This window comes from Pituophis catenifer, unplaced genomic scaffold (assembly GCF_029215685.1).
Source record: "Pituophis catenifer annectens isolate HBS135680 unplaced genomic scaffold, rPitCat1.0.hap2 SCAF_10, whole genome shotgun sequence".
NCBI lineage: Eukaryota > Metazoa > Chordata > Lepidosauria > Squamata > Colubridae > Pituophis > Pituophis catenifer.
In genome coordinates this window covers 21762428-21832818 of record NW_027256890.1, presented here as the reverse complement: position 1 = coordinate 21832818, position 70391 = coordinate 21762428, and the positions used below count along the sequence as shown (strand labels likewise).

Genomic DNA, 70391 nt, shown 5'->3' with positions numbered 1-70391 from the left:
CGAAACTCACTTAACGAAGGTCTCGCTTCGAAATGGACATTGTTGCCCGCCGACTGCAATCCTAAATCGAAGATTACCTCGGAGAACTCCAGATGCGCTTATGATCTGCTTCAACACAAACCGTTGTAAGTCGAGGACTAAGTTGGATAACCATTGGTCTGAAGCGGTGGTAGGGTTTCCTCCTGCCTAAGCAAGCGGGTTGGACTAGAAGACCTCCCAAGGTCCTTTCCTTCCAACTCTGTGAATCTATTTCTTTTCTATTTGTCCTTCTGCTGAGCTGTCTTTTTTTGTCTTTTTTTTCCGTCATACAACGGAGCCGTAAAGAATGGGGCCGTCCTTTGTAATGTTCTTTGCATGCATTTTAAGGGCAGTTGCAACACGCAGCCGCTTCCTTACTCCACCTTTCTGGAAGCAGGTGAACGGCCCTTGAAAAGTGGCGCCAGCCCCGGAAACGGTTAATTAACTCGCTGGGTTGGGCCCCGCTTTCCAATAACATCTCGATCGACCGGTTTTAAGCTGTTTACTTGCTATTGCAGCTGGCGCGTTGGGTCCCGATAGAGGGACGCCGAAGGAGGGGATAATAGGTTTTTGTTTTTGTATTTTTCTTTTTAATTTTGTTTTCGGGGAGGGGGGGGGAGGAGAAAGGGAGCGGAACCTCCTGTTGCTTTCCAAACCGGGGTTGCCAACTCATGAGGACTAGCATCCTCCCCAAGCCTTGCGAAACTGCCCTTTTTTGGCTTGTTGTTGAGCTCGCCCTCGTTTCATCTCCCAACCTGGGCTGGTTTTTCCAGGTCTTACCTGGAGGGGAGCCAACTCCGAGAGGCGTCCGCGAAAGGGGGGGGGAAATAAACCCCGAATGCGGCTTTTGATAAGGGTTCCGAAAGGCGTGATGGCGAACCTGTGGCACGCGTGCCGCAGGTGGCGTGTAGAGCCCTCTCTGCGGGCACGCCGGCTGTCGCCCCAGCCCAGCTCCATCGCACATGCGCAGGCGCCTTTCGCCGGCCAGCTGGACTTCAGGTCTCTGCTGCGCATGGGCAGGGGATGGGACACATGTGGGGGACACACACATGCGCGGGAGGGGTGCATGCATGACGGGGGGGGAGGAGGCTTTCCAGGCCCAATACTGGGCACGGGGCGGCGGGCTTGCATGCCTCGTTCATCGTAGCTTAATCCTGGTTTAACATGAAGGGTAAACATAGCCAGAACTGTGCCCTTGGTTCACCCCGCAAAGTATAACTGCAATCTCTCTGGGGACCTTCCAAGCCACACATCCAAGTTTTGATTTTCCTGCATCAGGCAAGAGGGTTATAGGCAGTCCTCGACTTGCGACCACTTGTTTAGCGACCGCTGGAAGTTAGTCTAGCCCGTTAAAAGTCTACAAGGGTAGTCCTCGGCTTGCAACCGCAAGGGAGGCCTAAGTTTCCATTGTTACGGAAGTGACTTTCGCCCCGTTTTACCACTGTCATTAAGTGAATCCCTGCAAGGGGTGAAGTTAGTCACACGGTTGTTAAGCGAATCTGGCTTCCCCGTTGACGTGAAGGCCGCAAAAGGGGATTGCGTGATCTCCAGGAACGCTGCGACAGTCATAAGTACGAGTCGATCGCCAAAATTATTTCATCAAGCTGGCCTGACCTAAGTCTTTCCCCTTTTTAAATGGAAATTTTAAATTTGGTTTTAAACTATTGGGGTTTTAAATTTGTTCAGCCAAATTATTTAATTCGTTTTAGTTTTATTTTAAATTTTGTATCTATATGTTTTATTCTATGCCTGTTCACCGCCCTGAGTCCTTCGGGAGTAGGGCGGTATACAAATTCAACAAAATAAATAAAATAAATAAATAAAAGTCCGAATTTTGACCACGCGACCACCGGAATGCCACAAGGGTCATCAGCGTGAAATCACTTTTTGCCGTGCCGTTGTTGTTTCACTAAGTGAACGGTCGTAAGTCGAGAACGACCTGTTAGTCTATATGACCTCTAGGAACCCCATCTCCCTCATAAAAAGAAAATATTCCTTTTCTCTTCCGCAGTGTCCCTGGGTGGATATGCGCTGTGGAAAGACCCTGAGCCTTCGGTGGCCGAGCCGCCATCTTTCCAGATGCCGCTGGACATGACCATTCGCAACTCCGTCTTCACGGCGGCTCAGCCCCACGGCGCAGCCCACGTCTCCAGCGGGACACGACAGGAAACCGACTCTGACTTCACGCACGCCAAAATCAAGGTAGGACCGACGGGCAGCTTCGAACCCCAGTTGATTACAGATTAACAGAGTTGGAAGGGAACCTTGTAGGTCAGCGATGGTGAACCTTTTTCGGCACCGAATGCCAAAAAGGGAACACTTCGCGCGCATTCGTCAGGGCTGCCAACCAGGAAGAGGAGCTGCCCAGGGGGGCATGCGCACGCCCGATAAGGTACTTCCGGTTCCCGGCCAGCAAGTCTTCCAGTTACTGCCGCGCATATGAACGCACCGATCAGCTGGCTGGCGTGCACGCTCACGCTGGAAAACGGAAGATCAGGTCTCCCGGTTTCCAGCACTGCCGCATGCACGAAATGCCAGCTGATCGCTGCGCCAGAAACCCAAAAGAGGAACGGGCGATGCCAGGCGACATGGCTTCGTGTGCACGCGTGGTATAGCTTCGCCATCACGGTTGTAGATCATCTAGTCCAGGGATGAAATCCAGCAGGTTCTGGAGAACCGGTAGCGGAAATTTTGAGCAGTTCGGAGAACTGGCAAATGCCACCTCTGGCTGGCCCCAGAGTGGGGTGGGAATGGGGATTTTGCAGTATCCTTCCCCTGGAGTGGGGAGGGAATGGGGATTTTGCAGTATCCTTCTCCTAGAGTGGGGTGGGAATGGGGATTTTGCAGTATCCTTCCCCTGGAGTGGGGTGGGAATGGGGATTTTGTAGTATCCTTCCCTGAATGGATATTCTGCAGTATCCTTCCCCTGGAGTGTGGAGGGAATGGGGATTTTGCAGTATCCTTCCCCCTGGAGTGGGGAGGGAATGGAGATTCTGCAGTATCCTTCCCCTGGAGTGGGGAGGGAATGGAGATTCTGCAGTATCCTTCCCCTGGAGTGGGGAGGGAATGGGGATTTTGCCGTATCCTTCCCCTGGAGTGGGGTGGAAATGGGGATTTTGCAGTATCCTTCCCCCTGGAGTGGGGAGGGAATGGAGATTTTGCAGTATCCTTCCCCTGGAGTGGAGTGGGAATGGAAATTTTGCAGTATCCTTCCCCGGGAGCAGGGAAGGAATGGGGATTTTACCATATCCTTCCCCTGGAGTGGGGTGGGAATGGAGATCTTACAGTATCCTTCCCTTGCCACGCCCACCAAGCCACACCCACAGAACTGGTAGTAAAAAAAATTTGGATTTCACCACTGATGTGATCCAATCCCCTCCCCAAGCACGAGACCCTACATCTGTGATGGCGAACCACCCCAAGTGGCACGCAGCGTGCCTCTCTGATGGCACGCGATCCGTCATCCCAGTTCAGCTCCGCTGTGCATGTGCGCGCGCCTCCCGCTGGCCAGTTGGTTTTCGGGGTTCTGCCTGGGGGGGCGGGACGCATGCGGGGGGGGGAGCCACGCACGCATTGCATTTTGGGGGGTTCGGTCGCACGCATTCACGGACGTGCGTGACCGCTTTGGCCACTCGGTCTGGGAAGAGTTTAGCCATCCCTGCCCTATGTCGTTTCTCACAATTTGTGACCGTTTCTTCACGGGCCACAGTAGGGCCCTCGGGGACGAGACGTGGTACGCCTCAAAAGCAAATAACAATAATGAAGGGGTAAGGTGTGCGATTGTGTTGCAACCGCTCCTAAGCTGTGCTTGATTAAAATCCGAGGCGGGGTACAGATAAAGGGAAGGAAGTTAGTCATATGGAAAAAAGGCTTCGGGGACCTGGGATGCCCCGGCCATGATTGCGGGCGCGCTCACAAAATGGTTGTTTCCTGGGCGCCCTCATTTATTGGCTAAGAAATGGCCCAGGATGGGATAAAGAAGAACAGATTTTTTAACCGAGAAGGCTTTTTTTTTTTCCTGCTTCAAAGGGGTGTTACATTTTCCTTCCTTCCTTCCTTTTATTTTTAATTAAAAGAGCAGAACGAAAGAAGGTCGGGAAGGAGCGCAGGACCAGCAAACCACGAATGAGGGTTTGTTGAGCTGGTTGGGGTTCGTTTGGGGTCTGGTGGGCGAGCGAAGGTGTGAGGAAATGCTTACGGGGAGACTTACAACCCACCACTGATGCAAAGTTACAATGACAGTGAAAAACACGGACTTAGGACCAGTCCTCGCCCTTATGACCGGTCACAAAAGGAGATCGCATGAGCCCAGGGATACTGCAACCGTCATAAATATGAGCCAGTGGCCAGGCATCTGAATTTTGATCAGGGTGAAAAACGGTCGTCAGTCTCTTCTTTTTTCAGTGCAGGTCCTTGAACGGTTACGAAATGAATCGTTGTAAGTCGAGGACTTACTGAGACATTGGATGGGATATTTCTAGCGAGAGTTCGGATGCGCCGCGGCTTCAAAATTAGGGTTTGGGAGGTGGGGGGGGGTCTTTGAAAATCCTACCCACTGAAAATTGCCAACAGGAAGAATAAAAGATAAAAGAGGAAATCGGAATATTTTCAAGACGTGGGAAAGATGCTCTGTATGGATAGAAAAGAAATACGAATAAATGTTGATAGATAAATGATATAGATAATAGAAAATTAAATGAGGGATAAGACAGAAAAGAAATAGAAACTCAGATGAGACCAGAGTAAATGGAAAAGGGGGATGTGGGGGGGGGGAAGAAAGAAGATTATAAATATAAATGTACAATTATGAAATGATAGATTGGGTAATAAGGGAAATATTGCAAAAGAAAGGAGAGAGGAAGAAAGGATACTGGACAAGAGCAGGAGAGAAGGTGAGAGGGGGAAAAGAGGGGAGAGGAAGGGGAGGAGAGGAGAGGAGGGGGAAGAAAGAAGAGAGGAGGGAGGGAGGGGAAAGAGAAGGAGAAGAAGGTTTGTTGTGAAGAGGGAAATGAGAGGGTAGAAGAGCAACTCCAAATGTAATTAAAATGTCTTATTTTTATGCTTTCGTTACAAAAAATATGTATATATATGATCAATTATGGGTAAGAGAATGTACATTTACAATATGTGTATAAGAAATAAAAATAAAAAACTTTTTAAAAAAAAAAACCAAGAAAATTGCCATCAGGGTTGAAAATCTTTCTGGCAATCATGAGGACTAGAATCTTAGCTCTGCTCTGACCGGCGAGGACCACATCTCGGGGAGGAGTGGTGGGTTAAGGCTGTAGCTGGTCCGAGCGGAGCATCAAACCGAAGCAGTTTCTTTAACCTCCTGCAGGTGAGCTCGGCCGACGGTCCCCTCGAGCAGTTTTCCTGCCCGTTTTGCCAAAAAGCCTTTTCCTACCAACGGATGCTCAACCGTCACCTCAAATGCCACAGTGAGATCAAACGTCACCTCTGCCCCTACTGCAACAAAGGGTTTAACGACACCTTCGACCTCAAGCGACACGTTCGGACGCACACAGGTGAGCTCGCGAGGCGGCGGGCGGTGCCGTCATCAGTTCCCATGCGGCCGAGATTGATCCGAGAATCGGTGCCAGGAATGGTTTTTGAGATCCGGGTGGGGGATCATCCTTATTTAACGACTCCATAATCCCTTGCAGGGGTGGAGTCTGGGCAACTGAATGGAGCTAGCAGAGTGTTTTACTGGCCGGATGCCTTTCCTGTTGCCAGGGCGGAGTTTTGTTCGGCAGATATATTCCCACTGAGCCCGAGAGAGAGGAATATCTGCCTCTACCTAGGATCAAACTCACAGCCTCCTTTATTGTGAGGTGAGAGCTCCACTTCTAGGCCACGGCACCACAAGATCTGGCTGGGGATGATAGTCTATAACTCGGGGTCTTTATTAGACTCAGATCTACGGATACGTAGGGGAGGGGGAGACTGTGGTTACTCCCCAGCTCTTCTTGGCGTACAGTGCCAAAACAATGGTGGTGAACACCAAGGATGTCTCCCCCAGAAGATCAAAAAAAGTAGAAATAGAGGTTGTGCCCGCACAATTAGTCCTCCGTTCTATAGGTAGTCCTCGACTTACGACCACAAGAGCCCAAAATTCCTGTTGTTAAGCAGGACAGTTTCCTTGGGTGTCAAATTCCTTGGGTGTCCGATCACACTTGGCCAATAAAGAATTTCTACTCTACTCTACTCTACTCTACTCTACTCTACTCTACTCTACTCTACTCTACTCTACTCTATTCTGCTCTTACTCTATTCTATTCTATTCTATTCTATTCTATTCTATTCTATTCTATTCTATTCTATTCTATTCTATTTCTATCCTATCCTATCCCTCTATTCTATTTTCTATTTTCTCTTCTCTCTTTTATTCTCTATTCTCGTCTCTCTTCTATTTTCTCTTCTCTCTTTTATTCTCTCTTCTATTTTCTTTTCTCTTCTCTTCTCTCTTCTCTTCTATTTTCTATTCTCTCTTTTATTTTCTCTTCTCTTCTCTCTTCTATTTTCTCTTCTCTCCTCTTCTATTTTCTCTTCTCTCTTTTATTCTCTCTTCTCTTCTCTCTTCTCTCTTCTATTTTCTCTTCTCTTCTCTCTTCTCTTTCTGTTTTCCACTTGGAGGTTTCTCTGTGTCCTCAGGGTCACCTGAGTGGTGCAAATGGGTGTGGAGCCTTCTTGGAACTGCTGAAAGGACCGAGGTAGATGATGTCGTATCTCTCCCCCTCTGTTGAGAGCAAGCCAAGTGGCCTCAACGGCCCTCTAAAAGGATGCAAATGACCAGTTGTCTGCAAGGCGCATCAATCCTTCCCTTCCCCACCATCCAGTCAGAGCTGAAGAAGCTTCTCGGATGAGAAGCGAAACGTCTTCAAAGAAAAACCAGAAAGTTGAAAAGTAGGGACGCGGTAGCTCAGCGGCTAAGACGCTGAGCTTGCCAATCGAAAGGTCGGCAGTTCAGCGGTTCGAATCCCTAGTGCCACGTAACGGGGTGAGCTCCCGTGACTCGTCCGAGTGTCTACCAACTTAGCAGTTCAAAAGCACGTAAAAAAAAGAAAATGCAAGTAGAAAAATAGGGACCCCCTTTGGTGGGAAGGGAACAGCGTTCCGTGCGCCTTTGGCGTTGAGTCATGCCGGCCACATGCCCACGGAGACGTCTTCAGATAGCGCTGGCTCTTTGGCTTGGAAATGGAGATGAGCACCGCCCCCTAGAGTCAGGAACGGCTAGCACATATGTGCTTTACCTTACCAGTTGAAAAAAAAAAACATCTTTGGGACATAAAATCAGGCGCCACCGACCGCCTTGCTTAATAACAGGAATTCTAGTTCCAGCTTTAAACTGAGGATTACCTTAAGAGATAAGAAGCCATAAGTCAGTTGGGAGGGTGTCGGAAGTGCAGCCATTGTTCTCGGGCAATCCCGGTTGTCTGAACTCACCCTGGATCCTTTCTTTCTCCTCCTCCTCCTCCTCCTCTCTCCCATCCCGCAGGTGTACGTCCTTACAAATGTGAGTTGTGTGACAAAGCTTTCACCCAGCGCTGTTCCCTGGAGTCCCACCTGAAAAAAATCCACGGGGTGCAGCAGAGTTACGCCTACAAGGAGCGGCGGGCAAAACTTTACGTCTGTGAGGATTGCGGATCGACGGCCGATAGCCAAGAAGGCCACCTGCGTCATCTCCAGGAGCAACATCCCGACAGCCCGCTACTCCGGAAAGCCTCGCGCAAGGCGGCTACGGCCCTTCACGGCATTGGCATCATGGGCGCACCGAGTATCCTGCAGAGCTCTGGTCCTTGTTCTTAAACATCCTGGCCCTTTTTTTGGGGGGTGGGATACTGATAATTCCTTTGAACTTTGAAAGACCCTTTCTTCTTGCCCGGGGCCAAGGACTGGCTGAGTTTGGCCGATCGGCAGATCCGGTATTTCGAATCCGGCGTGGGAAAAGACACCGGGCAAAGATCTCCGTGAATCTTTCATGAAGCGCTGGGAATTTTTTTTTTAAAAAATAAATAAATCTGGATCGGACTTCCATATAGGACGGACGGTGGCTTTGAACGTTAGAAAGGGCTCGATTTGGCTGTGTGTGGGGTTGGGGGCGGGATGATTTTCAGAGGGCATCTAGTCTGACCCCCCCCTCTTTAGCCCATGCTGGAAACGAGTTTTTGATGCAACTTAGCTGCTTGCATTGGGGCGGCCTCGACGGGGAGGTATAAAATCGTGTCTCCGAAGCCTGGATTTTAGAATCCATTCTTCAAACCCAATTCTTTGAATCCCTCGCCTATTTTTTTTTTTTGCACCCGAGTCCGAGGGCTTTGAATGGTGTGACGATTTGGGGAGATGCCTCAAGGCAACATAACTTTGGAAGATTAAAACAATTTAGCAATTGAATCCGTCACCGAAAGGCGGCGAGTTATCCCGTTCACTGGGTACGCTCAAGCCAGAGGCTTGGGGTTCGAGAAGCGATGGAATTAGATTTCCGCCTTCAAGGAGGGGGTTGGACTAGGTGACCTCAAAGCATCCCTTCGAGCTGTGTTATGATTTTTCTGCCTCGGGGCCCGGATCGAACTAGTCTGACTTTGGAGATTTAAGTGCCTGGACTCGTTTGTTGGCTATCGGGACAGATTTTGCAACGGGAATCTGTTTTTAAAACGAGAATAATCTCAGGACCCAATTGGGGGGTATCTGGATGAGGTTTTATAAGCTTCCATGATACACCCCCCTTCTTTTCTCCCCAGAATTCAAGCATTCTGACATTCTGGAATCTGGTGAGTTTTTGTGTGTGTTGTGTGTTTATGTGTGATCCTTTTTAACTGATGCAAAAAAAATGTATTATTTATCCCGCGTCAAGCAGCCATGGATTTTGAATTTTAGGAATTATTATTATTATTATTTTTTTAAAAAAGATATACACTACAGTATTGGATCGCTGATAGGACTGCATCATTTCTGACCAGGATGGCGTAGCCTTTTTTTTTTTTTTTTTTTGTGAAACGGGGCAAGAAAAAGAATGAATTATTAAGCAAAAGTACCACGGTTTTCAAAGACTGTCATATGGGGTATTATTTTTATTTAATATTACGAACGTGTGAAGATGGGGGGTCTCTCTTGCCACGGCGGGATGAGCCACCGAAGCGAACTTTGATTTTTTTTTTTTTTTTTTTGGCATCTTGTGCGATAAGAGGCATTATGCCAAACACCAGGGTGTGGATCTTGTTTACATATTGGCCGTGTTTGTCTCTCGACTTTGGGGGAAACGGAGCTTGTGGCCTGTGAACTTTTAATGTTATTATATTATTCGTAATCTTATTATTCTTCCCCTCCTTAACCTGTTAATTAAAATAAAGGAATTGGGTTCTCTCCGCGAGCCAGAGAAGTTGCACGTTGTTTTGGATTCCAAAGGTGTGTCTCGAAATGGGACCTACATTTATAGCGTAACAGAGTTGGAAGGGACCCTCAGAGGTCTTCTAATCCAACCTGCTGCTCAAGCAGGAGACCCTAGTCCTAGTCAGTCAATCCTAGACAGTCAATCAATGAAAATAAAGCTGGAAGGGACCTTGGAGGTCTTCTAGTCCAACCCCCTGCTACAATCTCTTCTTGAAAACCTCCAGGGATGGAAGTGCCCACGATTTCTGGTGGCAAGCAGTTCCACTGGTTAATTTGTCCTCACAGTTAGGAAGTTTCTCCTTAATTCCAAGTTGTTTTTCTCCTTGTTCAGTTTCAATACATTATTTCTTGTCTGGCCTTTGGGTGCCTTGGAAAATAGCTTGACCTCCTTCCTCCTCTCTGGGGCAGCCCCTCAAATATTGGAAGACTGCTCTCCTGTCTCCCCTAGTTCCTTCTTTTCCCTAGACAATCAATCAATCAATCAATCAATCAATCAATCAATCAATCAATCAGAATAGAGTGGGAAGGGACCTTGGAGGTCTGCTCAAGCAGGAGATCTTAGTCCATCCTGCTCCAATTGACTTTTAAGAAGCTCAGGAAGGAACTGGTTCCCAGTTAGCTGGGGTAGATGGGCAAACCAGTTCTAACTTCCCTTAGCGCGTGTACGAGTCGTCCTGGACTTACGACGATCATTGGGAGCCAAGGACAGGTAAGTCTTCAGCTTAAAAAAACCCGCAACCGAGCACCCAAATTTCTTAACAAATTCACTTAACAACCGTGTAACACGCTTAACGACTGCAGTGATTCGTTTAGCAACTGCGGCAAGAAATTTGTAAAATGAATAGAAATCAGGATGGGGATGGAATGAAATGGAATAGAATAGGATTCAGAATGGAATGGAATAGAGGAAAGGAAAGGAAAATGGAATGGAATGGAGGAAAGGAAAGGAAAGGAAAATGGAATGGAGGAAAGAAAGAAAAGAAAAGGAAGAAAGGAAAAGGAATGGAGAGGAAGAAAGGAAAGGAAAATGGAATGGAATGGAATGGAATAGAAGAAAGAAAAAAGGAAGAAAGGAAAGGAAAGGAAAATGGAATGGAATGGAAGAAAAGGAAAGAAAGAAAAGGAAAATGGAATAGAATGGAAGAAAGGAAAGAAGGAAAGGAAAGGAAGAAAAAGAAAATGGAGTGGAATAGAGGAAAGAAAAGAAAAGGAAGTAAGGAAAGGAGGAAAGGAAAGGCAGAAAGGAAAGGAAAGGAAAATGGAATGGAAGGAAAGAAAAGGATGAAAAGAAAATGAATGGAAAGGAAGAAAGGAAAGGAAAATGGAATGGAATGGAATAGAATATAGAATTCTGGCAAAAATGTACAAAATTCACTTGTCCCACTTAGCAAATGTCTTGCTTAACGGGAAAGTTTTGAGCTTAATTACGTTTGTAAGTTGAGGACCACCTATGGTGGCAATTCCGTGTATTTGTCATTCAGAACCAGGAGAGGGCATTCTTTGGCTTGTCCGAATTTGTTTTTTTCCAGTGGAATTCCACACTTCTTCAGCTCCAGCGGAAAAATTGCCCTCTTAAACCCAATAAGCCCAACACGCTTAACCCTGGTCAGTAATTAACTCAGGGGGCTGCTTTTGCAAGTGGGCTAGCTTTTATGGGGTTTAACTTATTTTTTTGTTTTTCAAGGGTTGTTTCTTTTTGCCAACCTCTGGTTTTTAAATTCCTGGTTCCGTGTCTTGGCCAGCCTCAAAAAAAAAAAAAAAACTAGATACAAAAAAAAGGGGGGGAATTAATTTGAGAAGCCGATCCAATGGAATCAGACACGGGTTAAATTAGAACGGTCTTCAGATTAAAGCAGCATTTTTGATAAAAGAAAGCGTCTGTAGTTCAGTGTTGAATTGTGGGGTCCTTGGTGCTCTTTGAACCCGGCTGTTTTCCTGAAAACGTTTCATGACCTAAGTAGGTAATGGCATCAGTGCTAAAAGGAAGGGGGTGCAGGAGGAGGAGGAGGACTTGTAGGGTCCTTGGTGCTCTCTGAACTTGGGTGGTAACATCATCAGTATTAGTTAACTTTATTGATTAGTGCGTGGGCCCGTATCAGAGTTCCGAACACAAATTATTCCTAAAATCCGATGAAAATGATTTAAAATGGGAGTTGGAATAAAAAATACAATTTAAAAGGAAATGGGAATAAAATGGGAATTTAAAACGAAATTGGAATAAAAATATAATTTAAAATGAAATCGGAATAAAATACAATCGTCAGTACTAGTTTGAGCAAACCCCACGGCCTTCTGGCACTGAGGATGTTACCTAGTTGGGTAATGAAACGTTTACAAGAAAACCTCAGAGAGCACCCAGGATTCCACAGTCCTCCTCCTCCTCTCCACAAACACCACTCCTTCGATCACTGATGATGTTAACTAGTTGGGTAATGAAAGGTCTGTATGAAAACAGCCAAGCTCACCTAGGACCTCACAGTCATCTCCTCCTCCTCCTCCTCCTTCCCCTCCTCCACCTCCTCCTCCTCTCCACAAACCCCACTCCCTTCTAGCAGAGCACTAAGCAACAATCCCAATGATTGAAAGTTTGTTTTTACTTTTTCGTAGGATTTATGTGTGTTTTTCCTCTAGCCAGGTAGGAAAAACCTGGCTAGAGGAAAAACATAGATATAGATATAGATATAGATATAGATATAGATATAGATATAGATATAGATATAGATATAGATATAGATACACATACACATACACATACACATACATATAAAAACCAAGGTGATAAAAAGGGTGGGAGAGAAGCTGGAAAACCTGGATTTTAATCCTTCCCCAGCTACAAAATCCCCCCCGGGAGACCTTTGGCCAGTCCCTTTCAATCCAGCCTCCCTTACACAGTTAAGTAAAAAAAAAAAAGGGGAGTTATGATCCCATCTGGGGAAGAAATGGAGATAGTGACAGATTTTATTTTCCTGGGCTCCAAGATCACCGCAGATGGGGAAAAACTGCAGCCAAGGAATTAAAAGAGGCTTGCTCCTGGGGAGGAAAGCTATGGCAAACCTAGACAGCGTGCTAAAAAGCAGAGACATCACCCTGCCAACAAAAGTGCGTATAGCCAAGGCTTATGGTTTTCCCAGTTGCAATGGATGGCTGTGAAAGTTGGACCACAAGGAAGGCTGAGAAGGCCAAAGAATGGAGGCCTTTGAACTATGGTGCTGGAGAAGACTCCTGGGAGTCCCTTGGACCGCAAGGCCATCCAACCGGTCAGTCCTAGAGGAGATCAACCCCGACTGCTCTTTAGAAGGCCAGATCCTGAAGAGGAAACTCAAATCCTTTGGCCACCTAAGGAGAAGGAAGGACTCCCTGGAGAAGAGCCCAATGCTGGGAACGATGGAGGGCAAAAGAAGAAGAAGGGGACGGCAGAGAAGGAGGTGGCCGGATGGAGTCACGGAAGCAATCGGCGTGAGCTTAAATGGACTCCAGAGGATGGTAGAGGACAGGAAGGCCTGGAGGAACGTCGTCCATGAGGTCACGATGGGTTGGACATGACTGCGCAACTAACAACAATGATCCCATCACAAGCTAGCAAAAATCAACGATGACCCCGAGCCTTCATTTCAGCAAGAATACCGGACAGAGTCGTCATGTTATTCTTAAAACAACTGAGAGTTGGAAATTGCCTGATAAATAAAAACATTGCTCTAAAGAGCGACTGTTACATTTCCTGCCCCGCCAGAGAGAAATGAAGGAAGAAGAAATAAAGGAATTGCATCTCCTTTAGCGGGGTGGAGCGGTGGGGGGTTGTTTCAGGATAATTTTTGGCACGCCCAAGCTTTGCTTGGATTTTGGCGTAAACACCTCTAATGAAGTGGAAAGCAACAGACAAACAGCTTAGGTAATGCCGAATTTAATCAGCTGAGAGGTTAATTAAGATTTTTTTTTCAATTTGGGACTTTGCGGCTGGAAATATTCCACGGTTGGCCGCCAGGGGGCGACCAGGGATCGCAGGTAGCCTAACAATATTGTACAAGGCATTTCCCAATCGAAAAGTTTTCATCCACAGATTTGCAAACAATTTTTAACCCAGTTGCGAAGCGGCTGTCAAAATTGCAAGTCTGCGGATGAAGGTCGGAGTTGAAGGCTGGTGAAAATGTTTCCCTTAAACGGTTTCTACTTCTCGAAAGACGGAGTCATTTCTCTTAAATGGGCTCCTGCAAAAATGTCAAGAGAATTTATTTTATTTATTTATTGATTGATTCAATTTATATGCCGCCCTTCTCCGGAGACTCAGGGCGGCTTACAATGCTTTTAAGCAATAGCCTTCATACTTTTGTATATACCTGCTTAGCAGGGCTTTCGGCCCCCCCTAAGCGGTGTTCTTTTTGATACAAAATCAACTTATTGCCCCCACAATCCAGGTCCTCATTTTACCTACCTCGGAAGGATGGAAGGCTGAGTCAACCTTGAGCCTGGTGAGATTTGAACTCACAGTAATTGCAGGCAGCTGACAGCTAAGTGCTACTTAACAGCACTTTAGTCCGCTGCTCCACCAAGGCTCCTTCAATTATAGTTTGCTTGGCTACTCACCCACCCTCTGGCACGTTTCCCAAAATTGCATTTTTAAACCTAGGTTAGGAAGAAAAAAGTAGGCTAGGAGCAAAGACGATAGCAACTCTTCGGAGGGTCCTCTTGATTGAACAGCGGGGATGGGAGGAAAAAAAAAAATTGCCCGGCTGGACTACAACTCCCAGCAGCCCCGGCCAAACGTGATCGGGGATGAGGAGGTTGGGATCAATTGTACGCCAAGGAGGAATAATGGAAGAGAGTCCCTGGATCAAATCCTCCTTCAGTTCTCTTGGGCCACGCATGCCACGCAGTTGGCCTGGCCTACCTCGTAAGGTGGTTGTTTTGAGGATAGCAAGGGAAGAATGGGCTCTCTGCCAGGACAACGAGGCATTTTTTTTCCCCCAGCGCCATTATAAGTTAAAACCGACAGGCGTAAATCGAGGATTAACTGTAAACCCTTGGGCTAATTCTGCTTTCCAATAAAAAGAGATAATTTGTAATGAGGGGGTCCTTGGTCCTCTCTGAGCTTGGTTGTTTTCTTACAGGCATTTCCTGACCCAGCTTGGTAACGTCATCACCACTGCGAGAAGGGACATTTGCAGCAAACTCCCGCTTCCTTTCAGCGCTGATGACGTTACCTAATTGGGTCAGGAGACGTCTGCAAGAAAAGCTCAGAGACCATCCTCCCTCTGTTCTGCTTTCACGTGGGGGCAAAGGGTTCCTGGATTTTTGACTTTTTCTGAACACCTCGGTTGAGCTGACTTCAGTCCAAGACGGTGGAAGAACTTTCTGTACCGATGAGGAAATCTGGGAACATCGGAATGTAGGAAGAACACGCTGAACTAGCTGGCTTGTCTTAACGCCAAGCGAACGGACGGAGGGGGGGAAGTTGGTGAGGAATGTTAACAGCGAAACGCTGGGCTTATTTTGGCATTTTTGCAGCCAGGAGCAAAAGGTGCTTGCCAAATTCAGACAGTTTTTTTTTTTTTTAAATTTTAATTTAAATTTATTTTTATATGCCGCCCTTCTCCGGAGACTCAGGGCGGCTTACAATGTGTTAAGCAATAGCCTTCATACTTTTTGTATATTTTATACAAAGTCAGCTTATTGCCCCCACAAACCGGTTTTGAACCTGCCGGGAAACGGGTTACGTCCCTAGCCTGGGATGTCCTTCCTTCCTTAGGATTCGAACCGGAGTTTCTGTAACCGAGGAACGGACAAAGAACACACACTGACCTCCTTTTTGGGGGGGGGGGGGGCTGATGTGCCAAGAGGGAAAAAAAAAACAGTCTTTTAGGGAAAGGAAACTTTTTTTTTTTAAATTGTGTTTTAAAAGACAAAGCGGCCAAGTTTCTAGTCCTCAGGATGGGTTTGGAGAAGTTTAAAGCCAACGGAATCGAGTCAATGTTGGCGATTGGTGATTGGACTCTCGCTACGTAATAAGGCGTCAAATCTCCGCGTCCCCATGGCCAACATTGAGATAGGTTGCTTTTTTTAAGTTTAACCCCATCCTGAGGACTAGAAACTTGGCGCTTGGCTTTTAAAAAGGGCAGCCAGGCCCATTCAGAGATTTTTCTTGTTTAAGATTTGCAAGGGAGGTGGGGGGGAAAAAAGAGAGAAATAAACTGAATTAATAATTGCAGAGAGAAATTCCCTGCCAATTCTCATTCAGTTTGATAATTCAGATTTTGGGTTATATATTTATCGGGGTCACGTGACCCCCCCCATTTGCCACCTTCCCGGCTGGCTTCCGCAAGCAAAGTAAAAGGGGGGGGAAGCCAGATTCACTTAACAACCATGTGATTCGCTTAACGACGGCAGGGATTCAATTCACAACCATGGCAAAAAAAAAAAAGTCACAAAATCCAGCACGACTTACTTAAGCTCCCACCTTGCTTAGCAACGGTCCCCATTGCAGTCATTAGTAGAGGACAAGATATATTTAGGTAGTCCTCGACTTACAACAGTTTGTTTAGTGACTGTTCGAAGTGACAACGGCACTGAAAAAGGTGACTTGGGACCGTTTTTCAAACTTACGACCGTTGCCCCATGGTCACGCAATCAAAATACAAATGCTTGGCAACCGACTCACATTTATGACAGTTGCAGTGTCCCGGGGTCACGCGATCCCCTTTGGCGACCTTCTGACCAGCCAAGTCGATGGGGAAGCCAGATTCACTTAACAATGGTGTTACTCACTTAACGACTGCACTTAACAAATGAATGGCAAGAAAAGTCGTACAAGGGAGCAAAACTCGCTTAACAAACGTCTCGCTTAGCAACATCAATGTTGGACTCCATTGTGGTCGTAAGTCGAGGTCCACCTGTATATTTCTATTGCTTATCCATGTTTTTAAACAATGCAGAATGCTCGTTTTAAGCTGTTATTTCTTACTTTTTTTCTTTTCTCTTTTTTTGCAATAAGTTAGGAACCCCACAACTCTTTTAAACTAGCTTCTCTCCCCAGCCAGATTTTAAATAGCAATAGCCCATAGACTTATATACCACTTCACAATGCTTTTACAGCCCTCTCTAAGCGGTTTACAGAGTCAGCTTCTTGCCCCCAACAATCTGGGTCCTCATTTTACCCACCACGGAAGGACCGAAGGCTGAGTCAACCTTGAGTCAGTCAGGATCGAACTCCTGACAGTGGGCAGAGCTAGCCTGCAATCCTGCATTCTAACCACTGGGAGGGAGGGAGGGAGGAAGGAAGAAAGGAAGGATGAGGAAGGAAGGAAGAAAGGAAGGAAGGAAGGATGAGGAAGGAAGGAAGGAAAGAAGGAAAAGAAAGAAGTGGGCAACGGAGGGAGGGAGGGAGGAAGGAAGGAGGGAAGGAAGGAAGGAAGGAAGGAAGGGAGGAAGGAAGGGAGGAAGGAAGGAAGATAGCAACAGCACTTAGACTTATATACCACTTCACAACAATCCGGGTCCTCATTTTACCAACCTCAGAAGGACAGAAGGCTGAGTCAACCGTGAGTTGGTCAGGATCGAACTCCTGGCAGTGAGCAGGATTAGCCTGCAATCCTGCATTCTAACCACTGGGAGGGAGGGAAGGAGGGAGGGAGGAAGAAAGGAAGGAAGGAAGGATGAGGAAGGAAGGAAAGGATGGAAGGAAGGAAGGAAGGAAAGAAGGAAAAGAAAGAAGTGGGAAACGGAGGGAGGGAGGGAGGGAGGAAGGAAGGAAGGAAGGAAGGAAGGAAGGAAGGAGGGAAGGAAGGAAGGAAGGAAGGAAGGAAGGAAGGAAGGAAGGAAGGAAGATAGCAATAGCACTTAGACTTATATACCACTTCACAACAATCCGGGTCCTCATTTTACCCACTTTGGAAGGACGGAAGGCTGAGTCAACCTTGAGTCAGCCAGGATCAAACTCCTGGCAGTGGGCAGAGTTAGCCTGCAATCCTGCATTCTAACCACTGGGAGGGAGGGAGGGAGGAAGGAAGGAAGGAAGGAAGGAAGGAAGGAAGGAAGGAATAGCACCTAGACTTATATACTGCTTCACAGTGCTTTTACAGCCCTCTCTAAGCGGCTTACAGAGCCAGCCTCTTGCCCCCCAACAATCCGGGTCCTCATTTTACCCACCTCGGAAGGACGGAAGGCTGAGTCAACCTCGAGCCTGGGGAGATTCAAAACTGTCAAATTACAGGCAGCCGGCAGGCAGCAGAAGTTAGCCCGCCGTACCGCACTCTAACCCCTGCGCCACCGTGGCTCATAAACGTGGCATCCTTAAAACCCACACTGCTTGAATCCCCGGGCACCCCTATCTTTGGGACGCAGCCGTGCAGCAGACTTTGGCTAAAGGGTCATTCAAGCGTATAACGTAGACGCAGCTTGTCCCGTCTCTTCCTGGGGTCTCAAAGTTCCTGGCCGGATGGTTTGGAGCAGAGTCCAAACCATGCCAGGCGGGCGCCCGTCCTCCCGCCGGATAATGGGCAACCTCTGCCACTAATGAGCTTGTCATTGCAACATGTTGACATTTCATTAGCGAGGCATCTTGGCTGCTGCCGGACGGTGACTTGCAGGCTGCTGGGTCCTCGGTTGAAGCCGCTGCCTTCCCTCCCCCCCCCCACCCAAGGCTTTGAGGAGCAGGGCAGCGAGATCGAGGGGATGACGACGCCAAGCAGGTTTTCGGGGTCCGGGCACCCATGATGAGGATGAGGATTCGCCAAAGCACCAGAGGGCAGGACAAGAAACCATGGTTGGAAGCTAATCGAAGAGAGGAGCAACCTGGAATGAAGGCGGAAACTTCCTAACAGTGAGGACAATTAGCCGGTGGAACTGCCTGCCACCAGAAGTTATGGGTGGCTCCATCAGTGGAGGTTTTGTAAGAAGAGGCTGGAGGGTCACTTGTCTGGAATGGTGTAGGGCCGTGATGGCGAACCTATGGCCACGCGTGCCAAAGATGGCACGCATAGCCGTATCAGTGGGCACGCGAGCTCAGCTCAGAAGTAGGGAAACAGGCTGTTTCCTGCCTCCGGAGGGGCTCGGGGGTGGTGGGGAAGGCCCGGTTTTTTTGCTGTTTCCAGCCTCCAGAGCCTTTCTAGGAGTCCGGGGAGGGCAAAAACAGCCTTCCCGACCCCCCACAGAGGCCCTCTGAAAGACGGAAATGGCCCGTTTACCAACTTCCGGTGAGACCAGAAGGCCCGTTTTTTGCTGTCCCCAGCCTCCAGAGCCTTTCTAGGAACCTGGGGAGGGCAAAAATGGCCTTCCCGACCCCCCACAGAGGCCCTCTGAAGGACGAAAATGGCCCGTTTACCAACTTCCGGTGAGACCAGAAGGCCTGTTTTTTGCTGTCCCCAGCCTCCAGAGCCTTTCTAGGAGTCTGGGGAGGGCAAAAACAGCCTTCCTGACCTTCACAGAGGCCCTCTGAAGGTCAAAAATGGGTCGTTTGCCAACTTCCGGTGAGACCAGAAGGCCCATTTTTTGCTGTCCCCAGCCTCCAGAGCCTTTCTAGGAGTCTGGGGAGGGCAAAAACAGCCTTCCCGACCCCCCACAGAGGCCCTCTGAAGGACGAAAATGGCCCGTTTACCAACTTCCGGTGAGACCAGAAGGCCCGTTTTTTGCTGTCCCCAGCCTCCAGAGCCTTTCTAGGAGTCTGGGGAGGGCAAAAATGGCCTTCCCGATCCCCCCAGAGGCTCTCTGGGGGCCAGAAACGGCCCATTTGCCAACTTCTGGTGGGTGCATAGAATTATGAGTGTGGGCATATGCGTGCGTGACACCCCCCCGCCCCCCCGCTCCTGGCACGCGATGGCAAAAAGGTTAGCCATCACTGGAGCTAGACTAGAAGACCTCCAAGGTTCCTTCCAGCTCTATTTCTATTATTGCTATTATTTCTTTTTCTATTAATTCTAATTCTATTCTATTCCTATTGTTCTATTCATTATATTCTATTCTTGCACGGAGCCAAACAATGTGAAATAATCGGAGGCGACAAATTTTCCCGGAAGACGATAAACAGCATAAGAGTCATCCTAATAATAACAATATCATGCCTTGACTAAGTTGTAAATAGACTATGATTAAATATAGATAATCCTTGACTTACAACAGTTCGTTTAGTGATTGTTCGAAGTTACGACGGCACTGAAAAAAGTGGTTTATATGACCGTTTTTCAGACTTAACGACCGTTGCGGCGTCCCTGTGGCCATGTGATCCAAATTCAAGACGCTTGGCCACTGACTCATATTTATGACGGTTGCTGTCTCCCACCATCCCCTTTTGCGACCTTCTAACCAGCAAAGTCAATGGGGGGGGAGGAAAGCCAGATTTGCTTAACAGCCATGCGACTAACTTATCAACGGCAGGGATTCGCTTAACGACGGCGGCACGAAAGGTCGTAAAGCGGGCAAAACTCAAATGCTTCACTTAGCAATGTAAATTTGGGGCTCAGTTGTGGTCATAAGTCGAGAGCTACCTGTATCCCAGGAACAATAACCTTAATGCACCAACTGGGAGATCTGTTGCATTGGCGGTATCCCTGTGTCCTTTTAACTCAGGATAAGGGGAGATGTAGTCCTTGACTTACGACGGGTTGCTTAGAGTCCATTCCAAGCCACAACAGATCACCCCAAAGTCCCCGATTTGTAGATCTGATGGTTAGGCTTTCCCGTGGTCACGTGATCGCATTTGGGTTGCTTAGCAACTGATCTGCATTTATTTGCATCCCATGGCGACATGACCTCAATTTACGATGGTGTTTTTATTTGCTGGAAACTGATCTTTGCTTCCAGTTTCCAGCAAAAATCGTTCATTTGCAGACGATGGTTTCGTTTAACGGCGCTGCAAAATAATGTCATAAAACCAGATCGGTGACGTGATAATCCACATGTCAACTGGCATGATTTACGACTGTCATTCCGGGCTCGATTGCCGTCGTAAGTCGAGGACTTACCTGCAGTGATCACAGGTGCGCTGTGTATGCCCAAACATGTTTTTTTAACAGCAGCAGCAAAAAAAAAAAAAAAAATACGTTGGCAACAATTTTTGGCTGCTCACCTCTCTGTCTCGCCTAGACGTCGAGCTGCAATCCTGGAGGAATTTTTTAAATAATTTTTGACATTAGTCACCGATCCAGTGATTTCCTGTTGGTCTCCTCTCCGTGTCCGAGCTGTTGAGCCCAGATGGAGATGTGCTGCCCCCTGGTGGCTGTAACCCCAAAGGGGCTGGATGGAGCATGAATTAGCAAGCCAAAAAAAAAAAAGGCCTTCGCGGACAATGACTCAGGGTCAAGTTTTTGCTTGATGATTTCATGGCTTCAAAGAGGCAAGTTTCTAGTCCTTATTGATGTGCGTTAATTAACTGTCTCGGAGATTTCATGACAGCCAGCCTCCAGAAAAACAAAGTGCGTTATTTTGTAGCCGTGCCAGACGTCAGTCTTCTTGCCCGGGGAATATATTAAAATATGAATGGCGAAATCTGAGATCCTTTTGCTCGGGAGTCAAATCCTGCTGAAGACTATAGCTTTGCTTGTCGTCTGCAGCTTGGCTCGCTTGCCTGAGCCAGCTACAGTTGTCCTATTTTCCTTGGCTTCCCCAGCTTCCTCTTTAATCGACCACAGGGTTGACTTAACAACCATCACAAGATAGGTCGTAAATCCAGCTCGGTCACATGACCATCCCACTTTATGAACGTCCCAAGTTGCGACCGTGTTGGGCAGGCTCCTTTACGGTCATACCTCAAGGACTGCCTGTCTTCTATCCCATTCACAGTAATGATGCTAATGGAGGCAGTCCTCAACTTACAACCGTTCATTTAGTAAGCATTCGACAAACGGCACTGAAAAAAAGGGACTTATGACCGTTTTTCAGACTTACGACCGTTGCAGCATCCCCGTGGTCGCGTGATCCAAATTCAGACGCTTGGCCACTGATTCATATTTATGACGTTTGCAGTGTTCTGTGATCCCCTTTTTACGACTTTTGGACAAGTAAAGTCCATGGGGGGGAGGGAGCCAGATTCACTTAACAACCATGTTGCTAACTTAATGACGGCAGTGAATAACTCTGGCAGGAAAGGTCCTACGAGGGGAAGAAACTCAACAAAGGTCTCACTTAACGACCAAATTTTGGGGCTCGGTTGCGGCTCTAAGTCGAGGGCGACCTGTATTCCGGATGGAGAAACAACGGGATTTGAACTCCCAACCCCAAGGGGACAAATCGTGGACGAAGCAGGCTTTTCTAAGAAAACTTCTTTTGTTAAAAAAAAAAACACTTTGTTCTTCTATTCTACACCTTTAAATGGCATTTTTCACCCTTGTTCCTTCCTGGCGTTTATGTACTTTCTTCCCCTTTAACCCAATCTCACCCCCCCTTTGCCCCCCCCTCCATCCTCAACTTTTTTCCCCTTCAGTTTATCCTTCTCCAAACCAGCGTCAAACGTTAACCAGATCAGATGCTTGTCGCTTTTCATAAATAATCCACACGCAAAACACCATTTCTGAGCAAATTTTGCTTAGCGGGAATCCGAAGGGGGTCAGCTCCGTGGGACTTGGCATAAACAGGGCAAAACGTTTTCCTTTTCTTTTAACGCGGGCGAGTGCCAAGAATCTCAATCTCTTTTTTTTTCCCCCACCCTTTCTTCGTTGGACGGCACATTTCTGGACTCCAAAAACCCTCGGCCGGATCCTCAAATCTTCCCCCTCCAGCGAAAAGGAGATTTCAATAGTCTTAAGGGCAAAGGAGAGAAAAACCGGAGTTTTCCCGATCCTAAAAAGGGCACGGATCGGTCCTCTTCAGCATCGTCCGATGAATGGCTTTGAGCTTTTTAGACCCCTGTTTTTAAGAAAATTAAGGAGCCTCTCCCCTTTAGAAAAGCGGTTTTTGTTTCCAGCAAACTGAATCTGCTAACCCTAATTCTTCGAATCAAAGAAATCCTGGATATTATTTTCCTTTGGATCTTTCGTTTTTACAGGAATTCTATTTTTTAAGTCACTGCCAATTTTACAACGTTCTTTTTTCTTTTTTTTCTCTTTTCTCCATCTCTCTCTCTTTTCTCTTCTCCATCTCTTCCTCTTTTCTCTTCTCCGTCTCTTCCTCTTTTCTCTTCTCCATCTCTTCCTCTTTTCTCCGTCTCTTTCTCTTTTCTCCATCTCTTTCTCTTTTCTCTTCTCCATCTTTCTTTTCTCTTTCCATCTCTCCATCTCTCCCTCTTTCTCTTTTCTCTTCTCCATCTTTTTCTCTTTTCTCTTCTCCATCTTCTCCTCTTTTCTCGATCTCTCCATCTCTTTATCTCTTCCTCTTTTCTTTTTTCTCCATCTCTTCCTCTTTCCTCTTCTCCATCCCTCCATCTCTTGACCTTCTGCTTTATGTGAACAGAGTTCAGCCCGGGAGCAAGATCTGTCCTGTAGATTTTTGGGGGAACCTCTCCCGAGGATCTTTTCGTGCTCACCATGGCTTTTGGGGAACTCCTGGAACAAGTCGGTGGCATGGGACGTTTTCAATATATTCACACTCTACTGCTGACCATCCCGGTTTTGTTCATGGCCAGTCATAACCTTCTCCAGAACTTCACGGCCGCTATCCCAGGACACCGTTGCCAGGTGCGCCTCGCCTCCAACGGCAGCGAGTACCCCAATACCACTCACCTGCAAGGCGCTGGCCAGCTTCTCCGGCTCAGCATCCCTCTGGATCACAAGCAACAGTTGGAAAAATGCAGGCGCTTCACGGACCCTCAGTGGTATCTCCTCAACGCCAGCGTCACCCGGGTGAACGAGACGGAAACCGAGCCCTGCGCCGATGGATGGTTTTACGACCAAACTCAGTTTACGTCCACCATTGTCAGCGAGGTGAGTGACAATCCGGGAGGGTGGCAAACTAGGAGAAGCATTATTTGGAGGAAAGGGAGAGATTCTCAGAGCCAAAGGCATGTGTCATTTTGGGCGGAGAGCTGGGGGTCTTAACGATTTTAAGTAGCAGTAACAGAGTCGGAAGGGACCTTGGAGGTCATCTAGTCCAACCCCCTATTCACACAGGAGACCTATTCTAGGGATTCGAACTGCCGAACTGCCGACCTTCCTGATCGACAAGCTCATTGTCTTAGCCACTGAGCCACCTTACTGCTGTTCTTTCCTGACCCAATCATGGTTTTGGCCAGAGCAAAGAATGCCAAATATTTAAAGAGAGAGATGTTTAATGAAAAGAAGGAGTAGGGGAGAAATGAAAGCAGTCTTCCAATATCTCAGGGGCTGCCACAAAGATGAGGGAGTCAAACTATTCTCCAAAGCACCTGAAGGCAGGACAAGAAGCAATGCGTGGAAACTCATCAAGGAGAGAAGCAACCTAGAACTAAGGAGAAATTTCCTAGCATTGAGAACAATTAATCAGAAGTTCTGAATGCTCCAACACTGGAAGTTTTTAAGAAAATGTTGGATAACCATTTTTCTGAAGTGCTGAAAGGGTTTCCTGCCTAAGCAGAGGGTTGGACTAGAAGACCTCCAAGGTCCCTTCCGACTCTGTTATTCTATGTTTTAAATGCCATATTAATTTGCTATTCTAGATGTCTCTTTGGCTGGTTTTCAAATGTGACTCTCCTGGTTGGGTGATTGGTTCCTTCAAAACTTTTTTAGCGCAACCGATCTGTTCTTTCCACGCATATTGAAAGAGAAGTCTGTTTCAAAAATCATATCCGTGTGAAAACGATAGAGAACTATTTCAGAGAAAACGATGTACCAAAAAAAAAAGAAAAAAGAAAAAAAAGAGTGCATCATAAGGCAAACTCCCCGTGCCCAAATACTTACTGGTTTTATACGCCAGACTTAAATTCAAACATATGGAAAAAGAACAGACCAAACATACAAAGGAAGTGGGGGAAAAAACCCACTGAGAAACAGCAAGAAAACAGTAGATAAATTAAAAATGAGAAACTGGAAAAAGACAGAAGCAAATTGAGCAGAGTTCAAGCAGGGAGACTGATATGGATAGATCTGTAGAAATCAGGAAATGATAAGAATTATAATAACATTTGGAGCCCAGCCCCCCCCCCCGCCCCCCCGAACGCTCTGGGCATTGACAAAATCCTCATCGGTCAATTGAATAAAATAGAAAAATGAGAATAGAATAGAATAGTAAAATGAGAATAGAATAGAATAGAAAAATGAAAATAGAATAGAAAAATGAAAATAGAATAGTAAAATGAGAATAGAATAGAATAGTAAAATGAGAATAGAATAGAATCGTAAAATTAGAATAGAATAGAAAAATGAAAATAGAATCTTAAAATGAGAATAGAATAGAATAGTAAAATGAGAATAGAATAGAAAAATGAAAATAGAATCTTAAAATGAGAATAGAATAGAATAGTAAAATAAGAATAGAATAGAACAGTAAAATGAGAATAGAATAGAATAGTAAAATGAGAATAGAATTGTAAAATGAGAATAGAATAGAAAAATGAAAATAGAATAGTAAAATGAGAATAGAATTGTAAAATGAGAATAGAATAGAATAGAAAAATGAAAATAGAATAGTAAAATGAGAATAGAACAGTAAAATGAGAATAGAATAGAACAGTAAAATTAGAATAGAATAGAATAGTAAAATGAGAATAGAATAGTAAAATGAGAATAGAATAAAATAGAAAAATGAAAATAGAATAGTAAAATGAGAATAGAATAGAATAGTAAAATGAGAATAGAATAGAATCGTAAAATTAGAATAGAAAAATGAAAATAGAATCTTAAAATGAGAATAGAATAGAATAGAATCGTACAATGGGAATAGAATAGAATAGAAAAATGAAAATAAAATAGTAAAATGAGAATAGAATAGAATCGTAAAATGAGAATAGAATAGAATCGTAAAATTAGAATAGAATACAAAAATGAAAATAGAATAGTAAAATGAGAATAGAATAGAATCGTACAATGAGAATAGAATAGAAAAATGAAAATAGAATTGTAAAATGAGAATAGAATAGAATAGAATAGAATAGAATAGAATAGAATAGAATAGAATAGAATAGAATAGAATAGAATAACAGAGTTGGAAGGGACCTTGGAGGTCTTCTAGTCCAACCCCCTGCTTAGGCAGGAAACCCGATACCTTTAACACCATCAAACAACCCCATCTGCCTATCCCAATCCTTGGGATAAACATCTGTCTGTCTGGCTGGCTGGGCGACCAATCCTAATTATTAACATAGCACCTTAGCTCGGATTGGGAATTCAACTAGAGACGTCACCTTTCGAACCCGGGGCTTTCTGCTTGCCCCGCGTTGCATCCCCGACTTAACAAGACCCTCGAAATCTAGACCAAGGGTTTTTTTTGTTTTTTTTCTCAAAGTTGTGACGGTCCCCATCCAGCCCGGTTTTTAGAAACAGTCTTCGTAGCGATGAACCGGAGAAAGGGAGAAAGATGCAACCGAACATATTTGATATTTTTTCTCCACCCCCCCCCCACTCCAGCAAATAAAGGAGTTAAAGCTGCAGAAACCACAGGAAATGTTTTTGGTTGGTGTGGAAATGAGGAGAGGGGCTTGTTCCACATACACACACCTCCGCATCCACCCCCCCCCAGTCCTAATGCAACCCGAAAGTCCTGCTGGGCACAGAAAAAACTCAAATCAGTGGGACGTATTTACCTGGCACCAGTTCTGAAGAGAAGGACCGGCCAGTTTTTCTGCCGAGAGCAAAAAAATGTTGTTTTGAGCCTGTTTTTTTTTCTCTTCCCGGAGGGGGTGGGGGAAAAATGTTCTATCTGCCCCCCCATTTATATTTCTCTTCTCGTTCTCCCCTCCCATCCTGTCATCTTCCCAAGAATGCAACTTCTCTTGCATTCTGCATTTAATCTTTTTATTTATTTATTTTCTTTTCTTGCCTTTAACATTTCTTGCTCAATGGGCAAAGTTTGCATGGCAGGGTGTTTTGGCCTTCGCTCGCTCCACCAAAGATCCGTCTCTGAATTGCTCGCCTTAGGGACAATTTATATATAAAGATCATAAGAGAAGCAATCAAGTTTCTAGTCCTGGGGGGGGGGGCTCCAGAATTCTGGCAGCTGAAATGTTTTGGGAACTCGCTAGGGGGGTTCAAGGCAAGCATTTGAAAAAGAAACAGTGGTGGGTGTTTTTTTTTAAAAAAACAAACTAACTATGAAGCGACGTTGGCGAAATTTACGTCGTTGCCCAGTCCGTTGTAACTTTGAACGGGTTGTTTTAGCAACCGGTTGTAAGTCCAGGACTACTCTGTGCCTGTAAGCTGCAAGCGTGCCTCTATCTTTAGAGACAATCCCATCCTCTCCATCACATCCTCCAGGTCCTGAATCCTTCAGCCAGGTGTGATTTCCACTCTCTCTCGCACACACCCCTAGGTAACATCATCAGTGCTAGAAGGGAGTGGGGTTTGCTCTCTATGAGCACTGATCATGCTACCTAGTTGGGTCACGAAACGTCTGCAAGAAAACCACCAAGCTCAGAGCGCACCAAGGACCCCACAGTTCAACCCTGAGCCGCAAATATATCTTTTCTAGCAGTACAACTTTGAACGAAACTCATTCTCTCTTTCTGTGACAGTGGGACCTGGTGTGCGACCGGCGTAAGCTTCGGGAGATGGCGCAGTCCATTTACATGGCGGGGGTGCTGATCGGCGCGCTGGTCCTAGGCGGGCTGGCTGACAGGTATGTTGGTCAGCAGGGGGCAGCACTGGGAGAAAGAAGTGAGTAGCGGGTGAACTCCAGTGGTTAGGGCACCACTTGGTGATCACATCACTTTTTTTTTTTTTAATCCCACCAGTAGGCTGAGAAGTGCAGATTGGGTGTTGGCCACAAGGAGGCGCTAACTGCTTCTTACCTCTCGGGTCTGATTGACACCTGCAATGAGATTCCTTCTCTTTGGAATCTCTGTAGAGATTGTCAATCATCCAAGGTCCTGGTTATCGCAAAGGTGCTTTTTTCAAGAGGCAACTGGACTGCCTTGATTTTTTTTTTCTTTTGAAGACGTTTCGCTTCTCATCCAAGAAGCTTCTTCAGTTCTGACTGGATGGTGGGGAACGGAAGGATTGATACTCCTTGCAGACAGCTGGTCATTTGCATCCTTTCTGAGGTTGTTGAAGCACTTGGAGGTTTATCTGTGTCCTCGGGGTCACCTGAGTGGTGCAAATGGTTCCTGTAGTCTGCAATTTTTTCCCCTATGGAAATCCATTCCTCTTCCCACACCATTCAAAGGGTGTCCATCCCAAATTGTATAGCCAAAAGGAAATGGATCAAATATTTCCGGATGTTGATTCATTATTGATTAACAGCCAATGCCACGTATAAGTGAAGAATCTTTTTGCCTGCTGGTTTGTGGTGCGAGGATTCTGCTCAAAACAGTTTCAGAATCAGCAACTGTCAATCAACTCTTATTGAGGCCATAAGAAGGGTGGCATGCAAACAATAATTTTAAAAGCTAAAAAAAAATTAAATACGCAAAGTTAAAAAAGACTCTATCTAGACTAGAGAGGTAGATGGAAGGAAGGAAGGAAGGATAGATAGATAAGAGAGAGAAGATAAATAAATATAGATAGATAGATAGATAGATAGATAGGATAGATGACAGATAGATAGTTAAATAGATAGATAGAGATGACAGACAGATAGATAGATAGATAGATAGATAGATAGATAGATAGATAGAGATAGATAGATACGATAGATGATAGATAGAGATGATAGATAGACATAGAGAGAGAGAGAGATAGGATAGATGATAGATAGGGATGATAGATAGATAGATAGATAGATAGATAGATAGATAGATAGATAGATAGATAGATAGGATAGATGACAGATAGATAGATAGGTAAATAGATAGATAGATAGAGATGATAGATAGATAGATAGATAGATAGATAGATAGATAGAGAGAGAGAGTGAGAGAGATATGATAGATAGATAGATAGATAGATAGATAGATAGATAGATAGATAGATAGATAGATGATGGATACATACATACATACATACATAATCTAAAAAAAATTGGGTGCAATCACATGATGACCCCCATCATAACTTACAGCCATAAGTCAAGGATCTGATTACAGTTATAAGTTGAGTCATAATTACAGTCGTAAGTCAAGGACCACCTATATTCTCCCAGAAAGCAATCTGTATCGCCACACACATATACACAAACGAACCCCCATTTTCTTTCATGCCTCCTTATCAGGGAGCAGGGCGGTGGATGATGGTCTCTTTTGTTCCTCCTGCAGATTTGGCCGCCGAGCGCTCACCATCTGGTCTTTTTTCCAAATGGCCGTGACAGGAACCTGCGCTGCTTTCTCGCCCAATTACGCCTCTTATTGTTTCTTCCGCTTCCTGACCGGCATGGCGCTTTCGGGGTTCGGCCTTAGCATCGCCTGTTTGAGTAAGAGGCTCAACTTTCGAGAGGATCTCAAAGGGGGTTTCGTGACAAGGTCGAAACAAATCTAGCTCTTGGGTCTGGGTGGATCACCTCAGTTCCCCCGACAAGGATTTTGAAGTTAGAAACCAAGAATCCAAGTTAGAAATTCAAGTTAGGTCTGAAAGGTCTTTGATCTGACGGTGGTCTAGACTGTTTCTCTTCCTCTTATGAAAACATACGATGGACGGTTGCAGGAACTGGGCCTGGCTAGTCTAGTAAGGACCAGGGGAGACAGGAGAGCAGCCTTCCAATATTTGAGGGGCTGCCACTGGTGTAGGGTCTCCTGCTTGGGCGGAGGGTTGGACTAGATGACCTACAAGGTTCCTTCCAACTATTCTATTCTATTCTATTCCATTCCATTCCATTCCATTCCATTCCATTCCATTCCATTCTCTCTCATTCTATTCTATTCTATTCTATTCTATTCTATTCTATTCTATTCTATTCTATTCTATTCTATTCTATTCTATTCTACTCTACTCAATTCCATTCTCCATTCCATTCTCTCATTCTATTCTATTCTATTCTATTCTATTCTATTCTATTCTATTCTATTCTATTCTATTCTATTCTATTCTACTCTACTCCATTCCATTCTCCATTCCATTCTCTCATTCTATTCTGTTCTATTCTATTCTATTCTATTCTATTCTATTCTATTCTATTCTATTCTCCATTCCATTCTCCATTCCATTCTCTCATTCTATTCTGTTCTATTCTATTCTATTCTATTCTATTCTATTCTATTCTATTCTATTCTATTCTATTCTATTCTCCATTCCATTCTCCATTCCATTCTCTCATTCTATTCTATTCTATTCTATTCTATTCTATTCTATTCTATTCTATTCTATTCTATTCTATTCCATTCCATTCCATTCCATTCCATTCCATTCCATTCCATTCCATTCCACTCCACTCCACTCCATTCTATTTTCCATTCCATTTTCTCTCATTCTCTCTCATTCTATTCTGTTCTGTTCTGTTCTGTTCTGTTGTTGTTCTGTTCTGTTCTGTTCTGTTCTGTTCTGTTCTACTCTACTCTACTCTACTCTATTCTTAATTCTGTTCTCTCCTGTCCTATCCTTCCTAAGTTAACATTATTAAGATAGAACTGGTGCCGAGCGTTTTCTCCAATGGATTCCTTCTTTTTCCAGTCGTGGAATGGATTCCCACCCAGCACCGGACAATCACCATTGCCCTCACCGGCTTGTCTTATACTGTGGGGCAAATCCTCCTGGCGGGCTTGGCCTACTCCATCCGGGACTGGCGTTGGTTGCAGGTGGCCGTTTCGGCGCCGTATTTGCTCTTCCTCCTTTATTCCTGGTACGTTGTGGGGTTCTCTGCCTGGTTGCTGGGTGGGCGTGGCCATGGTGGGTGTGGCCTAATTGGCCTCCTGCACCATGGTGTGGTGGGCGTTTTAGCCCTCCCTGGGCTCCAGAGGCTTTTCTCGAGGCTCCGGGAGTGCAAAAATGGCCTCCCCAGGCTCTGGGGGCCCTCTGGAGGCCAGAAACAGGCCTGTTTCCGGCCTTCCCGAACTTCCGGTAGGTCCGTTTTTCGCACTCCCCGAGCCTCTGCGCGCGCCCTGCATTTACCTGCATCCAAAACGGGCCGCGTGGGGTCAGGATAGGGTGGGCGGGGCCAGCCAGGAGTGGGATTTGGGGGTTCCCCGAACTGCACAGAATCATAGCCCCACCCCACTTTTCCCAGAGGACTGAAGTTTCAGAAGAGAAGGATGGTGGCTCTGGGTAGAAGAGTACAGGGAGTTCCTCGACTTACAACAGCTCGTTTAGTGACCGTTCCAAGTTACAACGGCACTTGGAAAAAGTGACCCTTTGGGCAATGGGGAAGCCAGATCCACTTCACCGTGAACTAACTTAAAAACTGCACTGATTCCACTTAACCACAGTGGCGAGGAAAGCCACTAAATGAGACAGTCGTTTAACAACTGCCTTGCTTTCGCAACCTAAATTTTAAGCTCAGCGGTGGTTGTCACATATAAAGTTTTATTTTCTTTTAATGCAAACATTTGTTCATTCATTAAACCGTGTGTCGTCTGAGTACAATTTTTTTCTGTCGTAACAAAGCTTACCACCATATTCATGATTTATATCTACTCTTATTTTAATACTAATACTTAACGTATCTATAATTATAATATTTCTCTTCTCAACTTATTTAACTTTATTATACATCACTTTCATATTTATTCTCTAACTATTGATAAAATAAATCCCATATATTATAGTAATCAGATTCTTCCTTTCCTTTAATGGCAAGTGTTAATCTATTCATTTCTGCACATTCTAATATTTTCTTAATCACATTTCCCTCTGTAGGGATCTCTTCACCCTTCCAATTTTGTGCAAATACAATTCTATCTGCAGTTATTACAAGCGGTGGTTGTTAAGTGAAGGATTACCTAGAGTTTGGCAGGTAGACTTGGAAACCTGTGGAACTCACGGCCACTTGGATTTCTATCTTGTAGGTGGTACGCTGAATCGGCTCGCTGGCTGATCCAGTCCGGCCAGGCCAGTAAGGCCGTTGGGGTTCTCCAGAGAGTGGCCAGGATCAACAAAAAGCAGGAAGCGGGTGAAAGAATCACCACAGAGGTATGGAGGAAACACCGGGGGGGTGGGGGGGGAGGGATCACCAAACCGTTATAAAAAATATTGGGTGGGCGTGGCCATGGTGGGTGTGGCCTAGTCAGCCTTCTGCACCACGGCAGGGGTGGAGCATTTTTGCCCTCCCCGGGCTCCGGAGGCTTTCTTAGAGCCACCGGGAGGGCGAAAACACCCTCCCAGGCTCCGGAGGACCTCTGGAGGCCAGAAACTTCTGGTAGGCCCATTTTTCGCACTCCCCAAGTCTACGCGCACGCCCTTCACTTACCTGGATCCCAAACGGACCGGGTGGGCACTCCTGGGAGGGGCGGGGTGGGAGGGGCAAGCCAGGAGTGGGATTTGGGGGTTCTCTGAACTGCACAGAATCTTAGCTAGAGGTTTCCCCCGAACTCCTGCGAAACCCCCAGCAGCCCACCCCTGCCACACATATTAAAGCATGCAAGCTAGAGAATTCTGGGAGTTGAAGTCCACCCATCTTAAAGAACTCTGGCTAGGGAATTGTGGGAGTTGACGTTTATATCTATGTAGTCAGTAAGTTGACAACGACTCAGTGGCAATGTAATCAATCAATCAATGTATCAAATATCTACGTTGGAGAAGAACAACAAGGTATTTGGTGATTATTCCACTCTCTTTTTTAAATAATGATTTTTATTTATGAGTTCAAAAATAAGAGCAGAGTGGTGTGGTGCAGAAGTGGAGCTCTGGCCTCACAATCTGTGGAGGCTGTGAGTTCGATCCTAGGTAGAGGCAGATATTTCTCTCTCTGGGCACCATGAGAAAGTTTTTGCTGAATAAAACTCCGCCCTGGCGACAGGAAGGGCATCCGGCCAGTAAACGCTCTGCTAGCTCCATTGAGTTGCCCAGACTCCACCCCGCAAGGGATTATGGGAGTCGTTAAATGATGATGAGCGCAAAGATAAGAAAGTAACGTAAACTAACCAAAATATAAAGTATAAAAAAAGGAAAGAGCGCAAAGAGAGAGTAAAAGAAAGTAAAATGATAAAAAAAAAGATATATAAATGGCCCTACAGTAGGTATAAACGATTTATGTAACTTCACAGCTTCTATAGTAGTTCAGGTTTTCTTTAAAAATATCTTTTTCTCCTCTCTTATTTCTTCTCAGTAAACAAATTGTAAAAAAAAAATCACTACTCAGTCCTAATCAGCAAAAATCCCAAGAGCACCCAGAAATAGTAACACATATATTTTTACCTTTGTCAAATTAATCCATTTTGTATGCCAACTTCGTATTCCCTTGTCGAAATGATAAGCGAGCGATCAGACGAGGAGACCCAAACTCATTGGTAGCCTCGCACTGCAATAAACAAAGATATATATTCAATTCCACAGCTACTAAGATTATTGGCCGAGCAGGGACAAAAACAGCCAGAGAAGTTTATTGAAGCCTGGGAAACCCGCCCCGTGTCAATCAACAAGAGTACTGATTTACCACCAGCTTGTCAAATACTTGGGAGCTGAGCACAAGGAAACAACGATCAACGACTTAATCGCCGGCCATCAACAGCCCAATCAACATCTGAAAAACTACGTACAATAGACACCGTGCAAATACTACACACAGAATAGCCCAAAACACACACACTGCTAGAGAGAAGTTCCCTGAGGATGGGTGCCGGCATGTGTCCGAAAGCTCGGAAGACAAAATGTGTGATCCCGATGACCGAGCCAGATTGGATCCTGCAACATTATCCTGGGGCACTTTTAGTCTCCTTCATTCGCAATAGGTTTCCGCCAGGAGTGGGATTCAGAAATTTTAGCGAGGGGTTTCCTGCCTGGTTACTGGGTGGGCGTGGACATGGTGGGTGTGGCCTACTCAGCCTCCTGCACCATAGGTGTGTGTGTGTGTGTGTGTGTGTGTGTGTGTGTGTGTGTGTGTGTATTTTCGCCCTCCTCAGACTCTGGAGGCTTTTTGTTTCAGCCTCCCAGAGGGCGAAAATGGCCACCCCTGGGCTCCGGAGTCTCACTGGAGGCCGGAAATGGGCCCGTTTTTGGACTTTCGATACTTCTGGTAGGCCCGTTTTTTGCCCTCCCCGGGCTCTGGAAGCTTTCCTAGAGCCTCTGGGAGGGAGAAAATGGCCTTCCCCGGGCTCCAGAGGCCCTCTGGAGGCTGGAAACGGGCCCTTTTTCGGACTTCCAGTACTTCCGGTAGGCCTGTTTTTCGCCCTCCCCAGGCTCCGGAGGCTTTCCTCGAGCCTCTGGGAGGGCGAAAACGGCTTCCCCCAGGCTCCGGAGGCCGGAAATGGGCCCGTTTCTGGACTTCCGGAACTTCCGGTAGGCCCATTTTTCATCCTCCCACCCAGAGCCTCTGCGCGGCCCTGCACTTACCTGGCATCCAAAATGGGCTATGCGGGGCGGGGTGGGCGGGATCAGTCAGTCCTTAAAAACAACCAGTTTGGTGAATCAGATTAAAATTAAGATCTCAGCCCTGGTTTCTGCTCCTCTTATAATTTTCCTCACACGCTTTTTCTTCTTCGTTCCTGGTAGGTTTTGCTTTCCAGTATGGAGAAGGAATTGTCTTCGTGCAAATCCACCTACACCATTTCTGACTTGGTGCGCACCCCGGCCATCCGTCGCATTTTCTTCTGCCTCTCCATGGTGTGGTAAGAGAGTCAAGCAGCGTCCTTAAAGAAAGCATTTCCTGTTGGTCACTTTTCCAGGAAGACAGAAAGAGGGAGGGGACATGCTCTATATATTGAAAAGCCCACCCACAGTCAAAAGCAGGAATAAAAGAACTTATTGGAGCAGCTGCTTAAAGCTTTTTCAAGGATGAATTGTTTTCTTTAGTGACTGTTCACAACATAGTGAACAATGAATTTAATCTTTCTCTTTCTTTCTTTCTCTTCTTTCTTTCTTTTCTCTTCCTCTCTTTTTTCTTTCTTTCTTTCTTTCTCTTTTTTTCTATTTCTTTCTTTCTCCTTTCTTTCTCTTTTCATTCTTCCTTTCTCCCTTTTCTTTCTTTCTCTTTTCATTCTTTCTTTCTCCCTTTTCTTTCTTTCTTTCTCTTTCTTTCTTTTCATTCTTCCTTTCTCCCTTTTCTTTCTCTTTCTCTTTTCATTCTTCCTTTCTCCCTTTTCTTTTTCTTTCTTTCTTTCTTTCTTTCTTTCTTTCTTTCTTTTTTCATTCCTCCTTTCTCCTTTTCTTTTTTCTTTTTCTTTCTTTCTTTCTCTTTTCATTCTTTTTCTCCCTTTTCTTTCTTTCTTCTTTCTCCTTTCTTTCTCCTCTTTCTTTCTCTTTTCATTCTTTCTTTCTTTCTTCTTTCTTTCTTCTCTTTTCCTCTTCCTTTCTTTCTTCTGTCTTTCTCTTTTCTTCCCTCCTTCCTTCCTTCTTTCCTTCCTTCCTCTTTCTTTCTTTCTTTCTTTCTTTCTTTTCATTTTTTCACTGCCCATCTTTGCAAACGACTCGGGGGGGCTCACAACTCAAAAACATATATTACCGTTAAAATTTTACAAGCATTTCAAATCAATAAAAACAGTAAAGAAAATTAACATTAAAACGTCTATTATAATTTAGCAACCTTAGCATTCCCTTAGCACCCACACCATTCATACTTGTGGCCGTCTCATTTGCTTAACAACCACTTAAAATGACCACTTAAAAACCCCATCATAAAATTGAGCTGGTTGTGTGAATGATCCATTCAACGACTGTTACAACTACAGGCTGCGTGACGGCCATAACTGGAGAACTACCTGTTAAAAGAGATCCAGCAGCTTTAGAACAATGGTGCCCTTGAGGGAAATGCTGAGAGCTAGAAACATGGAATATAAATTGAATCCATAAATCTCCCTCTTTTGAGGTGGATATCTTCCAATTTGCTTTCTGTGGTTTGGTGAGGAAGTCAGTCTCTTGACCAATAATGGTGGAACTTGGTGCTGATTTGTTCATACCAGAAAATCTTCAGCAGTCAGGAAACAACAACGGTAACAGAGTTGGAAGGGGCCTTGGAGGTCATCTAGTCCAACCCCCTGCTAATGCAGGAGACTAGGGATTCGAACCGTGTTTTGTGTTTTGTGTACTTCAGGTTCTCTGTCAGCTTCTCCTACTACGGGCTGGTCATGGACCTCCAAAATTTTGGGGTCAGCATTTACCTCATCCAGGTAATTTTCGGTGCGGTGGATTTTCCCGCCAAATTGGTCGTCACAATCACCATGAGCTACATTGGACGGAGGGTCAGCCTCACCGCCTTCCTGCTGACCGCTGGCACCATCATCATCACCAACTTATTCGTGCCCTTGGGTGGGTATCGGCTGATCTGCCCGTTGTGTGTGGTTGCTTTCCTTCCTATGTCAGCATTTAGGATAGGGGTCTTCAACCTTGACAACTTTAAGACTTGTGGATTTCAGCTCCCAGAATTCCCCAGTCAGCATGCTTTAATATGGGTGGACTTCAGCTCCCAGAATTCCCCAGCCAGCATGCTTTAGGATGGGTGGACTTCAACTCCCAGAATTCCCCAGCCAGCATACTTTAAGATGGGTGGACTTCAGCTCCCAGAATTCCCCAGCCAGCATGCTTTAAGATGGGTGGACTTCAGCTCCCAGAATTCCCCAGCCAGCTTGCTTTAAGATGGGTGGACTTCAACTCCCAGAATCCCCCAGCCAGCATGCTTTAAGATGGGTGGACTTCAGCTCCCAGAATTCCCCAGCCAGCATGCTTTAAGATGGGTGGACTTCAACTCCCAGAATCCCCCAGCCAGCATGCTTTAAGATGGGTGGACTTCAGCTCCCAGAATTCCCCAGCCAGCTTGCTTTAAGATGGGTGGACTTCAGCTCCCAGAATTCCCCAGCCAGCTTGCTTTAAGATGGGTGGACTTCAGCTCCCAGAATTCCCCAGCCAGCTTTCTTTAAGATGGGTGGACTTCAGCTCCCAGAATTCCCCAGCCAGCTTTCTTTAAGATGGGTGGACTTCAATTCCCAGAATCCCCCAGCCAGCATGCTTTAAGATGGGTGGACTTCAGCTCCCAGAATCCCCCAGCCAGCATGCTTTAAGATGGGTGGACTTCCACTCCTGGAATTCCCCAGCCAGCATGCTTTAAGATGGGTGGACTTCAACTCCCAGAATTCCCCAGCCAGCTTGCTTTAAGATGGGTGGACTTCAACTCCCAGAATTCCCCAGCCAGCTTGATTTAAGACGGGTGGACTTCCACTCCCAGAATTCCCCAGCCAGCGTGGTGTTGAAGTCCACCCCTCTTAAAGTTGCCAAGATTGAGAATCATTGTTCCACGGATTCCATTGGGATTGATATTTAATCTCAGAACTCTGTAATGAAAAGGAACACCAAGGTCATTTAGTCCAACCTCTTCCATGTGCAAGAAAATCAATTAAAATACCTGAGAGATGTGAGGTAAAATCCGGCATGGCGTGCTTAACAACCGTCTTGCTTAACAATGTAAATGTTGGGCTCGCTTGCGACCGACGTTTACCTTACTAAGTGAGACCTATGTTAAGTGAGCTTTGCTCCTTTTATGACCTTTCTTGCACGGTTGTTAAGTGAATCCGGCTTCCCCATTGACTTGGCGGCTCGTCAGACGGTCGCAAAAGGGGATTGTTCAAAGGTCACTAAACTGAACTGTTGTAAGTTGAGGACTATACAGGTTTTCTTCCTTTTCTTCCCGTAGAAATGCAGACCCTACGGACGGCTCTGGCGGTCATCGGCAAAGGCTGCCTCTCGGCGGCTTTCAACTGCGTCTTCCTCTTTACGACCGAACTCTATCCGACTCCTATCAGGTGAGGAGAGCTGCCTTGAATGCCCCCTCTGGTGACTCTTGGAACTGTAACTCTGGGGCAGAATTCCCCCCCCCCCACAGCAGGTCCTGGGTTCAATCCCCCACATCTCCAAGTACGGGTAGTGCTCGACTTACAACCGTGGAGAGCCGTCCTGGCGCAGTGGTTAGAATGCAGGATTGCAGGCTAATTCTGCCCACTGCCAGGAGTTCGATCCTGACTGGCTCAAGGTTGGCTCAGCCTTCCGTCCTTCCGAGGATGGTAAAATGTGGACCCAGATTGTTGGGGGCAAGAGGCTGACTCTGTAAACCGCTTAGAGAGGGCTGTAAAGCACTGTGAAGCGGTATATAAGTCTAGGTGCTATTCCTTCCTTCCTTCCTTCCTTCCTTCCTTCCTTCCTTCCTTCCCTCCCTCCCTCCCTCCCTCCCAGTGGTTAGGTTAGGTTGCAGCCTAATTCTGCCCACTGTAAAGCACTATACAGCGGTATATAAGTCTAAGTGCTATTGGTATTGCTCGTCCTTCCTTCCTTCCTTCCTTCCTTCCTTCCTTTCTTCCTTCCTTCCTTCTCTTCCCCCAATTCATCTCTCATTCATGTTTTCTTCTACCTAATTCCTCCCTTCCTATTATTTCCTTCCTTCATTCCTTCCTTCCCTCCCTCCGGTTAGAATGCAGTATTGCAGGCTGACTCTGCCCACTGCCAGGAGTTCGATCCTGATGGGCTGAAGGTTGACTCAGCCAGCTGTCCGTCCTTCCTTCCTTCCTTCCTTCCTTCCTTCCTTCCTTCCTTCCTTCCTTCCTTCCCTCCCTCCCTCCCTCCCTCCCTCCCTCCCTCCCTCCTTCCTTCTGTAGTTTTTTATAAATTGCGAATCTGAATCTTCTTTAGGTATAAGTAGGCCTCTTTCCTCTATCCAGGAATCCGGCACTTTTGCTTTTAATAAAAGCGCAGAGCATTTTTGATGACGTCTGGGCGAGTGGGCGGAGCCTCCTGCCGCTGCCGCTACCAGTTCGCACGACCTGGGGCGAACCGGTACAAACCCAGCACTGAATCTCACTGATCTTTGCATCCTCTCTTCCTTTGTTCCTCCCCAGACAGACCGGCCTGGGTTTCGGCAGCACGATGGCCCGCGTAGGCGGCATGGTCTCCCCAATGACCAGCATTTTAGAGGATTATTACTCCTTCCTTCCCCCCATTGTGTACGGGGCGCTTCCCATCTTGGCCGGAATTATCGCCTGTCTTCTGCCGGAGACTTTGAATGTCCCGTTGCCGGATACGATCGAAGATGTGGAGAACAGGTGAGGGAGTGGTTAGCGTTGGCGTTATACGCTGGGCGATTTGGGCCCCACAGCTGAGCTTTGCAAATTCTTTTCTTATTTATATCATTTTTTAAAAAACTGCCTCTTGACTGTATGGATGGCCCGTAAATCGAACAATCGAACAAATGAATGAATAGATTAAGAATAAATAAAAATAAATAAAAAATAAGTTTTAAGTAAGACGATAAAGACTAGGATAGGATAAAATAAAGGACCTTCTTGCCTGGGAAATTCTATGAATTGAGTCCATCTGTGCTGGCTAGGGAATTCTGGGAACTGAAGTCCATCCATGCTGGCTAGGGAATTGAGTCCATTTTGGGTGGGGAATTCTGGGAGTTGAAGTCCATCCATGCTGCCTAGGGAATTGAGTCCATTCTGGATGGGGAATTCTGGGAGTTGAAGTCCACCCATGCTGGCTAGGGAATTGAGTCCATTCTGGGTGGGGAATTCTGGAAGTTGAAGTCCATCTATGCTGGCTGGGGAATTCTGGGAATTGAAGTCCACCCCTCTTAAATTAATCCATGTTAATTGAATGATATGAATGATGGAGATGCTTTCCAGTTGAACTACGATTTATTCTTTTCCCTTTAAATCTCAGATCCAAAAAGACAAAAAAGAAGAGCGAGGAAGAGATTGCCCAAGAGAAAATCTTGCTTCAGAGGCAGGAAAAAGTTTTGTTCAAAGAGACTTGCTGACCGTTTGATTCTGGAGAGAAAAGTTCTTAGAGCTCATTCTCAAATGTACGTTTAGAAAGGTGGAAGATACGATGTTTTTGGACATGTATTTTCTTTTCTTTTTTTTTTTTTAAAAAAAGGAACCTAGTTTTCGTTCTTTCTTTTTCTTGTATTTTACAGGGATGGGTGATCTCTGAGCTAAGCCAGCCTCACTGGGGGCGGGGTGGAGAAACGGAACTCATTGCTGTGATAATAAATATGGAGAGTCCTCTGAACATGCACAGAGTTTATTTCCAAAAACAAACTCTTGGGTTGTCAGGGATTCCTTCCTTTTAGACAGGAGCTCCAAACCACATTTATTTTCTGCCAATCTGTAATTCTTGCCATTCTTCCTCTTCCTCCTCCTCCTCCTCCTCCTCCTCCTCCTCCTCCTCCCCCCCCCTCCTCCTCCTCCTCCTCCTCCTCCTCCTCCTTCTTCTTCTTCTTCTCCTCCTCCTCCTCCTCCTCCTCCTCCTTCTTCCCCCCCAGATCACAGATTTAGAAGTTTTTCCTGACCTTGTTGCCTGCTTGTAATAAAGTAGTTTATTTTATCACATCAGATACCTGTACAATTAGCACAGCCCCCCCCTCCCCCAAGGCTGTGTGCTCTCCCCACTTCTCTTCTCTCTGTATACCAATGACTGCATCTCAAACAATCTATCTGTTAAATTACTGAAGTTTGCAGATGACACAACAGTGATCGGTCTCATTCGAGACAACGATGAATCCGCATACGGACGGGAGGTTGAACAACTAGCCTCGTGGTGCGACCGGAACAATCTGGAACTGAACACACTCAAAACTGTAGAAATGGTGGTGGACTTTAGGAGAAACCCCTACATACTTCCACCTCTTACAATACTAGACAAGACAGCATCGACAGTAGAGACCTTCAAATTCGTAGGTTCTACCATATCGCAAGATCTAAAATGAACACCCAACATCAAAAACACACAACAAAGCATGTTCTTTCTGCACCAACTCAGGAAGCTCAAACTGCCCAAGGAGCTGCTGATCCAGTTCTACAGAGGAATTGTTGAGTCTGTCATCTGCACCTCCATTACTGTCTGGTTTGGCTCTGCAACCCAACAAGACAGACACGGACTTCAGAGGATCATTAGAACTGCAGAAAAAACCATGGCTACCAACCTGCCTTCCACGGAGGACCTATAAACTGCACGAGTCAAAAAGAGGGCTGGGAAAATATCTACAGATCCCTCGCATCCTGGACATAAACTGTTTCAACTCCTACCCGCAAAACAATGCTATAGGGTACTGCACACCAGAACAACTAGACACAAGTTTTTTCCCAAATGCCATCACTCTGCTAAACAAATAATTCCCTCAACACTGTCAAACTATTCCCTAAGTCTGCACTACTATTAATCTTCTCATCGTTCCCACCACCCACCTCCTTCCACTTATGACTGTAACCTTGTTGCTTGCATCCTTACGATTTATATTGATATTGTTTCCTGATTGCTTATTTGTACTCTATGACTATCATGAAGTGTTGTACCTTATGATTCTTGATGTACGTATCTTTTCTTTTATGTACACTGAGAGCGTATGCACCAAAGACAAATTCCTTGGGTGTCCAATCACACTTGGCCAATAAAAAATTCTATTCTATTCTATTTTTTTTGCAATTTTGAGGTTTGCACTTTTGAGAACAAATTCTGATCATTTCATGGAGGTATTTTTTGGGGTAGTTTGGCTTTCTTCTTGGCTTTCTTTCTTTCTTTTTTTTTTAAATTTCCCAGATGGGTCCTTCGTGATCACCCCATCCATGAATTAACCAAGTTTAGCCCTACTAAACATGGTGGCTCAGTGGCTAAGATGCTGAGCTTGCCGATCGAAAGGTCGGCAGTTCAGCGGTTCGAGTCCCTTGTGCCGCGTAACGGGGTGAGCTCCCATGACTTATCCCAGCTTCTGCCAACCTAGCAGTTCGAAAGCAGGTAAAAAAAAATGCAAGTAGAAAAATAGGGACCACTTTTGGTGGGAAGGGAACAGCGTTCCGTGCGCCTTTGGCATTGAATCATGCTGGCCACATGACCATGGAGACGTCTTTGGACAGCGCTGGCTCTTCGGCTTTGAAACGGAGATGAGCAGCGCCCCCTAGAGTCGGGAACAACTAGCACATCTGTGCGAGGGAAACTTTATCTTTAGCCCTGCTTCGCTTTTGCAAAACACAAATGCTTTCAAACAGCAAATGGTCGTTAATTGTTCAGCGCCAGTTATGGGCCGTATCTGGCAATTGCCAATCGTAAAAATAAACCGACATCGTAGACTAGTTTGCAATGATGGCTTCTAGGCTGCGAAGGGGAAGGGTGTGTGGGTCTCCATCTTTTCAAGATGGCAGCCAAGGGCTTTGGATATACCAAGAAGGCATTGATCGATCATTTGTTCCTCACGGAATTATTTTTTCTTTTTTGGTCTCTTTCAGCAAGCAGGAAAGTTAATAAGTTGTCGTTTTCGTCTGGCTTGGAAAAATGAGGGGAATAAAGTCCATTGTTCAAATCACACTGATGCAGTTGCGATCGGGGGTGTTGAACAGGGGGAAAAAATGTGAGTTTGTGTGTCAGGGGGCAGCAGCATGTGGTATAATAAGGCCATCAATTCCAATTAGCGGGTGATTTGGAGTGTAGGAACTTAGCACCCACCCCTCTCCTAGGAAAATGAGATATTTTAGGAAATATTAAAAAGGGCAGAATATTTCCCCAAAAAGGGAGGTAGAAACTCAGCCCCCCCCTTTTTGTCAATGAGCCGTTAAGGCCTGGGCCAGTCTATTCTACATAACAAAGATCTACCTCCTTCAGGCAGAGCCATAATAGGAATTGCCCAAAGCCCCTTTCATTACATCATCACCCAGCAAGGCTCAACCAAGCTTGGGACAAAGACAACCTACAAAGTTACCCCTGCATGGCCCCCGTGGGAGTCTGACAGCCAACCAGAATGCAAGTTCAAATTCAAAAGCCCAGAGGGGGTATAAAACTCAGGCACTCTCAGCATCTCTCCCCGTTTTTTTCCAGGATCTCAAACCATGTGATCCTGTTCATCATTAAACCATTTTTCCAAGCAAGTTCCGTGAATCCAGTGGTCTTTTCCCCCACTTGGAACTGAACCCAGAAGGACATTTCTTCCAACTGGAGGATGGTAAAACATGGAGGCGTTTGATAACCAGGTTAAGGGTTAACCAGGTTAAGGTAGTCCCAGCAAACTTCTTTTATTCAAACGGCTGTGAATTGTTATCCTTCCCAGTCCGACAGGCTTCTCAAACAGTCTTTCAGGGGAGTTTTACAAACACCCTCCTTATCTCCCTTGGAATGCTGCCAGAGAACTAATTGCCACACGCAGGGCAAGGCCAAACTTAGCACAGAGTCAAACAGAGCTTTTCCAGAGCTTTTACCGACCAGATTAACTAATTGCTTCCTGCGAAAGCTCACGTCCCATTCGCTCCTCTTTTATGTCTTATGGGAGGGGCCGATCATCTCCAAGCCTTACTCCCGTCGACCCTGTTTCCTTAATTGTTCCTGTCTCCTGGCAGCTCTGTTCATGCGCACACTGGGAACAGGCTCCCGCTGTTCTTCTGCCTTGCTGATGCCAGACTTCGGAGGCAGCAAAGAACTACCAGATGGCCTTGGCCCCCTCTCTGCCTCCGACTCAGAGCCCTTGTCCGAGCCTTCCCCAGACTCCAGGACTGGCCCACGTTCCTCCCCAACCTCCTCACTGTCCGAATCTGCTGTCAGCTCTGCTGGTCACTGGCGGGCCACAACACAGCCGCCTTAGGCAAGGGTGGTTGAGATGCAGCCCTGAGCCAACCTGACCCAGAAGGAGGGCTATGTCTGGTTCTGAAAGGCGACTCCACTTCCTTGTGCACCACTACAGTTGCGATGAAATCTCACTTCAAGCCAAAAAGAAAGAAGAGGGAAAGTAAGTCCCAGTGGGCATTTTGCGAAAGAGAACCAGATATTAAGGCCACATCCCTCCAAAGAGAAGGGGAAGGGGAGAGAGGGAAGATGGAGAGGTGAGAAGGGAGGGAGGGAAGAAAGGAAGGACAAAGGGAGGGAGGGAGGGAGGAAAGGAGGAAGGAAAAGGAAGGGAAGGAGGGAAAGAGAGGGATGGATGGATGAAGGAAGGAAGGAAGGAAAGAAAGAAGGAAGGAAAGAAGGAAGGAAGGAGAGGGGAAGGGCATTGTTTGGCTCAGAACTGTGAAAAATAAGATAAAATAAAAGGAGGGAGGGAGGGACGAAGGAAGGAAAGAAAAGGAAGGAAGGAGGGAAGGAAGGAAGGAAGGAAGGAAAAGGGAGGGAGGAATGGATGAAGGAAGGAAGGAAAAGAAAGAAGAAAGGAAGGAAGGAAAGAAGGAAGGAAGGAAGGAAGGAAGGGAGGGAGGGAGGGAGGGAGGGAGGGAGAGAGGGACGGACAAAAGAAGGAAGGAAAGTAAGAAGGAAGGAAGGAAAGAAAGAAGGAAGGAAGGAAGGAAAGAAAGGGAAGGGAAGGTATCTGGGTGGATCAGAATTGTGAAAAATAAGATAAAAAAGGAAGGAAGGAAGGAAGGAAAAATAAGATAAAAGGAAGGAAGGAAGGAAGGAAAAGGGAGGGAGGGAGGGAAGGAGAGAGGGACGGACAAAGGAAGGAAGGAAAGAGAAGGAAGGAAGGAAGGAAGGAAGGAAGGAAGGAAGGAAGGAAGGAAGGAAGGAAAGGGAGGGGAAGGTGGCTGAGTGGTTCAGAATTGTGAAAATAAGATAAAATTAAAGGATGGATGAAGGGAGGGGAGGGAGTTTGAGTGGTTCAGAACTGTGAAAAATAAGATAAACTAAAAGGAGGGAAGGAGGAGAAAGTGAAGGAAGGAGATGGGGATAAGGAAGGGAGGGAGGAAGGAAGGACAACCTCCATTTTTAATGCAGGGGTGCAAGGCTATTGCCATCTCCCCCTTTTCCAAAAGAAGTAAGTCCAGTTTTCTTTAAAATTGCTGTTCGGGGAACCGGACCCAGTCTTGCAATTCCCTCCCTTCTCCTCTCCTTGGTCCTTTTGACACCCCCTCCACCCCACCCCAGGAGATCACTTGACTTTTAGATCCAGAAGGGCCACCCCTGTTTCTGAAAGAGGCAAATCTTCCACGCCACCCAAGATAGAATGCAGATGTGTACTTGCAAAAAAAGAGAGAATTTTTTCCTTCAAGCATCCCAAACTTGGCAACTTCAAGACTTGTGGGCTTCAACTCCTGGAAATCCTTAGAGCCAACCACACTGGCTGGGGAATTCTGGGAGTTGAAGTCCACCAAGTTGCCAGATTTGGAGACTTCTGGCTTTACAACACCGGAGAGCAAAGATGGGGGATGAGATTATGAAAAGGTTTTTCATCTCCAGATGGGTTTGGAAGGTCAACCAGAAACACGGTTGAAGTGTCTTCTCCTCGTCCATTTTCTTGCAAAATCTTGAAGATCAGTCGTGGTGGTCAGGAGGCATCTGTGCAGCTTCCTCCTCCTCGTTACTGGCCAAGTTCTCCATGACCACCAGAAGATCTTGGATCTTCTCCCAAGGGCAGTTAATTTCTAACACGTGCCATGTGAATGATACACCCAATCCTGGGGTCAAGAGGCTTCATCTCTTGCGTGAAGTTGATCTTTGGGCCGAAAAGTCACACCAGCAGTTTGCAACCTCCGTGTCTTTTTTCACACTTCCATCCTCTGTTGTGCTGTCACATTTTAACCTGGAGCTCAACTAGAACTTGCCTCCGTCTTGGTTCAACTTCTTGGAAGATTGGGATTTTTTTTCCCTCTAAAAAGAGACTTTTTCTACGGAAAGAGAGAAGACAAGCTTTTGCTGGATGAAGAACAGCCCATCCCACCCAGATTAGAGGAGGTGGTATATTTATTCCTTGATTCCAGAAGAAGACTCCAAAACCACATCCTTCATCTTTGTGGCTTCTAGAAAAGACCTCCTGTTTTCTGGATGAAGAGACCCTGGTTGAAGATCCTTTGGAGATCTGATTGAAGGTCCTTTGAAAAAACTAGTTGAAAGTCCTTTGGAGATCTGGTTAAAGGTCCTTTGGAGATCTAGTTGAAGAGCCTTCGGAGAACCTGGTTGAAGGTCCTTTGGAGATCTGGTTGAAGGTCCTTTGGAGATCTGGTTGAAGGTCCTTTGGAGATCTGGTTGAAGATCCTTTGGAGATCTGATTGAAGGTCCCTTGAAGAAACTAGTTTAAGTCCCTTCAAAGATACCGGTTTAAGGTCCTTCCTAAAAAAACAGTGCTAATGCAAGGTTTGATAGACATCTACCAGAAAGAGGTCCAACTGCTACATCCTTTTCCTCCACCTTCTCACACACACACAGGGTTCTCCAAGTTTGATCCTTCCAGCTGTCCATCATGGGCTTCACAGACATCTTAGAACACGTCGGCAGCATGGGACGCTTCCAATTCGTCTACGTGACTCTCATCTCCATTCCGTTACTGATGATGGCTTGTCATATGATGCTGCAGAATTTTACCGCGGGGACGCCGGATCACCACTGCGCCACCAGCCGCGACGCTGCTCCCGGGAACCGAAGTTCCGAAGACGAGGCTCTCCTTGTGGTCTCCCTTCCCATGGATGAGAACCGAAAGCCAGCAGAGTGTCACCGTTTCCGCCAGCAGCAGTGGTGGCGTCCGAACGGCACCACAGAGAACGAAACTCAGATGGAAACCGAACCGTGTGGAGACGGATGGGTGTACAACCGAAGCATCTTCCACCAGACGATTGTGACAGAGGTGAGACCAAAGGTTGTCTGGATTCAGAGGTGCAGTGCAGCTCTGGTGCACTGATTTTCGGGCCTTCTGGGCCACCCGGAAGTAGGGAAAGAGGCTGTTTCCTGCCTCTGGAGGGCCTGAGGGGGATGGGGAAAGACCGTTTTTTGCTCTCCCCAGGCTCCAGAGCCTCTCTAGGAGCCTGGGGAGGGTGAAAACGGCCTTTCCCACCCTCCTGGAGGCCCTCCAGAGGCTGGAAACAGCCCATTTGCCAACTTCCGGAAGCCAGAGAGGTTCTGGAACCTGGGGAGAGCAAAAAATGGGCCTTCCGGTCCCACTGGAAGTCAACAAACGGGCCATTTCCGGCCTCCTGAGGGCCTGTGGGGGGATGGGGAAGCCGTTTTCGCCATCCCCAGGCACCTAGAGAGGCTCCCTGGCTTCCGGAAGTTGGAAGTTCGGTGCGCCCCCTGTGGTCCCCCTGCTTTTGGCACATGATGGCAAAAAGGTTAGCCATCACTGGTATAGGCAGTCCTCGACTTACAACCGTTCGTTTAGTGACTGTTCAAAGTTACAACGGCACTTACGACCATTTTTTTCACAGGACCGTTGCAGCATCCCCAGGGTCGTCATCACGTGATCCAAATTCAAACGCTGGGCAACTGGGATAGACTTATGACGGTTGCGGGGGGCCCAAGGTCACGTGACACCCCCCCCCTTTTGCAACCTTCTGATAAGCCAAGCCAACAAGGAAGCCAGATTCACTTTAGGACCACGATGCTGCTAACTTAAGCGCGGCGATTCTTCTCCCGTGTTTTAGAACAAGCTGCTAAAAATAAGCGATAGATTTATTTCTTGCCCAACCCTAAGGCCAGGGAGATGGATTTTATTTTTTATAAGAGCTTGCCCAAAAATGCGTTTATAACAGAATAATAAGAGTCGGAAGGGACCTTGGAGCTCTTCTAGTCCAACCCCCTGCTCAAGCAGGAGACCCTATAGCCGTAATGGCAAACCCATGGCATGTGTGCCACAGGTGAGCCATATCTGTGGGCACGCCAGCGTTACCCTAGCTCAACTCCAGCACGCATGCGTCCGTCAACCAACTAATTTTCGGGCCTTCTGGGCCCACCGGAAGTCAGAAAACGGGCTGTTTCTGGCTTCCGGTGGGGTTGGGGAAGGCTGTTTTCACCCTTCTCAGGCTCCTAGAGAAGCCTCCGGAGCCTGGGGAGGGCAAAAAAACGGGCCTACCGGGCGCATCATGTCATCGCGTACCAAAAGTGGAGGGGTTCACACGCACATGTGTGGGGAGGGCAGGGCACATTGAATTATGGGTGTGGGCACGCGCGCACGCACGCGACCCCTACCCTGCGGTCCCCCCGCTTTTGGCACGCAACAGCCAAAAGGTTAGCCATCACTGCCCATATATAGTGGCAGGCAGAGCCCTCTCTGCGGGCACACCAGCCATCGCCCCACTGTAGCTCCACAGCGTATATGCATGCGCCTCCTGCCAGCCAGATGGTCTTTGGGTCTCTGCCACGCATGCGCTGAGTGGGGCACATGGGGGGAGGACACATGTGTGGGGGGGTGCTGGTTGGTGCAGGAGGCTTTCCAGGCCCAAAATGGTCCGCGGGGGTGGGGGGGGGGCTGCCCCATGCCTCATTTTGGGCCTGGAAAGCTTTCTGCACCAACCTGGAAGGCACGGGGTGGGGGGCGTATGTGCAGGGAGCAGGGGGCAAAAAGATTAACCATTGCTGTTTTAGGGGGCTGTGGCCCTACAAATTTGCAAAGCCCACCGTGTGCAGGAAACACAGCACCCTAATTTTAAATTGAGAGTTGGGACACATCCGTGGAACGATGGAAGTTCCAAAGCGTGCACAGTTCCTGGGAGACGAAAACCTATTTTTGGTGGGTGGGGGAAAGAAAATAATGGCTTTAAAATATATATATATATTTTCTCTTGGTCCTTCTGCATGACCCCAAATCTTTCGGCAGTGGGATCTGGTTTGTTCCTCCCGGACACTAAAGCAAATGGCTCAGTCGATTTATATGGCAGGAGTTTTAGTCGGCGGGATCTTATTCGGCGGCCTCTCGGACAGGTGAGTGACGAGAATTTCGGTACCCAAGTTCGACATGTTGTAAAGTGGAGGGAAATTGCTATAGCTTAGCTCGACTCTGCATCCCAGGAATGTCTCGGAGTGTGTGCAGAGGTTTTTCTTTATTAAATGCGTTTAATGGTGTCAATGAATGCCAAATTAATTGGCGTTCATTGATGCAAAAATAAAAAATGAATGCAAATAAAAAAAAATATGCACCAATATTTTCGGCGCGGTGCGAACCCAGGATAAAAAAATAGCTGTTAATGTTGTAGGATGGATGCTAAGGGGATAATGGACTGGATAACTTTGCAGCTGAGGAACGCTTCTGGGCATGTGCAAAGTGCTAGATTCCCCCCCCCCTTCATTACATGCATTTAGCGTGCACCAATATCCTAGGTGCAGGTCGGATCCAGGATAAAAGTACCAATTAATGTTGTAAGAGGCAAAACGATCATTAACTGGATAACTTTGCAACCAGAGAGTGCGTCTGGGCATGTACAAAGTGCTAGGGCTTTTCTTTATCAACTGCCTTTAGCATGCATCAATATCCTAGGTGCAGTGTGGATCGAGGATAAAAGTACCAAATTAACGTTATAAGACACTAAGCGATCATTAACTGGATAAGTTTGCAAGGGAGAATTGCCTCTGGCCATGTGCAAAGTGCTAGTTGTTTTTTTTTTCTCTTGATTACATGCATTGAACATGCACCAATATCTTAAGTGCAGATGTAGGATAAAAGTATCATTTAAGACGCTAAGGGGATAATTAACCAGATAACTTAGCTTCTGCTAAGACCCACCCAGTTCTGTACAGTGATGTCTTATTGAATGACTCAGTAAAATATTTCTATTAATATTTACTCCTAATTTAGAAGACCAAGTTGCAGTGCTTAAACGCTAACTGGAATAAAGCTCACAGATTTAAGAGACACGAGGGGAAAAATAAAACAAAACGGCAAAACACCTCTCCAAAAACCGGGGCCCCGTTTTGCACTGCGGGTAATCCTTGATTTACGACCACAACTGAGCTCCAATTTTCTGCTGCTATAAAGCGAGACATTCGTTCGGTGATATATTTGCACCATTTTACAACCCGGCTTGCCACCGCTGTTAAGGGAATCAGTGTCGCTGTTAAGTTAGTAACCTGGTCATTAAACGAGTCGCACCGATTTTGCTTGTCAGAAGGGGATCGCGTGACTTACCCCAGGATACTGGAACTGTCATGAGTACATGCCAGTTGCCAAGCGTCTCAATTTTTGATCACGTGACCACGGAGATGGCGCAACGGTCATAAGTCCCTAAATGAATCACTAAATGAACCATTGTAAGTCGAGGACTCCTTGTATTACTTTCCCTCTGAAATCCATCTGGCTGTTTGCTTCCGAAGAGGCTTCCGTTTTTCTGCTTTGTTCCAGCAAGCTTGAAAATTTATTTCCAATTTAAAGTGGGGTTTGGACGCTGAGTGAAACTCCCATGGGAAGCATGATGGTTGGGGTAAGCAGGCAGTCCTCGACTTACAACACTTCATTTAGCGACCGTTGGAAGTTACAATGGCACTGAAAAAGGTGACTTATGGCCATTTTTCACAGTTACGAGACTGTCTCAGCCATCCCCACAATCATGCGATCAAAATGCTTGGCAAGCGATTCATATTTATGACGGTCGCAGTGTCCCCAGGGGGGACACCTGACCCCCCTTTTGTGACCGTCTGACAAGCAAAATCCAGGGACGAAGCCGGGTTCACTTAACAACCGGGTGACTAACTTATCAAGTGCAAGTGATTCGCTTAACAATTGTGGCAAGAAAAGTCATAAAACGGGGCAAAACCAGGGATGAAATGCTCCCGGTTCGGACCAGATCACCTGATCCGGTAGCGTTGGAGGCGAGTGGTTCGGAGAACCGGTAGCAAAAATCCCTGCCCCCCCACCCCCCATTGCCCAGCTGAGCTGCGCAATCATCAGAGGCTTTTTTTTATTTTTAAAAGCATTTTTTCTACAACCTCTTCGGCCAAAAAAATGCTTTTAAAAGTAAAAAAAAAAAAAGCCTCTGATGATCGTGCGGCTCAGCTGGGATCCTCAGAGGCTTTTAAAAGCATTTTTTTCTACAACCTCTTCGGCCGAAGAGGTTATAGAAAAAATATTTTTAAAGGGAAAAAAAAAGCCTCTGCCAATCCGGCAAATCAGCTGGGATCGTCAGAGGCTTTAAAAGCACTTTTTTTTTTACAACCTCTTCAGCCGAAGAGGTTGTAGAAAAAATGGTTTTAAAAGTAAAAAAAAAAAAAAAAAAAAAAGTTGGCCACGCCCACTGTCATATTCCCACCACCACCACCAAGCCACGCCCACAGAACCGGTAGTAACAAATTTTACCTATCATCACTGGGCAAAACTCACCTGACAAATGTTTCAGGAATTTGGGACTCAGTCAAGGTCTACCTGCATGAAGAAAGAGGCATTTGTGCCTTACTAAATCAGTTCAAGAATGAACCTTTTTTTTTTTCCTTCTTTCCTTTTTCTAAGAAACTTCCGAAGTCAATTTTCTCGCACGCGACAGGATCAGAGGTGGTATTGAGCGGGTTCCGATGAAAATGAGAACGGGAGACAGAATTTCGGCTCCATCTTTTCTTCCTCGTATCGTCTTTCCTCCCCACTTCCGTTCTGACGTTCCTCCTTTTTCTGCCTCGCAGATTCGGTCGCCGGCCAGTCCTCTTGTGGTGTTACCTGCAGCTGGGCGTATCCGGCACAGCGACTGCGTTCTCTCCCCAATTCAGCGTCTACTGCGTCCTCCGTTTTCTCTGCGGGATGGCTTTCTCGGGCATCGTGCTCAACGGCGTCTCTCTGTGTGAGTCCCTGGGATCAAACCATTGCCACGTGAACCATCTTTCCCCGGTTTGCGGCAATCTGGCGTTGAGCGATCTGCGAGCCGTAAATAGAACCTCCATGGGCAGGAATAGTCGGCCTTCAAAGGTGCTTTTTTTTCAGGAGGCAACTGGACTTCCTTGTTTTTTCTTTTGAAGACGTTTCGCTTCTCGTCCAAGAAGCTTCTTCAGCTCTGACTGGATGGTGGGGAATAGAAGGATTTATACTCCTTGCAGACGGTTGGTCATTTGCGTTCTTTCAGAGAGTCGTTGAGGCCACCTTTGCACAATGTACATGCACACTTCAAACCCAAGAATACACTAAAAGGCATAAGCTTGTCGACCCGAAGGATAAAACACCCAGACACAAAGTGAGCGATGTGGTAATGCAGTACAATGCAGTAAGCCATGTGCAGATCTTTACGTTGGGGAAACAAAACAGCCACTTCACAAACGCATGGCACAGCATAGGAGAACATCAGGACACAATTTAGTACTTCCATCTCCATTTAAAAGACAAAGGCCGCTCTTTTGAAGACAGCAAAGTCCACATTTCGGACAGAGAGGACTGCTGGTTTGAAAGAGGGGTCAAAGAGGGGCCATCAGTGTCCAAAATGAACAACCCTCTCCCAACAGAGAGGGAGGGATACAACATCGTTTCTCTCCAGTCTACAACACAGTCCTTTCAGCAGGACACAGGTAAACCTCCAAGTGGCCTCAACGACCCTCTAAAAGGATGCAAATGACCAGCTGTCTGCAAAGAGTATCAATCCTTCCATTCCTCACCATTCCACCAGTCAGAGTGGAAGAAGCTCCTTGGATGAGAAGCGAAACGTCTTCAAAGAAAAAAAAAAAAGAAAATCCAGTTGCCTCCTGAAAAAGCACCTTTGGGACAATCTTGACCTGGATGACGGAGAATTTCCATAGGTTCCATAGACCTTAAAGTCACTATTATTCCATTATTTTTGGAGCGTGGTTTGTTTTTCTGCTAAATTTATCTCTTGGTAGCCCAGATAGTTTCCACTTGCCAATTTTGAGTTTTTTTCCTAACCTGGGCAGCTTGAAAGCTTTCGAATGCTGGTTCTGCTTTTCCCAAATCCAGTTTTATAACCTTATTCTTCACGACGGTTATTAAGCGAATCTGGTAGTTGTTAAGTGAGGCCACTGTTTTCTCTGGCCAATTTGAGTTTTTTTCCTAACGTGGGCAGTTTGAAAGCCTTCGAATGTTTTTTTTTTATTTTTTTTTATTTGATTTATATGCCGCCCTTCTCCGGAGACTCAGGGCGGCCTACAAGGCGCTAAGCAATAGCCTTCATACTTTTGTATATTTATACAAAGTCAGCTTATTGCCCCCACAAACTGGGTCCTCATTTAACCTACCTTAGAAAGGATGGAAGGCTGAGTCAACCTTGAGCCTGGTAAGATTCGAACCTGCAGAAATTGCAGGCAGCTGTGTTAATTACAGGGTACATTAAACCACTGTACTACCAAGCTCAGAATGTTGGTTCTGTTCTTCCCAACAGGTGTGGAGTGGACGCCCACTAAGACTCGGGCAGTGCTGGGCACCATCAATGGCTGTGCGTACACCACTGGGCAGCTCGTCCTGGCCGGCCTGGCGTATACTTTCCGAGATTGGCACCACTTACAACTGGCGGTCTCTCTACCATTTTTCTTTTTCTTCTGTTATTCTTGGTAAATAGGACACGGCTTCCTGAGACAGTAAAAAAGCACACGATTAGTCCCCAAAGCTCTCTTTTTATTTCAACGGCTGTGAATTACGTTCATTCACAGCCCGTGCTGAGTCACAAAGAGTTTGTAAAGAGTCCGACAGAAGTCTGCCACAGTCCTTTGGAATAAGGCTGATGAGTACCCACTTTTATCTTCCTTGACATGCTGCCAAAGGCCTAATTGGCAATTAGCTTTGCAAGGCCGCACGGAGCACAGTCAAAACGGAGCTTCAGAATTTAAACCGGCCAGAACGAACAAAGTTGCTTCCTGAAAAGGCTCACGTGCCTTTGCTTCTCCTTTATGTCCTATCTGAGGGGTCAATCATCTCCAAGCCTTACTCCCAAGTCGTCCCTTTTGCCTTCTGGCAGCTCTGCGCATGTGCGCACTGGGAACAGGCTCCCCCTGTTCCTCTGCCTCACTGATGTCCGACTCTGGAGGCTCTGGAGGCAGCTCATAATTCCCAGATGGCCTTGGCTCCATCTCTGCCTCCGACGCAGAGCCCTCTTCCAATCCTTCCCCAGACTCCACGAGTGGCCCATGTTCCTCCCCAACCTCCTCACTGTCTGACTCTGCTTCCAGCTCCGCAGGCTGCCAGCGGACCACAACAACAGGGGTAAATTAAGGGACTGGGAGACAGCCATCCTTCCCATATCCTGTCCCCAATTTTAGCCTTCATTAAGACACATATCAATGCACTAGTCCTTAGCGTGGAAACCAAAGACGCAATGACATATTTTCAACTCCCGGCTCGTTTGCTGAGCTGGAAACTATAGCATTAACTGGGAAATAGTTGGTAAGCCCCAGCGTGTCTCTCCTTGTGGTGTCTTTTTCCTTTTCACCATCCTTCGTCCTTCCACAGGTGGCTTTCTGAATCAGCTCGCTGGCTGATAACAGCTGGGAAGCTTGAACGGGCCGTGACGGAGCTCAAGAGGGTGGCCAAAATGAACAGGAAAGAGGAAGCTGCTGGAAAGCTCAATGTTGAGGTGCAGACCCAAAAGACTAAAAGATTAATTCCGTTTGTTTGCATAGTTGCGCCTCATTTTGATCATGAGACTGTGGGGAATGTTGCCATGGTCGTAAGTGCGAGGACAGGCCGTAAGTCTCTTTTGCAGTGCCATCATGATTTCAGGCCGTCATGAAATGAATAGTCGTAGGTTGAAGGCTCCCTGTGGGTTTTTACAATACAGGTAGTCCTCGAGTTATGACCGCCATTGAGGCTGGCAATTGTGGTCATAAGTTGTGATTGTTTGTAAAACAGCTCACTGCGCGACTAGATCCAATTTTACAACCTTTTTCAAGACGGTCATTAAGCGAACCAGCAGTTGTTCTCTCTGGGCCAGTTTTTTCCCCAGAAACTGGTCATAAAACCCAAAAACGGTCATAAGTCGCAGTCACTTGACCGCAGGGTGCTGCAAATGGCCGTAAATCCCAGTTGGTTGATGAGGGCCCAAAATGTGGTCACATGACACCCCCACAAGGGCCGGGGGAGGGGCAATACCCCAGCTTCAATGCTGAGTGGTAGATCATTATTGGGGGGGGAGGAATTCCATCGTAACTTCGAAAAGTCGTTAAGTGATCTGTTGTAAGTCGAGGACTACTTGTTCCTCGGACCAGGTTTTCGGACTTGACCCTTCACACACCATTAAAAAGCACCCAAATTGAAAAACTCAATCAGGCCTTGCAATGTATCTCCCCTGTCCTCAGTGGTGGGTTTCAAATTTTTTTACTACCGGTTCTGTGGGTGTGGCTTGGGCGTGTCATGGCTTGGTGGGTGTGGCAGGGGAAGGATGCTGTAAAATCTCCATTCCCAACCCACTCCAGGGGGAAGGATACTGTAAAATCTCCATTCCCACCCCACTCCAGGAGGAAGGATACTGCAAAATCCCCATTTCCTCCCGATCAGCTGGGACTTGGGAGGCAGAGAATAGATGGGGGTGGGGCCAGTCAGAATTTTTTACTACCGGTTCTCCGAACTACTCAAAATTTCCGCTACTGGTTCTCCAGAACTGGTCAGAACCTGCTGAAACCCACCTCTGCCCCCCCCCCTCCAGTTTCTGAGATCCAGGATGAAGGAGGAATTGGCCTCCATGACATCTAAGGCTTCGGTGCTTGACCTGGTCCGGACTCCCACCATGCGCCGGATCTCTCTCTGCGTCTGCTTTGTCTGGTGAGCTTTGTCTGAAAACTCTGGAAAGAAACCCTCTCCCTCCACTTTTCTTGGGCTGGCATTTATTTAATTTAATAATAATTTAATTTAATTTAATTTAATTTAATTATTTAATTTAATTTAATTTAATTTAATTTAATTTAATTTAATTTAATTTAATTTAATTTAATTTAATTTAATTTAATTATTTAATTTAATTTAATTTAATTTTTTAATTTATTTAATTTAATTTAATTAATTTTTTCATTTTTTATTTTTCATTTTATTTTAATTTAATATTTTTATTATTTTATTCTATTCTATTTTAATTTATGTTATGTTATTTTATTAGTTCCATTTTTTATTATTTTATTTTATCATTCTATCCTACTTTATTTTAATTTATTTCTGCTGTTTTGTTAGTTTTAGTTTATTTATTATTTTTATGTTATTTTATTTCAGTTTTCATATTTTATCATTTCATTTTATTTATTTTAATGTATTTATTTTATTTTATTATTTCATTATTTTATCTATTCTATTCTGAATTCTATTCTATTCTATTCTATTCTATTCTATTCTATTCTACTCTACTCTACTCTACTCTACTCTACTCTACTCTACTCCACTCCACTCCACTCCACTCCACTCCACTCCACTCCACTCCACTCCACTCCACTCCACTCCATTCTATTCTATTCTATTCTATTCGTATTATTTATTCATTTATTTTTTTTTCTTTGGTCCCCTTCCAAGGTTCTCCACCAGTTTCGCTTATTATGGGCTGGTGATGGACTTGCAGAATTTCGGGGGCAACATCTACCTGATCCAACTCTTTTTTGGAGCGGTTGACTTCCCGGCTAAGTTTATTTCGGTCCTCACCATCAGCTACATCGGGCGCCGGTTCACCCAAGCCATTGCCCTCATCTTGGCTGGGTTAACCATCCTGGCCAACATCTTCATCCCTCAAGGTGGGTCTGAGTAGCACAATACAGAGATTCAAAAGTTTCGGGGAAGCTTCCAGAAGGTTTCTGGGATTCTGCTTCTTGCTCAGGAAGCTTTAGATTTTAGCTTTAGAAGCTTTAGAGGGGTGGACTTCAACTTCCAGAATTCCCCAGTCATCATGCTGGAAGTTGAAGTCCACCCATCTTAAAGCAAGCTGGCTGGGGAATTCTGGGAGCTGAAGTCCACCCATCTTAAAGCAAGCTGGCTGGGGAATTCTGGGAGCTGAAGTCCACCCATTTTAAAGCAAGCTGGCTGGGGAATTCTGGGAGCTGAAGTCCACCCATCTTAAAGTTGAAAAGAGGTTTTAAAAACAGTACTTTAGAGGGCTCTTTGGATTAAAGCAGCATACAAATGTTAGCAAATAATAATGTCTCTGCAGCAGATTAGAAATGTGAGAATAGACGGAGGTGGGGCTGTGAGGTTGTGAGCAAAGTAAACTGAAGAAGAACCAAATATTCTCACAAACAGAACCAATTCTCCCATCTGGAAACTGGATCTGATGGATCGGTCGATTCAGAACCACGGACAGTGTCTCCGTGTCAGTGACTGGCAATTGGATCCCCTTACTGAACTAAGCTGTGGTTTCAGCAACCTTCTAGAGATAATTGTCAACTCTGGAACATTATTCCCCACCTCCCACCCCCATTATACAACATACAATAACAGGGTTGGATGAGACCTTGGAGGTCATTTAGTCCAACCTCCTGCTGAAGCAGCAGACCCCTCTATCATTCTGGTCAAATGGCTGTCCAGTGTCTTCTGGAAGACTTCTAGTGATGGAGCACCCACGATTTCTGAAGGCAAGCCATTCTCCTGATTAATTAACAGGATAACAAGGTTGGAAGGGACCTTGGAGGTCATCTAGTCCAACCCCCTGTTCAAGCAGGACACCCTCTACCGTTCTGGACACATGGCTGTCCAGTCTCTTTTGGAAGACTTCCAGTGATGGACCACCCACGACTGGTTGGTGGGCATCCATGAGACCCCCCCCCTCACCACGAATGGCTTGGAGCTCCAGAGAGAGAGCGGGGTCCTCACCACAGACCTTTTTTCTCCCTTTCTCCCAGATATGCAGACACTTCGGACTACCGTGGCCGTTTTCGGGAAGGGCTGCTTAGGCGCCTCGTTCAACTGCATCTATTTATACACCGGAGAACTTTATCCGACGGTCCTTCGGTGAGAGACCAAACCGGGGGGGGGGGGGCTGGGGGAGGAAACTGCAGGGCAGGTGACTGTGAAAAAGATAATTTGGGCTCCCATGGAAGAAAAGGAAGGAAAAGGGGTGCGAGATAGCTGCCCTTCCCTTCCCTTCCCTTCCCTGTTCCTTTCCTCTCCCTCCTTTCTTTTCCTTTCCTTCTTTCCTTTCCTTTCCTCCTTTATTTTCCTTTCCTTTCTTTTCCTTTCCTTTCTTCCTTCCTTTCCTTTCCTTTCCAACTTTCTTTTCCTTTCCTCCTTTCTTTTCCTTTCCTCCTTTCTTTTCCTTTCCTCCTTTCTTTTCCTTTCCTTCTTTCCTTTCCTTTCCTTTCCTCTCCCTCCTTTCTTTTCCTTTCCTGTCCTTCCCTCTCCCTCCTTTCTTTTCCTTTCCTTTCCTCCTTTCTTTTCCTTTCCTTTCCTTCTTTCCTTTCCTTTCCTCCTTTCCTTTCCTCGTTTCTTTTCCTTTCCTTTCTTTCCTCTCTTTTCCTTTCCTTCCCTCTCCCTCCTCTTTTCCTTCCCTTCCCTTCCCTTCCCTGTTCCTTTCCTCTCCCTCCTTTCTTTTCCTTTCCTTCTTTCCTTTCCTTCTTTATTTTCCTTTCCTTTCTTTTCCTTTCCTTTCTTCCTTCCTTTCCTTTCCTTTCCAACTTTCTTTTCCTTTCCTCCTTTCTTTTCCTTTCCTCCTTTCCTTTCCTCCTTTCTTTTCCTTTCCTTCTTTCCTTTCCTTTCCTCTCCCTCCTTTCTTTTCCTTTCCTGTCCTTCCCTCTCCCTCCTTTCTTTTCCTTTCCTTTCCTCCTTTCTTTTCCTTTCCTTTCCTTCCCTCTCCCTCCTTTCTTTTCCTTTCCTTTCCTTTCCTCCTTTCTTTTCTTTTCCTTTCCTTCTTTCCTTTCCTTTCCTCCTTTCCTTTCCTCGTTTCTTTTCCTTTCCTTTCTTTCCTCTCCTTTCCTTTCCTTCCCTCTCCCTCCTTTCTTTTCCTTTCCTTTCCTTTCTTTTCCTTGCCTTTCCTCCTTTCTTTTCCTTTCCTTCCCTCTCCCTCCTTTCTTTTCCTTTCCTTTCCTTTCCTTTCCTCCTTTCTTTTCTTTTCCTTTCCTTTCCTCCTTTCCCTTCTTTTCCTTTCCTTTCCTCCTTTCTTTTCCTTTCCTTTCCTTCCCTCTCCCTTTCTTTTCCTTTCCTTTCCTCCTTTTTCTTTCCCTTTCCTTTCCTCCTTTCTTTTCCTTTCCTTTCCTTTCCTTCTTTCCTTTCCTTTCCTCCTTTCCTTTCCTTTCCTTCCCTCTCCCTCTTCTTTTCCTTTCCTTTCCTCCTTTCTTTTCTTTTCCTTTCCTCCCCTTCCTCCTTATCTCCCAGTCTCCCTCCCCTTGTCATTGAAAAGGGGAGTTGTCGTTGAAAAAAAAAACCAGGGGTTTAAATTGAGCCAAAGTATGGTACACCTCCATGAGGTCAAGCAGCATGACCAATCCTTTTTGCTTGGGGTCTGTCTGTCTGTCTGTGCAGGCAAACCGGGATGGGTCTCAGCAACACCATGGCCCGCATAGGAGGCATCGTGGCGCCGGCGGTGAAGATGACAGGAGAATATATCCCATTCCTGCCCAATCTTATCTACGGTGCGGCTCCCATCATATCTGGAATCGTGGCGGCCTTCTTGCCGGAAACTCGTAACATCCCCTTGCCAGAAACGGTAGAGCAGGTGGAGAACAGGTGAGGAAAATTAGTGGTCCCAGATTTTTTGCATTGCTCCTGGAATCCTAAAAGACTTTCTCTTTTCATGCTGATTCTGCTCTGACCTAGCCTCTTTATTCCCTCTGGGAGGGGCCATTCACTGTCCACCTGTGGCTTTACTCCTGAGTCGGCCCTTGTTCCTTAGCTGTTCCCTTCGTCTGGCAGCTCTGTGCATGCGCACACTAGGAACAGGCTCCAGCTGTTCTTCTGCCTCACTGATGTCCGACTCGAAGGCAGCTGACAACTGTCAGACGGCCCTGGCCCACTCTCTGCCTCTGATGCAGAGCCCTCATCAGAGCCTTCCCCAGACTCCAGGACTGGCTCATGTTCCTCCCCAACCTCCTCACTATCCGAATCTGCCGCCAGATCCATTGGCCAGCCACAACAGATTCTTCTTCTTTAGCAAGAAAGCCAACTGATAGGTTGAAGGATTTAAAATAAATAATAATAACCTATATCCTATTTAAACTCTCATTGCCATGGCCGTTGACTGGTGCATGATTTTTGAACCGAGATACTTTAAATAGGCTAACTTTCAGAATGCATCCAAAACCCAGGACCCATAGGTCTTGAGGGAATGAAATTTGGGGAAAGTTCTGGCCGCTTCAGAGCTACTGACTGCTGCTGCATTGCTGGGATGCTGCTGCAGTCACAGGATCTTACCATGTTTCCCCGAAAATAAGACCCTGTCTTATATTTTTTGGAACCCTGAAATAATCGCTTGGCCTTATTGCCATGCGCTCAAAAGCCCAACTGGGCTTATTATCAGGGGATGTCTTATTTTGGGAGAAACAGGGTAATTGTTCTGTGACAGTTTCTCAGTCAGTTTAGCAATCCCTTGCTTCCTCCCAAACTCAAACATCAGCCACTTACCTGTCTGCTGAGAAGGGGAGAGGAGGGGAGGCAGACTGGGAGGGAGGAAGGGAGGAAGGGAAGGGAAGGGAAGGGAAGGAGGAGAGGAGGAAGGAAGGAAGGAAGGGATTCCGCTACTCCCTGCCAGATTCCCACAAGGAAATTCAAGGGGGAAGCCAGCAGGAAGCCAAAAATCTCTCCTACTCCCATTGCCATCTTGTTCTTTCTGTTTAGGGAAAGAACTATCTTTGAAACGATGACCAAATGGGGCACAGGTTCTCTAGTAACAATTCGGAAAGCGAAGGATATAAATACCAAACTTCCCCCTTTTGAAGCTTTAAAACCAACTAAGTAACACAGCTGAGCCAACCGCATTTTCCTCAACTGAGTTGGTGAAGCCCCTTTGCAAACCCACCAACATTTAATGGCGTCATTTTTCCTCTTCCCCCACTCCCCGCACAGATCACGGAATAAGAGCCAGAAACTGGACTCCCAGCAAACAGAGGGCCTCTTGCTCTCCAGCAAGCCCAAAAGCCAGAAAATCAGTGCTTAAGGAGGAGAAAAATATTGATTTCAGGACCTACCTGTGCAGGAAGATCTGTGAGGACCGAGAACAGTGTCACGCTTGGAACAATATACCCTCCTGAGCTGCAGAGGTGGAAGCAACCACGGAGATGAAGGAGACCAATAATATTCTGGATTTACAGGGGGGGAAAAATAGAAGCTATTTGGAAGATATTCTACTCTCTACATTTATTCTCTCTGATTTATTTTTTTTAAAAAATAATCTGGATCCACTTGTTTGCAAAGCATGGCCACCTCCCCTGAATATACTACTAGTCCAAGCAAAAATTGGCATGGCTATTATATAGTATAGGGACGCAGTGGCTCAGTGGCTAAAACGCTGAGCTTGTCGATTGAAAAGGTCGGCAGTTCAACGGTTCGAATCCCTAGTGCTGTCGCGTAATGGGGTGAGCTCCCGTGACTTATCCCAGCTTCTGCCAACCTAGCAGTTCGAAAGCAGGTAAAAAGAAATGCAAGTAGAAAAATAGGGACCCCCTTTGGTGGGAAGGGAACAGCGTTCCGTGCGCCTTTGGCCTTGAGTCATGCCGGCCACATGACCACGGAGACGTCTTCGGACAGTGCTGGCTCTTCGGCTTTGAAACGAAGATGAGCACCGCCCCCTAGATTCGGGAACAACTAGCACGTATGTGCGAGGGGAACCTTTACCTTTATTATATAGTTTAATGTGTCACCCAACCCATATCTTAGCCTGTTGGTGAAGGAGGGTAACTTCTTAAACTTTTAAGAAAGTCCTGAGCTGATAATATAAGCGATGGTCGTTAGGTGGCAGCAGTGAGACACCGGAAAAATTTATTTTGGCTTACGCTGGATTGGTGTTTCTCAACTTTAGCAACTTTAAGCTGGGTGGACTACAACTCCCAGAATTCCTCAGCCCACATGCTTTAAGAATAAATGTGTGGACTACAACTCCCAGAATTAAACCAAGCTGGTTGGGGAATTCTGGGAGTTGAAGTCCACCCATCTTAAAATTACCATGGTTGAGTAACACTGCCCTAGATCACTTAACCCCTAAAAACCCAAATTATAGTTTGTTTGTTTGTTTATTGCAACTATGTAGATACAGCCTAGGTTTCATTAAGCTGGGCATATGTATAGGCTGTTCTATGCAATAGAATAGAACAGAATAGAATAGAATATAGAATAGAATAGAATAGAATAGAATAGAATATAGAATAGAATATAGAATAGAATAGAAATAAAGAATAGAATAGAATAGAATAGAATAGAACAGAACAGAATAGAAATATAGAATCAAATAGAATAGAATAGAATCAAATAGAAATAAAGAATAGAGTAGAAGAGAATAGAAAAGAACAGAATAGAAATATAGAATAGAATAGAAATAAATAGAGTAGAATAGAATAGAACAGAACAGAATAGAATAGAAATATAGAATAGAATAGAATAGAACAGAACAGAATAAAAAAAATAGAGTAGAGTAGAGTAGAATAGAATAGAATAGAACAGAAATAAAAAATAGAATAAAACAGAAAAGAACTGAGTAGAATAGAATAGAATAGAAAAAGTAGAGTAGAGTAGAATAGAATAGAAATAAAGAATAGAGTGGAATAGAACAGAACAGAACAGAACAGAACAGAACAGAACAGAATAGAATAATAACTTTATTGTCACTTTAAATGTACACTAATCAGCATACATTAAAATGAGATTTCATTGCATACAGCTCTCAAAGGGTTGCCACCTCCAATATACACTACATAAACATGACCAAAAAAATTATGCAAATACCCACATACACACACATATATGACCCAGAGAAACAACACAGTCTAGCTCGGATGCATACATGTCCATGGTGGTGAGAAAAATTAATCTTGCGAGTTTACCAGAAGGATGGCGTAGGGAACAAAGCTGTTACAGGATCTGGTAGTCCTTGCTAGAAACTCAACTCAAGGTATCTACCCTGGATGAAACATTCAGGGGTCCAACTCCGCTCTATAAAATGAATTAAAGTCCAGTGTTTGAACTACCGATATATATCCGCTTTCATTTTCTCTATCCGCCATTCTAGATTCACCCAACATGCTTTATCAGATCAATTAAATGTTGGGTGCAAACTTGATTTTTTGTTGTTAGTTACGAAGTCGTGTCTGACCCATTGCGACCCCCATGGACCACGTTCCTCCAGGCCTTCCTGTCCTCTACCATCCTCTGGAGTTGATTTAAGCTCATGCCAACTGCTTCCATCCAGCCACCTCCTTCTCTGTCGTCCCCTTCTTCTCTTTTTGCCCTCCATCGTTCCCAGCATTGGGCTCTTCTCCAGGGAGTCCTTCCTTCTCCTTAGGTGGCCAAAGTATTTGAGTTTCCTCTTCAGGATCTGGCCTTCTAGAGAGCAGTCAGGGTTGATCTCCTCTAGGACTGACCGGTTGGATGGCCTTGCAATCCAAGGGACTCGCGGGAGTCTTCTCCAGCACCAGAGTTCAAAGGCCTCCATTCTTTGGCCTTCTCAGCCTTCCTTATGGTCCAACTTTCATAGTAATTATTTTTAAGATTATCAAACTTGATACAGACGGCCAATTTAAATTTGAACTCATTGCATCAATCCATAAAACGTTCATTCCATCACCTGGTTAAACGCAAATAAACCCAGTCGGGATAAAACAGACCATTGGGACACAATCAAGATCAAGGGAGGTACTACCACCACTCTATAAAGCCTTAGTAAAGCCACACCTAGAGTGCTGCATCCAGTTTTGACTACCACACTATAAAATAAAGATGTGGAGAATCTAGAAAGAGTGCAGAGAAGAGCAACCAGGATGATGAGGGGAGTGGAGGCTAAAACATACGATGAACGGTTGCAGGAACTGGGCCTGGCTAGTCTAGTGAAGAGAAGGACCAGGGGAGACAGGAGAGCATCTTCCAATATTTGAGGGGCTGCCACAGAGAGGAGGAAGGGGGTCCAGCTATTCTCCAAGGTACCCAAAGGCCAGACAAGGAAGAATGGATGGAAATTGACCAAGGAGAGATTCAACCAAGAAATAAGGAGAAATTTTCTGACAGTGAGAACAATCCATCAATGGAACAGAAGTTGCCTTCAGAAGTTGTGGGAGTTTCATCCCTGGAAGCTTTTGAGAAGAGACCGGACTGCCATCTGTCAGAAATGGTGGAGGGTCTCCTGCTTGGGTGGAGGGTTGGACTAGATGACCTACAAGGTCCCTTCCAACTCTGTTAATCTGGTTAACTGATTGGTCCATTTCTGAATTTTGCCAATTGCTAAACGGGGTCAATGTAAGGAGCCTGAGTGGCGTAGGAGGCTAATGCCTCCTACTAAGGCAGCATTTAACATCCAGCTGCCTGCAATTACTGCGAGTTCAATTCTCACCAGGCTCAAGGTCGACTCAGCCTTCCATCCTTTCTAAGGTAGGTGAAATGAGGACCTAGTTTGTGGGAGCAATAAGCTGACTTTGTATAAAATATACAAAAGTATGAAGGCTATTGCTTAACGCATTGTAAGCCGCTCTGAGTCTCCGGAGAAGGGCGGCATATAAAAATAAATAAAAATAAAAAAAATAAAATTTGAGGAGTGGGGAATCAGGTTTCGAAAACGCCAGCTACTTCTTCTCACGCTACAACGGTTAGTAAGTGTGTAAAACGGTCACAAGTCACTTTTTTCAGTGCCTTTGTAAGTTTGTATGGTCGCTAACACAGAGCTACTGCAGCCAGGTTATTGATAATCCAAGCAGGAACCAGAATCTTCTCCAATATTTTGGAAATAATAGTTCCAAAATTTTGGGGAAAAAAAACATTCAGTTGTCTCAGCTACAAATTTTTCAACCTTCAGTCACAAATTGACTTCCGTGGACCTTACTTCATACTTAAGTGGTCAGTAGAGGGGGGGCGTGCATAAGTGCACTAACCTGCCTATATGGTCCCTGTTGTCGTATTTTTAGTCTCTCATTCTTGTTCTTGTTTTGGATTGACAAATTCCAATAAAAATAAATAAATAAAATAGGCCCCTCCCACCTCGCCAACGAGTAGAATGGAAGCCCCGCCTCTCCACTGAAAAATTCCGCGCAATAGCGGATGATCGAGTGATTTCGGCAATCTAGGTTAATTTTCTATCAACCCACAGCTGGGTTTTCACACCACGTTTAACCAGATCAGCGGAAGAGCGTGGAACAACGTTGGCACCAGGGTGGGTGGGTTCGACTTATCTTTACTATCGGTTCGCAACGGGATGCGCAGATCGCCGATGATGACCTCAGGGTGGTGGGTGGGGCCTCCCGCCGGTTTTACTACTGGTTCTTGAAAACCGGTCTGAACCGAGGGGGCAACCCACCACTGGCTGGCACCACTGAAGTGTGATTCATTTTGAACTTGGCTTAGCAATTGGGGTGTTGTGTTGTGTCATCCAACACCTTTAGATCAGTGGTGAAATCCAATTTTTTTTACTACCGGTTCTGTGGGTGTGGCTTGATGGGCGTGGCATGGCTTGGTGGGCGTGGCAGGGGAAGGATACTGCAAAATCTCCATTCCCACTCCACTACAGGAGGATACTGCAAAATCCCCATTCCCTCCCCATTCCAGGGGAAGGATGCTGCAAAATCCCCATTCCCACCCCACTCCAGGGGAAGGATACTGCAAAATCCCCATTCCCACCCCACTCCAGGGGAAGGATACTCCAAAATCTCCATTCCCACCCAACTCCAGGGGAAGGATACTGCAAAATCTCCATTCCCTCTCCACTCTGGGGCCAGCCAGAGGTGGTATTTGCTGGTTCTCCGAACTGCTCAAAATTTCCGCTACCGGTTCTCCAGAACCTGTCAGAACCTGCTGGATTTCACCCTTGCTTTAGATAATTGGGGGGGGGGTTGTTCAACTAGTTGGTGGAGTTCCTGAAAACAGATTCCTTCTGGCACCAAGTTTAAAATGAGTGTTCAGGCAGTACTCGATTTATGACAGATCATTTAATCACCGTTTGACATTACAACGACACTGAAAAAATGTGGCTGATGACCGCTTTTCACACTTACAACTGGTGCAACATCCCCATGGTCACGAGATTAACAATTCAGACACTCAGCGACTGACTCGCACTTATGACGGTCTCGGGGGGGGGTGACGTGATCCGCTTTTGCGACCTTCTGACAAGCAAAGTCAAGGGGGAATGCCACTTAACAACCAACCAGGTTACTAGCTTAACAACGGTGGCGAGAAAGGTCATAACATGGGGAAAAACTCCCTTAACAAAGGACTCGCTTAACAACAGAAACGTCAGGGCGGCTCAACAGTGGTCGTAAGTCGAGGACCGCCTGCGGAATTCTGATTTCCCACCTTAAAATTGGATGAGTTCTCGCTTTCTCCCCTTGCGTTAAATATCACCTTCTTCCAAATTGGAGAAGAAACGGCTGATTCTTAATTTTCCTGCCTGACCTAACTGGTGAACCGCAGAGCCCGTCGTTCGTTCCCCTTGACCGGTTGAGACCAAGCCAGCTGGGTGAAGCATCACTGCGCTTGGTCATTGCGATTCTCCTTGGGCCTCTTGATCTGCTTTTCTGACCATCAGTTTGCCAGCGGTGCCACCTTACCGGACCTTTGCACGCGATGACCAGGAGTAGCAAATAATCAACCCGTTCTGAGGCATTGGCATCCCACCCAAATTTTTTCCACAGGTGCCCTGCGGAGCAGGTTAGGGTTGGGTTCACCATTTGAAGGATTGATGGTGGCTCGTAATTGGAGAGAGAGAGAGAGAGAGAGAGAGAGAGAGAGAGAGAGAGAGAGAGAGAGAGAGAGAGTCGAGCTGGAAACGGCTCAACCCACAGCTCTGGGCTGGTCGAGCTCTCGTCCTATAAAACATCCTTGAATTTTGGCAATTAGAAAATCAAGACGGTTTGGGGTGGGAAGAGAACTGTGGGGCAGCCATGGTCGGAGGCAAAGGGAATAGCAGTCTAGGGCCTTCCCCGCCAGAAAGCTGGGCTTTCTGAAAAGAGTCCAGTCCTCATGAAGTATGATAGGCCACGGGACAGGTAGTTCTCGACTTAGAACCAACTGTTCAAAGTTACAACGGCACTGAAAAAAGGGACTGTACAACCGGTCCTGACTTTTACAACGGATCTCTCTCTCGATCTCTCATCTATGTCTGTCTGTCTATCTATTTATCATCTATCTTATATATCTCTGTCTATCTCATCTATCATCTACTTTTTATCATTTAATACGTTTATCATCTCTCTATCATCTATCCATCTTATCTATCATCCCTCTATCATCTATTTATCTTTATCTATCACCTATCTCTATCTATCCATCAGTATATCTATCTACCATGTTTCCCCGAAAATAAGACCCTGTCTTATATTTTTTTGAACCCTGAAATAAGCGCTTGGCCTTATTGCCATGTGCTCAGAAGCCCAATTGGGCTTATTATCAGGGGGATGTCTTATTTTGGGGGAAACAGGGTATCTATCCGTCCGTCCGTCCATCTGTCACCTATCTATCATCTATCTATCTTATCTATCACCCCTTTATCATCTATTTATCCTATCTATCTATCTGTCTGTCTGTCCGTCCATCTATCCGTCCGTCCGTCCATCCATCTGTCACCTATCTATTATCTATCTTTCTATCTATCTGTCTGTCTGTCCGTCCACCTGTCACCTATCTATCACCTATCTATCTTATCTATCATCCTTCTATTATCTATCTATCTATCTATCTATCTATCTATCTATCTATCTATCTATCTATTTATCTAGTGGTGACATCCAAATTTTTTTACTACCGGTTCTGTGGGTGTGGTTTGGTGGGCGTGGCAGGGGAAGGATACTGCAAAATCTCTATTCCCACCCCACTCTGGCAAATAGCCAGAGGTGCTATTTGCTGGTTCTCCGAACTGCTCAATATTTCTGCTACCGGTTCTCTAGAACCTGTAAGAACCTGCTGGATTTCACCCCTCTATCTACCTACCTACCTACCTACCTACCTATCTATCCATCTGTCCATCTATCTATCACCTATCATCTATCTATCATCTATCTATCTTATCTATCATCCCTTTATCACATATTTATCCTATCATCTATCTATCTATCTATCTATCTATCTATCTATCTATCTATCATCTATCTATCTATCTATCTATCTATCTATCTATCTATCTATCTATCTATTTACCTAGCTACCTACCTAGCTACCTACCTACCTACCAACCATCTATTCTCTCTCTTCCCTAACTCCCATCCCCTCTCATCTATCCTCCCCCACCCTTCCTCTCATTTCATTAATTTGGTTTATTTCACTTACTCAACTCACTTCACTGGAAAAAGTTGCCAAATCTATCAGGTTTCAAGTCTGCAGTGAAATCAGTTGACACAGAGGATACTCTGAAGTGTTGCTTGCACAAAAGTGGAAAATTAAACCAGGGATCGTAATGGTGAAATTGACTAAGAGCTTCTGAAATTAAAAGATCCACTTTCCCCCAGCATGGGGCGGGGGGGGGGGGACAATGTAATTGATTAAAAATGGGGGGGAGGGGGGAGAGTCAGGGAACTCCCAGAATTCCCCAGTCAGTATGCTTTAAAGGGTTTGGACTTCAACTCCCAGAATGCCCTAGCCATCATGCTTTAAAATGAGTGCAATCCTGGGAGCTGAAGTCCACCCATTTTAAAGTTACCAAGTTTCAGAAACATTTCTTTAAACAATAATTTTTAACAAAAATTGTCCAAACAAAAAACATATACATCCTATGAGGGCAACGGTAGTGGATGGATAGGCCCAACGTCATTTTACAAGAGTTGAAAGAAACCCTTTTCTAGATTTTTAATGTTCTACAGTAATGGCTAAAATTGTGGAAACCTTCTGGGAAAAGTTTATTTTCTAAAACTAGCTAATAACACCACTTTTTTTTTTCTTTTGGAGTAGAACCATAAAATTATATATCAATGGAAAGATAATTTAATCCAGAAGGTAATGCAATAGTTTTTATGAAGGATTTGCTATTAGAATAGCAGTTACAGTAGAAAGAAGAAAAGTGAATAGGGTTGCCAGGTGTCCACTATTTGAGCGGACAGTCCGCTTTTTTCATATTATGTTCACTATTTTTTTTTCACAAAACAGTGGACATTTTTTTTTATTCAAAAGCTTTATGATGAAATGGTACGTAATCTAAAGCTGTACAGCCTAAGAGAATAAGGATAGGAGAATCGCGTTTTGTCTTTTTTTTCATAAGTTAGAATGAGACAAAGATCGAATGTCCATTGAACTCGATTCTCCGAAAAAATTAATGATGAGATTAAAATAAAAAGATATTATAAAATTATGTACAGTTCACATTTTTAAAATGTATTGTAGCTTGTGTCGACTGACCTAAAATGGCGTGTTAAAATGTTTGTAAGAAAATATATAATTTAATTGTAAAAATTTTTAAATTTTTTTTACTACTTAAACGCCCCTCCCTCCCCGCTTGTCCGCTATTTTTTGGAAGCAGACCTGGCAACCCTAAAAGTGAAACACGTAGAAAAAATGAGTTATACAAAAATTATCACCATAGAAAAAACGAGATATACAAAAATTATCACCATGTCAGTTAATACTTAGTTGGGTAACCTTTAGCATGAATTACAGCTTTACAACGTCTTCCCATGGAGTGAAGCAAGTCTTTGAGTTCTGCAGTTGTTATCATGTGAAACCAAGATTGAATGATGGCTTCTATTAACTGGGTTTTATTGCTGGGTCGCTTCTGACTAACGAAGTTGCTTGAGTCGGCTCCATAGATTTTCAATTGGGTGAAGGTCTGGGCTATTCCCAGGCTATTCCAGCAATGGAATAGGATTATCTTGAAACTCCCCCCCAAAAAGTGGTGTTATTAGCCATCAAAAATACACTTTTCCCAAAAGGTTTCCACCATGTTAGCCACTCCTGGCCACTGGCATGGCCACTTTTCCACAGAAGGAAGAAGTCTTCCCCCACAAGGAGCTGGAATCGGGCTCTTCCTTCTGCAAAATAAGATCTGGTGTATTTCTTGGTGGAGAGTGGGGGGGATATAGAGGGCTGCCCCATTGAGGGGTTCCTCAGAGGAAAAATACAGCCAGTTTTCAGTGACTCTCAAATCCCTCCACCATCTTGTTTATCTCTTGCCCAATGACGCAATATTAAGTTCATTTTCCAGTTCACTTGTTTTCTTATTCCATTCGTAACCTCTCTGGCTATTCACACCGCTGGGGAGGAAATTTTCCCTCCCAGTAACATTTTAACTAGCCCCGCTGAAGTTTTATATAAAGCCGGATGGGCCTCCCCCAAAAGCGTGGGGCCGAAAAGATATTTGTTGGGAAAACAGCAGAAAAGCTGCAGAATTGAGATTGCCTCGATTGATTTGACTGGCCCCAAGGAGCCGTCCATTGTTTTGCTAGCGATTATAAGGTTATAAATTTCCAGAAACCGACACCACCCGTCTCGTCTTTCTGCGACGCCATGACTTTTGCCGATATTTTGGACAATGTGGGAGGAATGGGCCGCTTCCAAAGGATGATGGTCAGCTTCCTAGCCATCCCACTGTTGATGCTGGCCAGTCACAACCTCTTGCAAAACTTCACCGCCGGCATCCCGCAGCATCACTGCCAGATCCGCATCGCGTCCAACGCCACTCGTCAAGGCAACGGCACCGTGGGAAACTTGAGAGCCGATCAGCTCCTCAGGATCTCCATCCCGACGGACGCGAAGCGACGGCCCGAGCAATGCCGGCGTTTCGCGGCCCCGCAGTGGCGCTTCCTGGACCCGAATGCGACTCATAGCAACGAGACGGTATTCGACACTGAAGCCTGTGAAGATGGATGGACTTACGACCGGAGCGTGTTCAGCAACACGATTGTCAGTGAGGTGAGAAAGAAACTGTTTTTCGATTTTAAAGGGATGAGAAAAGTTTAACTATCTTAGAGGAGTGTTTAGCAAATTTAAGATGGGTGGGTTTCAACTCCCAAAATCCCCCAGCCAGCATGCTTAAAGATGGGTGGACTTCAGCTCCCAGAATTCCCCAGCCAGCATGCTTTAAGATGGGTGGACTTCAACTCCCAGAATCCCCCAGCCAGCATGCTTTAAGATGGGTGGACTTCAACTCCCAGAATCCCCCAGCCACCATGCTTAAAGATGGGTGGACTTTAGCTCCCAGAATCCCCCAGCCAGCATGCTTTAAGATCGGTGGATTTCAACTCCCAGAATCCCCCAGCCAGCATGCTTTAAGATGGGTGGACTTCAGCTCCCAGAATTCCCCAGCCAGCATGCTTTAAGATGGGTGGACTTCCGCTCCCAGA

At 45.7% G+C, this 70391-nt stretch overlaps 4 protein-coding genes across 4 annotated transcripts in view; all 4 read left to right on the top strand.

Moving 5' to 3' along the window:
• The window catches only part of OVOL1 (ovo like transcriptional repressor 1), a 15817-nt gene extending 7993 nt beyond the window's left edge, over positions 1-7824 (top strand). The window contains exons 2-4 of the mRNA XM_070950938.1: positions 2030-2220; positions 5357-5543; positions 7514-7824. Coding sequence (XP_070807039.1) covers positions 2030-2220; positions 5357-5543; positions 7514-7824 — 689 coding nt within the window. The remainder of the gene's footprint in view (positions 1-2029; positions 2221-5356; positions 5544-7513) is intronic.
• Positions 7825-22528: 14704 nt separating this feature from the next.
• LOC139322326 (solute carrier family 22 member 6-A-like) lies at positions 22529-39207 on the top strand. The gene is made up of 10 exons (XM_070951406.1): positions 22529-23246; positions 26966-27069; positions 28643-28797; positions 29991-30159; positions 31322-31445; positions 33963-34078; positions 35500-35714; positions 37093-37201; positions 38288-38491; positions 39111-39207. The coding sequence occupies exons 1-10, from the start codon at positions 22851-22853 to the stop codon at positions 39205-39207; spliced, it is 1689 nt and encodes a 562-aa protein (XP_070807507.1). The 5' UTR covers positions 22529-22850.
• A 6390-nt stretch (positions 39208-45597) lies between these two features.
• LOC139322327 (solute carrier family 22 member 6-A-like) lies at positions 45598-58750 on the top strand. The gene is made up of 9 exons (XM_070951407.1): positions 45598-45978; positions 47944-48047; positions 50730-50884; positions 52424-52592; positions 53488-53611; positions 54680-54795; positions 55531-55745; positions 56847-56955; positions 58462-58750. Exons 1-9 carry the CDS (start codon positions 45598-45600, stop codon positions 58667-58669), a joined length of 1581 nt encoding a protein of 526 aa, XP_070807508.1. The 3' UTR covers positions 58670-58750.
• A 10805-nt stretch (positions 58751-69555) lies between these two features.
• The window catches only part of LOC139321536 (solute carrier family 22 member 6-A-like), an 11135-nt gene continuing 10299 nt past the window's right edge, over positions 69556-70391 (top strand). Inside the window, exon 1 of the mRNA XM_070950272.1 lies at positions 69556-69960. Coding sequence (XP_070806373.1) covers positions 69556-69960 — 405 coding nt within the window. The remainder of the gene's footprint in view (positions 69961-70391) is intronic.

Excerpts from the sequence above, each read along its gene's own strand:
- LOC139322326 (XM_070951406.1), top strand. The coding sequence starts at position 22,851 with ATGGCTTTTGGGGAACTCCTGGAACAAGTCGGTGGCATGGGACGTTTT. Across the intron at positions 28,798-29,990 it reads CCTTAGCATCGCCTGTTTGA|TCGTGGAATGGATTCCCACC; the intron begins GTAAGAGGCTCA and ends TTCTTTTTCCAG. Across the intron at positions 31,446-33,962 it reads GTGAAAGAATCACCACAGAG|GTTTTGCTTTCCAGTATGGA; the intron begins GTATGGAGGAAA and ends CGTTCCTGGTAG.
- LOC139322327 (XM_070951407.1), top strand. The coding sequence starts at position 45,598 with ATGGGCTTCACAGACATCTTAGAACACGTCGGCAGCATGGGACGCTTC. Across the intron at positions 52,593-53,487 it reads TTTTTCTTCTGTTATTCTTG|GTGGCTTTCTGAATCAGCTC; the intron begins GTAAATAGGACA and ends GTCCTTCCACAG. Across the intron at positions 54,796-55,530 it reads CTCTGCGTCTGCTTTGTCTG|GTTCTCCACCAGTTTCGCTT; the intron begins GTGAGCTTTGTC and ends TCCCCTTCCAAG.